At 34.7% G+C, this 72,089-nt stretch overlaps 2 protein-coding genes across 7 annotated transcripts in view; both read left to right on the forward strand.

Moving 5' to 3' along the window:
• Positions 1–5,787: 5,787 nt before the first annotated feature.
• Positions 5,788–36,625, forward strand: LOC136805611 (smoothelin-like). Of its 4 annotated transcripts, none has more exons than XM_067062178.1 (12): positions 5,788–5,869; positions 15,286–15,534; positions 21,743–21,821; positions 23,744–24,186; positions 24,695–26,050; positions 26,380–26,690; positions 30,194–30,426; positions 30,848–31,108; positions 31,509–31,641; positions 31,871–31,958; positions 35,341–35,492; positions 36,321–36,625. In XM_067062178.1, the coding sequence occupies exons 1-12, from the start codon at positions 5,831–5,833 to the stop codon at positions 36,442–36,444; spliced, it is 3,468 nt and encodes a 1,155-aa protein (XP_066918279.1). In that variant the 5' UTR covers positions 5,788–5,830; the 3' UTR covers positions 36,445–36,625. The 4 variants fall into 4 exon arrangements, with proteins under 4 accessions (XP_066918279.1, XP_066918276.1, XP_066918277.1 ...); XM_067062175.1 differs by lacking the exon at positions 5,788–5,869 and adding an exon at positions 6,595–6,772; XM_067062176.1 differs by lacking the exon at positions 5,788–5,869 and adding an exon at positions 10,241–10,535.
• Positions 36,626–52,149: 15,524 nt separating this feature from the next.
• Positions 52,150–72,089, forward strand: part of LOC136805624 (BICD family-like cargo adapter 1) — a 22,384-nt gene continuing 2,444 nt past the window's right edge. The window contains exons 1-10 of one of the 3 annotated variants that reach the window (XM_067062198.1): positions 52,150–52,716; positions 58,691–58,851; positions 61,122–61,337; positions 64,292–64,498; positions 64,899–65,045; positions 65,494–65,580; positions 68,159–68,344; positions 69,450–69,662; positions 71,001–71,084; positions 71,830–71,955. In XM_067062198.1, the coding sequence (XP_066918299.1) occupies positions 52,632–52,716; positions 58,691–58,851; positions 61,122–61,337; positions 64,292–64,498; positions 64,899–65,045; positions 65,494–65,580; positions 68,159–68,344; positions 69,450–69,662; positions 71,001–71,084; positions 71,830–71,955 (1,512 nt within the window). In that variant the 5' untranslated portion in view covers positions 52,150–52,631. Of the gene's footprint in view, positions 52,717–57,327; positions 57,791–58,690; positions 58,852–59,614; positions 59,669–61,121; positions 61,338–64,291; positions 64,499–64,898; positions 65,046–65,493; positions 65,581–68,158; positions 68,345–69,449; positions 69,663–71,000; positions 71,085–71,829; positions 71,956–72,089 lie in introns of those variants that run through there. The other 2 variants (XM_067062197.1, XM_067062199.1) reach the window with 2 other exon arrangements.

Here is a 72,089-nt window from a genome sequence, read left to right on the forward strand (position 1 = left end):
TAACTATTTAAAGTATTTTATCAGATTTTTGACCCCCTTAAGCAGTTATGCTAACACTTTGACAATACTAAAGAGTTACATTTGTAAAAACCATGCATTTCCTTGTTTTTTTTAATTTTTTGTGTCCTCTAGAGAGTCGTTCTTCTATTAGAAATATGAGAAAGTTCTAATATCATTGATAAGTCTTCTTTTGTTCTTTTCAAAGAAAAACATGTAATAACTGAAATCAAACCAAACCAAATCTTTTGGTTTTATATTGATTTAGTCTCTATAATATTCCTCAAATTTTGGCAATAGAAAAAGACACTCCAAAATCTTTAATTAATGATGTATAATGTTCTATGGTTCTACCCTAAGAAGAAAAAGTTATGTCCGCAACACAGCATTATTATACATTTAACCCTTTCTATTGAAAAAGTTTAGTGACTCTCAAGGAAAAATCATATTTAATGATTATGAAAATGTACAACAGTTGATGTCAAGCTCAAATCTTAACTTTTAAGATTAGATTTTAACAAAAAATTATATATGATTGGATTCTCTTTTACAAATAAATCTTCAATTTTCAGGAAATCATAGTTACAAAGACCTTTCAAGACAACAAATTTCAATATTAAGTTTTGGTTCAAGTACAGCAAAGTATTAAATCCAAATAATAACTCAATTTAATGTTTATTGCTGATTTTAAATCAAATTTAACAAAAAGTTATGTCCGCAACCAACAAGGTTTCATTTTCTAATTTTTATTGGCTAACTGAAATATAGCAACTTTTGGTTTTTGGAAGCCTTGTGATGAGTCCTTCAAATCTAGAATGAAATTACCTGACCATAGCCAGTTTTCTTTTCATGAAGTCAAACTTTATGGGAATATTATTTAGTATTTTAGATTTTATTTTGAAAAAAGTGTCAGAATTTGAAAAATATGCCATACTGGAGGGTAAAAATTGCTTTTCAATGCAGCTTAATATATTAGCCATGAACTGAAATCTAAGACAAGTATTAGATAATGCATATTTTATCTCAAATAAAGTGTAAACTACAAAGAGTTTTTTGCCAAATTTGTCTGATTATAACTACTCTAGGTTAAATTTATGGACCAAGCCAGTTTGATTAAGCCCTGATACTTATGTTTTCTGAAAATTGAAGTCATTAATAAAAAAATTATCCAGAAATAAAAGTGAAATTCAAAACTTTATTTTTTCCAAATTTTTTCACCTATTTGGGTGACATTACCAGACTCATGCTCTTAATCATTATTTTTCAAAAGAAGGTCCATTATATTTTAACACTTGTCCTTCCGTGACAAACCTCACTAGTTGTGTTTCGATATAATCACCTGATTACAGAGTCTAAAAGTGCGACTCGGTTGATTTAAAAGTTGAAATTAGAAAATTTTTAAGGGTTATTTTAAAAAGAAATCACAGTTACTTATTTGATTTGTAAGATTTTTGATTTTGTGTTTTGGTTGACCACTTTTCAAAACAGACATAAATGCAAAAAACAAAGGTAATGAAAATACCTAAAAAAGTTGGGTATTCCTGGTAAAATCCACCCATAGATACATATCAGGGCTGCAAATAAGCGTCAGTCATCGGTCAATGTCCGACTGGAAAAGCCATTTGACCGACTGAAAATCTTTTGTGTCGGTCACGATGTCCGAATGAAAAAAAAACAAATTATCAAACCTTATAAAGGAGCAAAAGAAATAAAAGGATCACATTACCTTTTGATTCTAAAATAGTTGTTCCAATATAAGAATTGAATAATAGAATAAATTCAATAACCCATTGAAAACATTTCTCCGATTAAACCAACCCAATGCATTGGATTGAGACAGGGTTATAAACAAAAATTTACAATGTTGTGGTAAAGTAGGGAAGATGTTTTTTAATGGAGAGTGCGTGTATAAACTCACCTTTTTTGAGAAAGATCAAATGAATTGACTTGATCATCAAACAAAGAAAAAGATCAAATAAATAAAAGCACCAGTTGCAATTCAGTTTGAAGATAGCGAGACTCCTAAACGGTGTATTCCGATACTTTCTTTTTAAACTTTGTCTGGAATTCCGTGCCAAAATTTATTTCAAAAATTGATGTCATCCATTAGGGGGTAATGTTTTTTTCTGGAATGGCCAAATGGTACCCCAGACGTATGTCCGGGGATAAAAATATTTGTTTTGTTCCCCGGACATTTTCCCCGTATTGTTCGGGGAATCGGCAGGGTCGTGGCCCCAACAACATGTTTGGGAATTCCTTGTACTCATTGTTGTGGACAAGTATTCTGATGAATGGCAGTTGAATGGTTTTTTCGAGTCCTTTCCGTGCAAACAAACTTGGATCTTTCGTGCGTCGTATCATCTTCTATCTAGTCTATTCGTTACTGTATTCTAGAATTTTTTTCACACAAATACAGTATGGCAAAAAGATCATGGAGGAAGATAACTACTGAAAGAAATTCTCCAGAGGTTCGTTTTTGTATTTTTCAAAAACATTTGATCACTTGTAAACTACTAGACTGGTCGTAGCCGGGAATTATACAAGATGCAAGAATTAATCGCAGAATTTGATTGGCTAATATCTTATTGTTATGATTTGATAAACAAAAGTATGACGTCAAACAGCTCTATTGTTTCAAGAAGTGGCGCGAGCTTTTGAATTGTTTTGAAAAAATAACGGTTTTTTCTTTTGTGATTTGAAGTGATTTGAATCGAGTCAATAATTCCATACTCTGTATTTCAGTGAAGTTGTTGAGATTTTAACAGGATAGAAATATTTTTGTAACAGAGTATGGTCTCCAGACTAGACTGGTCGCCAACTGGGACAGGGGACTGGAACAAAAATAGATAAGATATTTTATTCAATCCAAGCAGCTGCTATTATCGTCCATGCTGTGATGTGCAAAACTGACATGTTTTAAAGTCAAATATAAACTTTTAGAGGGAAACAAGTACAATCCTGAAAATCAAAATGTTCTCACGTTGGCAACCATCTATATATAGTTTCTTTCAAACATCAAACACCAGAAATAAAACAATTTTTTTTACCTTTCTTCCTCACCTGCTTGTCGCTAGTCAGAAATTTTTTTTATTGCCGTGGACATCTATCCATTACTCTTGGAATTGAAATTTATTAATCGAAATGTCTAGTAAGTTTGACCATGCAGAGTAATAAAATCAAGTAAAATCTAGAACCAAAATCCTGACCAAAAAAGATTTCTGATTAAACTGAGATTTTTCAATATGATCTATAACTTGAAAGTATTGGTAAACATTTATAATGAAATATTGTATAATAAATTTGTTGGCCATGATTTCTATTAATTTTCTAAAATAAGGCAAAAGAACAGAAAGAAAGTAATAAATATGTACATAAAATAATGTCAATAAGTATCATAGATTGCAGACCAGATTTTGAATCATAACCTTCAAGCCATGCAGGCGAGACATCGCGGTTCAATCTGGTCTTCGTTATTTACACCAACATTCCACCCAACATGGCAGCTTTGTAATGTACATACATTTTTATTTATAAAAATCGCTGCGTGCGGTGTGAAATTAATGCCGAGTTTATGTATTTGCACTTTTGAGGACGGTAAAGTGACTGAAATGCAGTGTTTCTGATGATAACTACTGATGATATTATGATCATGATCATGGCATTTATATATTGTAAGCTTTTGTACAAGTGAGAACTGTAAGGGTTGTTTCATCGATTCGTATGCCTCTTTAATCTTTTGAAATTAGCAATCAAGTTAATTTTAAGGGTGAAAAATCTACAGACAGTGTCAATCAATCGAACAAGTTCGAAAGGAAAATCGAGTAGTTAGTGAAGTACCTCGAGATTAAGCCAGTTCAAAGTTCGCAATAAAGACTTTCTTTTTATTACGGAAACCAAACGTAATAAAATCGTAGGAGTGTGTCTTTCTACAAGGAATTTTATAACACTTCATCATGGCAGATCAAAAAGACGACCAGAAAACAAAAGCTTCTTCACTTCGTTTTTCATTTTCCAGCCAGAGACGGTGTCAATCAAACATACAAATTGAGCGTTGAATCAATTGAATGCAATTGAACACAATCCACAGCTGTCAACTTCGCCTCACAAAAATGCAGGAGAGCTCCAAGTTGGAAAAATTTTCCCAAACCGAAAAATCCTGCGAGATCCGAATTTAATGGAAATTTTTTTCGGGAAATCAGGGCAGGGAATTTTCATCCCAATTTTCCAAAATCAAGAGAAATTTTGCCATTCCCTTATTTCAAAATCTGAATTTTTTTTTCAGGAAATAACAAGATTTTTAGAAATGCGGGAGATCCAGGAAAAAATCCTGAAAATATGGGAGATTTGGCTGATTTTTTTTCCTGCGGGGGGGGAAACGTTGGCATGCGGGAGGAAACGTTGGCATGCGGGAGGAAACGTTGGCATGCAGGAGGAAACGTTGGCATGCGGGAGTCACCCGCCCCAATGTGGGAGAGTTAACAGCTATGTAAATCGAATAATTGCAATTCAATTGTCGAACGCAATCGAATCGCAATCAAATATTACCCAGGATTTGGCGTTTGATTGCTTCGATTACGTTTGATTGTATTCGATTATGTTCAATTACGTTAGATTTTATTCGCTTTCGTATAGTACTTAAGCGCTCGGCCGTCCAAGCTCTATCAATCAATCGAACCAATCAAACCTTACTAGAACCCAATCAAACACAATCAAATATTACCAGGAGTCGGCCATGTGATTGAGATTCGATTAGGGTACGTTCGGCAATCCAATTGCAATTATTCCATTGCGTTCGATTGGTTTAATTGCAATTTTTGTTTGAAGTTGTTCAATTGACACCATCTGGGTATTTTATGAGAAGAATGAAATTTTCAGAAAATGTGTTATGTGATATGAGGATTCCCATTTCCATAAAATTACGATTCCCCAGGGTTATGAAATGGTGGCTATGGGGAATTCCTTTGTTCTTTTGCTATTTTCTTTTGTTTTAATGTGACGTAAAGATGCTTCACAAATCAAAGTACTTCCTATAAACTGTCAAGTCCGTACTAATCGAATGAAATCGAACGAGATCGAATTATAGTGATTTGATTGTGGAACGCAATTGAATCTCAAGCAAACTGCCAATTCTTGGGTAATATTCAATTGTGTTTGATTTTATTTGAATAACGTTTGTTTGATTTGCTCGATTGACTGTTCCATTATTGATCTACTAAGAATATAATAAGTTTGTGATTGCAATTAAATTGGCCCACTCCTATAGAGCTATTGGGATCAAAAATTTTCATGAAGAAGGGAGAGATAGCAAGGAAAGGGGGATAGTTTAAGAAGGGGGGGCTTTCCAATTATTCACCATTTCTCTCACATTGTTTGAATCCGCTCTCCTGTAGGGATAATAATTTGTGAGCAGTGGTTTGTCCGGCAGTGTGGAAAGTCAGGAAAAATAGGAAAGTTGTATTTTTCCTGCTCTTTTCGCATAATAAATTTGACAGTAAATTCATATACTGGATTTTCAATGTGGCGTTTTTTAAAAACTTCAAAAAACTGAAAAATTTTGTCCCGCTTTAGCTGAACTTTAGCCCGCCTTAGCTTATATGGGCTGGCACGCAGCATTGGGTATAAAGTCCAAATATGTGTTTCCTGTAGATTTTGAATGAAGAGACATGGCTAAACTGGTATTTTGGCCTAAACTTGACCTGAAAATGTTAAGGGTATGTTCTAATCAAAAACTAGTTCATTGAAATGAACACAATCTATTAGAGGATATGGATATAGCAGGTTTGTTTAAATCTGCAATTTTAGGAAACATTTGAAAAAATAAAAAAAATAAAAAATGGGAAGTTTGGATGAAGAAGCTGCACTCAAGAAAAAGGTATATCTCTCTCTTTTTTTTCATTAAAATGTACGATAAAAGTTAACCCTTCTCATCCTTCACACAAATTTACATATAAGAAGGATCATTACCTTTATATTCTATTCTCAATAATTAATCTTGGCAGTGAGAACCAAAAAGTATTATACTATACACCATTGCCCTTTGCCTACAATAAAAATAACAAAGAAACAATTTATAAAATCAAAGCTAAGAAATGTTCATACCATAACCCTATCTGAAATGTTTCCTCTGTCTTCTTTTTTTCTATGTTTGTACTTATATTGAATTTAAAAGTTATTATTTATGATTGAAAAGTATTTATATGGAAACTATCTTGTATTCTAACATTGTTTGATGGAATTTGGATTGTTTTTCTCTTATTACTTTGTTGGAATTTTATAGAAAGCAAAAAAGTTTAGTAATATCATCATGGCTGTATAGCTCTAAAGGAGAGGGAAAAGAATCAAATTTACTGTCACCTTTATCCTAAAGTAAATATAAACATTTAGAATAAATCAAACTGACTCCTTTTAAAACAATGTCAAAACTTTATGTTTCTCCTTTGTCATATCAAATTTGGAGTTGTGTACACTTTGTTCCAGCTTGCTTTTCTTTAATCAAACTCAAATATTGACTTTAAGGGTACTGTCACTATTATTCTTTACAAATTTAAACGGTTCATAAAGTTCTGGTCTAAACAAAGTCTTTGCAAAAAAAACTTTACTTTTCTTGATTTTGTCTTGTCTGCAAAAAGTGTCGTGTGTTAGGCTCATAAAATATCACAACATTTCACAAGAAAGCCCAAAAAGGCTACAATTTTTTTAGTTTTCTTTGATACATTTTAAAATGGCAGATTCAGATGAGCAGAGGAGAACTTTATTATACCAGAAAATGGGAGAGGTGAGGTTTTTTTCATTTGATTGAAGTTCGATTTCCAGATTTTTCTAATCATAAAATTATTGCAATATACACAGGATGTTTAGATGATGAATGAAATGAATTTCTAAAGGCCTCATTTAATGACTTTTTATCTCTATTTTGTTGAAAGTACCTCTATTTTGTTGAAAGTACCATCATCAAATTTTTTTATTGTATGGTATAATAGGTATATTATAAATGATTAAGAAAATTATGTGTTTTTTCAATACATGATTGTTTGTTTCCTGTCTGTAATTAGCATACTGAAATATAGTTCTTTTACTGCATTGCTTAGTATGCTTTCAAATGATACTTAATTTAAGTCATTTTTTAATTTTTATAAAAAAATCAGTTTTAAAAAACTTGTTGTAAACCCAAATAAAGAATAGTAGCCTTTTATTTTAACTTAAGAATTTGCTTTTTGCTTTTGCATTTGGCATTACAGTACTCTGCAGGGGGGGGGGTGAAGCAGTTAGTACAAGACATCATGCCTACTAACTGCTTTCTCGGAAGAAGTTAGTAACACCACCACCTTGGTACACTTAGTACAGTTAGTACTAACTGAATTTAGCCTTGAAAAAGGCTTTTGACCTTCATAAATTCAATAAAATCTAATAAAATAAAATTTAATATCTTAAAAATGATTCAATTTTCCATAGCTTTCAATAGGAAAAAACAACATTTTAGAAAATCAAATTTCTATTGAAACCAGCAAATTGTTTTTAAGATTTTAAAAAAATATTTCGAAAATTTGAAAAAAAAATCTACTTCCCAAAATTTTTTTTTGGTAAAATATGGTCTTTTTTTTAAATTTTCTCACAAAATCCTATTTTTTACACAGTTAGTAGCAAAATTTGGCAAATTTTTAGCAGGGGACCACCCTTTTTTGCAGTTAGTACATCTGAGTACTAAGTGATTTTATCCAATTCATATGGCACACCACCACGGTACTAATTGGCATGATGTCTTGTACTAACTGCTTCACCCCCCCCCCAGTACTCTGACAAAAGTGATTGTGCTTTCGAAAACATAAAAATAAATCTACCAATAAGCAAAAAAGGGAGTTTGAAACTTCACTTTGTTAAAACTGAAGATATAGTAACTAGATAAAGACACAGTTCTTCGATTGGAGGATATGATTTAGAAAATACTTGTTATTAAAAAGATAACAACGTACGTGAAGAGGGCAAATCTAACATGCATGATGATTAATTAGGCTTATCACTATGAGAAGATAGCAGTTTATTAATGAATGACAGGACTCCAATTTGTGACAATATTTGTTAATATCTTTCTCTCTTTGAAGACCTCAGATAGAGATTATTAACGATATTTGTCACAGCATGGAGATTATGTGAAAATGCCCAGTCTTTGAAATGACATAATCCCATAATTTTTAACAGATTTGCGTACATTTTAATGACAAATTGTGATCTATATTAAAGAAATTTTTCAAACTGACTCTTGTTTTTTACTTTTTAAAAAGTAATCTGAGCTTTCACTCTGGAAAAACGTTTATATAAACACTAAAACTTTCATCACCCTTAAAAGGCCATCACTGAAGTTTGTCTACATGTCATAACTGCACTCCTTCATTGCTTTATAATCCTTGTCCATTGGCAATTTGATCTTTGTTGTGAAAGACAGCAATCAATTTGGAATGTCATTCAATCTAATAATGATTTTTATTAAGATATTCGAATGTAATTTGAAGAATGCATTACATAGACGTATTAGCATCACAGACTTGGGAATGTAAATTCGTCTAGATTTTACAACATGCAAAATATTGTGACGAGTGCCTACCTCGATGTCAAGGGATATGTTTTTAGCCCACTTTTTGAAGTTAGATGCCTCCAACAATTTAGGTTCCCTTGAGAAATTGCTTGAGTGAGGGAGCCCCATTCAGGCGATACATCTTTTGAATTGACGCTTTTTGTTCTTTTGTCATCCTAAAATCCTTGACGATTTTGGGGTATTTTGTGAAATACAGTTATAAACAGTTTCTTAGCCCCCAGAGCCTCCACCAAAACAGCTAGGTGCCCCAAATAAACGAGAAAACCTCATAAAATTTTTAGCCCCTTAACTCCTTACCTGGTCTAGGTGTCCCTCAGATTTATGGGTCAGTTTATCAGGGTTTCAATGATTCCAAACGTTCCTTTTCTTTATTTTGTGAACACCTCAAAACCTCAAAGGACTTTTGGCGTTTATTGTTGACCCTTGCAATCCTACCAAGTTTAATTTGGAAAAGGCTCAAGTCGACAAAAAAAAAAAACAAAGAGGATATCATATTAACGGAGGTTTGTTTTTTTGTATAACTAAGAGAAGTACATTTGAGTCCAATCCATTTCGTCTCAAACCACATTATTAAAATATTAGTCTGGTTCAATGTTTTTCTTCATAATTCCTTTAGATATCAACTTGTTGACCTTACACTTACACATCACACAGACAGGCTCTCAACTCCTCTAAAAACTGGGTTAAAACAACAATACTTTGATATTGGGACAAATTTTCGAATTCAAAAGGAGAGGTCGACATTGTTCAATACCATGTTATTTCGAAAATCCAGAAAGCAAAAACGAATGTAAAATTTGCATTGAACAGTCAAGAATACCATCAAATTAGCCTATATCATAGGCTGTTTAGCCTATCATAGGGTAATTAGACTATAATTAGCCAAAAATCGACAAAAATGTCGATTGCTTACGGAATATCAATAGTGTAGCTATAGTTTTTTATGACAGTGGCTCGCCCCTTTTCTCTAAATTTATTTCGCAAATATTGTTATCAATAAGGTACAGTTATGGAAACTCTCGACCAAGTGACGTAAAAAAAAATGATACGAGTCATAATTGGGACTATTTCAAGAAATCAATTGCTTTTATTGTATCAATTAGCCATATTTTTTATCTTAGGTAACAAATTGTGCTTTTGCTGAATTTTGTTCTTATAAAAGTGTTTTTTATGAATTTCATCATGGCTTGTTTATGTTTTGAGACTTATTGAAAATCCTAACTGGTACAACAAAATCCTTTCGAAACTAAAAGTTATCTTATAGTGGATATGTGGATATGTTTTCTTAAGGATTGAGACGAAATAATCTGATGTAAAATTTTGCTATGCTGAAAAAGATGAGCAAATTCTTATAAATGATATAAAATTGACAAAAAAGGGACAAACCACAATGATTTAGCATTCCAATTTTTTTTCCTTGATTGCAACTATATAAACTATCAGAGAAAAACGTCAATTTGATTATTTCCTTATGAAATTATATTTTGATTACCCTTATTTGGCTTGAAAGTTTTGAATGATGACGTTTTCTCTAAAAGACCTTCCATTCCGACAATTTTTTTTCATTGTCTCTCATTTCAGATAATAATAGTATACCATTGTCAGCATTGCATCAATGTTTGTATGTAGTGTTTCACAAAGTTCTTTTTTTTTAAAGAAAGTCTGAGTTTGTTTACATTTTTAAATGATTGAGGAGCGTGGGGTTTTTGGTATGTTATAACAAGGCTTAACATTTTTTTGTTATTTAAAATTTGGGATAGTCGCCTTTTATAATACATCAATTTTTGTAAAAACTCGATGTCATTGTGAAATTTGGTTTGTTGAGAACAGACGAAGTCAGAAGTGGATTTTATGTTTTGAATATTGAATTTTGTGTTTTTTTATTTGGATTTTGTTGGAGAAAATGGGAACCGATAATATGAGCCTATTGGAGCAGAAAATGACACAGGTGATTTAAGAGCATTGCATTTCTTAATTTGTTTTTTAGGGTCCAAAATGTAGAAACAAGGGACTGACCTATAAGTATCACTTCAGAAAAAGTTGTCCTGGTGCTGTAGTATTAACAAGCAATAAGTTTGCGACCGCAGTCGAGGGCGACCGGAAGGCTCCCTTTTCGTATAGCTGTCTACCCGCAGGTAGGGGAGGGCGCCACTCCTTTCCCTGGATTTCTCCACTTACCCTTGATCTGTCTCTTTAGTTGCTGAGCATCAAGCAGAGAGGCATCAAGTACCATTTTGGGAATCTTTGGTATGACCCGGATGGGGTTCGAACCCACAACCTTGCGCACCGTAGCTGGATGCTCTACCTTTATGCTACGGGCAATAACTAAATAACTTGATCCCTCGGCTCTTTCTACCGTTAATATAGATTAAACATTTCTGCAATATTTTTACTTTTTTGTGTTTCTTTTATTTTAAACAGGGTTCCCACTGACGGTCAGGAAAAACCTGGAAAACCTGGAAATTGTACTATTTTTTGGAAAAGTCAGGGAAAACCTGGAAAAGTCAAGGAATATTTCATTATGTCTTACCAAGTTAGGGAAAAGTCAGGGAATACTGTTTTATGAATGCTTAAAATCAGAAGGCTTCTATCTAATCTAATAGCTCAGGGAAAAACATGTCATTTTCCATTCAAAGTCAGGGAAAAATCACTCTTTTTAGCGTTTTTGTAAGGGAGAAATACCACTTTTTTAGGAAAAAGTCAGGGAAAATAATTGGTAATGACTAGTGGGATCAGTGTTTTTCAAAGGAGGAGTTCCGACAGAGGAATATCCAACCATGAATATCTCGAAAAGATCATTAGCTTATACACCGTCTCACAGTTGAGATGGATAAATAATCAAACGTTATACGAGCTTTAGTGAGACGTGTCCAGAAGGAATTCAAAATCGGATTTAAAAGCTATTTCTCCTTGCTTTGCTTTTTTATAATTCTGGATAAACGCTATAAGAACCTAGTTAACAATGGGTAATAAGATTCATGTCTATTAATTGCATTGCAGCAATAAATTAAAAAGGGGAGGATACCCGTGCTGAAAACCTCGAGATAAGGACATTTCTTATTGAAGATATACAAAATTCTGAATCAACCGGCGGAAACGGGGAGGCTAGGGAGACTTAAGCTTTTGAGCAAATGAGATTTTTTTTCTCAAATTCCTACCAATTTTCATCTCATTTTGAGCTTTCATCTCATTTTGAGCTTTTAGCCCCCCCCCCATTTAACGGTTGTTCCACCCGGCATGAAACAGAGCTTATAATCCACGAACCAATCTCTACAATGTGTCCACCTTCTTTAAAAAATCCTTAGTAATCCGTAATTTTCATAGTAATCTCAAATCGTACAAAAAGTTATTCTTTATCTAATCATTATGCCGAGCATCAGTTAGCAAAATCGTTTACGACTATACTTTATGTTTATTTTATAAAATCATCCAATCAAGTTAATCAGAGCCACAAAATTTTAATCTTCAAAAAAAGTTTGGGCCTAATTACCTAAATACAATTTAAAGCTCTAAAATTAGTTATAGCTATTTTTCCGTATGCAAAGTTTTGAAAAATAACGAGAAGAAAATTTCTGAAAATTAGAAGTGGGAGAAGGGAATACATCGGAATCTCCATAACTCGAGCACAAAGGGGGGGACTGGGGGGATTCAAATTTTGTTCGAATTATGGAAATTTCTAGTTATGGTGACAGATTTATATCTAAGGCATTGTTAATTGAAAGAACAAGAAAACTTGTTCGAATTTTAAAGGAGACATCGAGTAATGGGGGCTCGAGTTCTAGAGATTATGCTGTGATAGGTGTTCGATTACTCTGTATAATCGGTCGTAAACACTGACCTTTATATATCCCTAGACCAAGCTATATCCACCATCTTTGATCGAAAGTTTTTGAAAGTTGGTACCCGCAAAGAAGCCATTGTAGTGTTTGATATTTTGCCTAACGACAAACGGCGCTACTGTACATCATGATGCACAAGCGAAACTAGATCTAGCGCTCTCTCCGCGGCTACCAATTTCAAAAAAACTCCGATCATAATATTTTGCTTGGCCGGCATTGAGTAACTTGGTCCATGGATATATAAGGTTGGTCGTAAACTACTATAAAAAAAACATTTTCCTTCTTTCCAACCAACTGAATCATCTTCTGCCAAACTTCTCAATATCATGTTCAGGAAAAAGGAAATAAAAAAAACTAACACCGAAATACTCAAATCTGTTTCTGATCAAAATAATGGAATGACCTTCATAAATTGGCAATCTAAAACCCATTCAATTTCTAGTTTTAACAACTGTAGAATAATCAAGGTCAAAGCCAGGAAAATGGAAGAAACTGTATAAAATACCAAAAATTTGATTTAGTTATTGCAAAAGTTTATGGAATAGTCAATCTTGAAACTGAATTTTCAATGTTCTTACAACAGAATGATGAAGAAGAAAAAAGACAGTGTAGTCAGTTTGTAGTTATTTTAATGGAGATGTTGATGAAAATAATTTCACGACCTATAAAGAAGGATGTTGTAGTTCCTTGATTAGATACTCTTTTTTATAAGAACCAGTAAAATTTTTATGCTAAACTCGCCTGTTCTTGTTTTTTCAGTACTTTAAAGCCTCAAATTGTTCTTATTCTGTTCTTAATTTCAGGGTAAATTTCAAAACTTTTATTCCTATTTTGAGAGATAAGCTCTTAGTTTGCTTAAAAATTAAGCTATTCGGCTGAAGATTGTTCTTACATTGATCTTATTTTTTGGCATTTCTGAGCCCATTGTTCCCATAAAATTGTTCTTATAAACGAAAAAGAGATTGTAGTCAGTTTGTAGTTTTTTGAATAGAAATGTTTATGAAAATAATTTCACGATCTATAAAGAAGGATGTTGAAAGTTCCTTGATTAGATATGCTTGGTATCATTATACTTTATTTCCCGTTTAAGGAAACTCGTTGAAATGGGTGTATCTATTCATTCTCATTGTTTCTCTTGTTCATAATAAAGACGTCAATGTGTTTCGTCTGTGTTTTTGTATTCATTCTGTTTGCTATATTGTATTGGTAAGACTGCCGGTCGCTACTGGAGTCTGTATTCACTTGAAAGTTTTGTGTTTTTATATTGGTGTAGACTTATTGGCATGTCTTTATAAAACTGTCACAAAGGAATTTCTTGTATTTCTGCTTAATACGATAATTGCAAAGCGTTTCGAAATATTTTGGTATATTTTATTGGGCTCGTAATTGGCGTTTTGTTTAAATAAATTGTTAAGCAATTTTGTGTTTATTTTTATGGTTGATTGTGTGTTTTGATTGATAATTGAGTTGAAAGAATAGAATGGTTCTGCGTCAGGTATGTCACAAATAGATATTAATTTAACATAATTGGAACATAAGTAACCTTATCGGCCATTTAAACACAGGTCCTCATTTCGCGCTGACTACTGACCTTTATATATCCCTGGACCAAGCTATATCCGTGCGTCATCTTTGATCGAAGTTTATTTTGAATTGGTACCCGTAAAGAAGCCATTGCAGTGTTAAGAATTAACGTCTAACGGCGCTACATCATCAAAAGTATTCGAAGGAAAGTAAATCTAGCGCTCTCGATGCATTTACACCGCTATTGAGTAGTGCCGCCATCATTAGGGTACCACTTTTCAAAAAAATCCGATCAAAGATTTTGCTTGGCCGGGATTGAGAAACTTGGTCCAGGGTATATAAAGGTCAGTGATGGCGCTGACCCTTATTACGCCAAAGCTCAATTTCTTCTTTTTTTGCTCGGTTTAAATTTAATTCCTATCCCCTTACGCAGGTCTTAATAATTACGCAGACAATGAAAAGTTAACGCCAATAAGTAAGGGTCAGCGTAAAAATGGATGATAAGGTATTCTAGATACTTTAAATATACAAAGAGATCATGAACTGAGTTTTTGAGGAAGGAATGACGCCAATATTTTGTTTCTATGAAAAGTCAATGCAATGACCTCAGACGTTTTGACGTCAATCCTTCCTGGTAAAGTGTAACCCAGTCTCCTCAAGCTTTAAGGCTTTAAGGCTTGAACCAAATCGAACCGTTAAAAAGCTCTAACTCTAACCGAGTTCCGAATATGTACGAACCTCACTTAATAATTATTTTTAGCCATGAGTTTAATGTGACAAAGCTTAGTTTTGATATGAAATAATGATAGATTAGGCTATTAGATGAAGGCGTTATCGAAGTTTAACCACAGTGTTTTTATAAAGAAACTTTACCGTAACATAGCTTCAATAAAAAGTTTATTTGAGACTTTGAGGTTCTCGCCTATTTGATTGCATAAAATAATCCCAATGCAAACATTCAAATACCGCAAGCTTATAACTAGTTTTTATCTGACTTGTATAATCATTTCTATAAGCCTCATCTCACCTATATCTATATATATATCAGAAGTCGCCTTTTCGCCAGCAAGAACTAAAAGATATGCATCAAATTTTGAAATTTTCATTTTCTCTACAGATGTTAACTTTTAATTTTACAGCAAGTACATTCCCAAAAGATTCTAGTTCAAAGTTATTCCGGTTTAAGCGAAGATCGGGGAAATCTGGACTAAATTTTGTTGTAGGTATATAATCCATTTTTGACCTGAAGCAAAAACTTTTGCTTTGACCTATGTGCTGTATATTTTTCACTTCATCCTTTAACTTATACGTTTCTCTTTTTCTTACGTTATATAGCTCGAAAGCACAGATGACATCGATGAACGGCGTGAATTGCGCCGTCAAATCCGTGAATTACGGAACAAGAAATTCGATGAAGAAATGAAAAAAATCTCGTCCGGTGAAATCAGTGCTTCTTCAGTATCCAACGGACTTTCTACCGGACGAGCGAAATCTACTCGGACAACGACGGCCAATACAGAGGAAGAAGGAGCTGACCCTTATGGTCTGTTAGCTTATAATGATGAAGACACTCTTCAAGAACTGGTAAGTGTTTTTTAGGTCTACATGAACGTCCGAGGTTCCAATTCACCTAGACTCAAATTTTAAGCTTAATTTCTACAAAAGATGTACAAAACTCTATTAACTTTCTGCTAAAATTTCACGACTTTGATTCTGTTAAAATTTCGGTCTTAGCAAAATACACTGAAATTCGATGTGTTGATATCTTTTGCCGTTCCTCTATAGTGAATAATGAAAATGCAGAAAATAATGCAGAAAAGTTAGCCACCTCTTAAGAGGTTATGAAAATGTTAGACTAAGATATCGATTAGCCCCTGACGCAGTTTACTTTTCTTTCTGTCTGTCTATTGGGGAAACATGAAAACCAGACCTCGTTTACACAGCAGGTGTTAATAAGACCAGACGGACCAATATGGTTTTGTTTATTTCGATAGAAATTACACTCATCTTATGATAATCCTCGATATTCTGCTTTTGCTTCAATTTTTTCTTAACCGCCTGAGGCGCGTAAACCTTTTCCGACCTTGGTTGTTGTAAAACTAAACAAAAACTTATTAAACTCCCTAAATGGAACATAATTTTTACGTTGAAATAAGAGTATTATAGGCCTAAAGGTTTCTTTCTTCAATTAATTCAACTTTTTCAAAATCCTTCAATACTTTCATGTTAATCATCGTCTACTCGTTAATCAAAGGAGCTAATTCCTTTTCTACTGTTCGCGTTTCGATATGAGATTAGTTTCTATGTTTTAACGCATTGTGTAGCGTTATTAACAGTATGTTGTAAATTCCAATCGTCTACGGCTATCCGTTTGCAAGCATGTCACATACAGTTAACGCTCGCTAATTCGAACTCGAACGAGAGAATCATCTAATTTCTTCGAATTAGAGAAAGATTTGATTAATAGAAATCTAATTTACGAAGTTTTCCTCTTGGCAGGAACTGAGAATGAGTTCGAATTATTGAAAGATTCTAGAAGAATTCGAATTAACGAGAGTCTACTAAATTTACAAATTTGTAAGATACTCTAAAATTACTGTTTTGAGTTGTCTAAAATGATTTTTTGAATGTTGCATCTATAATAATCACTATTCGTTCTTGGAAAAAGCGCAGACTGCATCCATTACTCATTACTCACGAAAAACTATAATGGAAGAAAACACTCCTTCACTTAGAAACCTACACATTACTATCTTTCTTTTCGAAATCATTATGTCATTCTTCTCTATAATGAACTGCTATCTAAATGTCAACAACCTGTTTTTGAACATCCTTTCAAATACTCATTACCAATCTCCTTATACGGTATTATTGGCACGCACGCGCATGAAACGTCTGTTAAAATACTCATCTTCCAATTTGTAGCTTCCGTCATTTTCTTACATCCTTTAGCTTCCCATTTTTGTGTTTTTGTATACTCATTTTATTGGCTATCTACAATCGTTTGCTACAAAGAATTATTGCCGACCTGACTTACACTGGAAGGTGACAAAATGTTCGAATTATCATTAACCTTTTTTAAAAGAGAATGTAAAATCCTTTTAAAAGAGCAAAATCGAGAACACGGCACGTGACGGCTTTTACGTGGAATCTCTTTAACTCGAACCTACTTAAACTTGAATGTCTTATATCTCGAACAAGTTTCATGGCCCCTTAAGCTAACAATGCCTTATAAACCTTACTTCATAACTCAAATTTTCCTTAATTCGAACAAATTTGTGTTCCCCGTGCATGTTTGAGTTATGGAGACTCCACAAAAGTTCATATGGAGAATATCAAAGGATGCCGCGTCATTAATTTCGAGTACCTTCCGTAACCGCTGCTGGTTGCACAGCACAGTTTTGCACATAATATTGCAGATATACTAATCCGTTTAAAACACTCAGTTTTGAGATATTACACGTCCATCTTTATCCTCACAAGCCCTAGATTTCCTTTTTGCATTCATAGAATTACCGGGAGACTGCATTTTCCGTTTGTTTCCACCCTGTCGTGGAAATCCGACGATTTATGCTGCAGACAGCGTGATATTACAGCACACCGGTTGTGTTACTCAGTTATGCTAAAATGTTATATTGGCTTTTGCTTTTACACCGGCCAAAAACTGATAACTTCGATTTGCAAGAAAATTGTGCACTGAAACTAGACGACCACACGATAAAAAATTTATACAGTGAACTCTCTCTAATTCAAACCTCTATAATTCGAATCTTTCTGTAATTCGAACTGAAGTATTGTACCGGCTATGAGTTGAAAAGAGTATGGAATACTCGCTTTAATTCAATCCTTCGCATAGTCGAAAAAAATTCCTTGTCCCTTGAAGATCGGATTAGAGAGAGTAAATTGTATTTTAAATAGAATGGATACTCAAACGTTTCAAAATTTAGATTAGAATTACAAGTTTAAGGATTGTCTTCCTTACAGATTCATTCTGCTAAACTTTTATCAATAAACCAAACCATACTTTTTACGAACCATACTTTCAAAAGAACTGTTTCATTCCGCTCACGTACTATACTTCGGCGCTATTAAATGTACACCGGTAAATTCCCATTATTTCCAGGCAAGTTGACTCATAGCAGTAAATGATCCGCTTAGCCCGCTGTTACCTGTTTTCTATGTAATACAACTTATACACCCCTTTTTTATAAGAATAATTTTATAAAAGAAGGTTCAAAATCAACAAAATACAAGAACAATTTAAGAACAATGCTGAGCCTGGAATTACTCAGCGGTTATTTCAAGCAATTTAAGGGTTAAAGTACTAGAAATTGGGTATAAAACCTGATATACCTCAATTTCACCAAACAAATAATAATAGGATAAGAAAGATTTGAGGCTCAAAGTGCCAAAAAAATTAAGAACAGTTGAGCCTCGTCAAAAATCTACTGGTTCTTATCAAAAAGAGTGTAGTATTAATCCAAAAAATTCAAACTACTTGAAACATTTAATTAGGAAACCATATGATGTCCAAGAAAAAGTCTACCCTCATTCGCTCAGCGAACCCATTCCAAATAAAAAATGGTTATTCTTCAATCGAGAAGAAGAGTGGGTAGAAATTACTAAAGAGATGTCGGAAGAAAAATTATGAAATGTTTTGTGAGCTGTTTCAATACCATCATCACTGGATTTTCAAGAGTAAAAAAAAAAACACAGCTTTTCTTTATAAGAAAATATTAGGGTTTCATTCCTATTGCTTGAGAAATGTTGAAGATTCTTCTCTAGCCCCTTCAAGGCTTTAAACTCAATCGTTAACCTGTTGGACGCAGTGGTACCACAGATCTGTAAAGCCCGAAGGGCTAGAGAGGCAAATCTAAGCTTTCTACAGCAAAAAAAAAGTGAAGCAAAAATTTGACTCTTTATTTCGTGCAGATGGATAGGATCTAGCATTTTAATTGTTTTCGGAGCGTGAGATAAAAAAAAGTAGGCAGCAAACGCTATTTCGCATCTCTCAAACCAGTGAAATTCACTTTTCGATAAAGGCCGCGGATCTAGCCCTTCGGGCTTTACAGATCTGTGAGTGGTACATCGCAATTTGTGTCAATTTGCGTCTTTCACGGCATAGTTTATCTTGAGAGAAAATAAACACGGTACTTGACATGATTGACTTTTTTTAATGGGATGACCCTCTTTAGTAGCCTAGCAACCAAGCATCAGTTAACTTTGTTTGAATTGGAGAACAAATAAAGCCTAACTTTCCGGTTATCAACCAGAGGATTTCGTCATTCATAGTGTGCAGAGGGGTCTGACCCCCCCCCCCCCATTAATATTTCATCCCCCCACCCCCCCTATTTTTAAATTTTTTTGATCCCGCACCATTTACAGGGGTCCGAGCCCCCAGCATATAATTTGTACTCCCAGTATTGGGGAAGAATTTTGATGAATGAAATATATTATTCAGTGTGAATTCGTACCAATAGTCAATGAACTTGAAAACACTAGCAAATAAACAGTAAACTAATAATTTTTTAACCAAAAAGTTACTATCCCCCCATTTTTTATTTGATCCCCCCCCCCCCTATAAGCTCAAACCCCCCATTTTAACTGGAAAATTGCCCATCCCCCCCTATAAAGCCTTCCTTGAAAACTCGGATCCCCCCCCCCTTAAAAAAAGGGGGGTTCATACTATGTCATTGTGTCAACAGAGAACGGACACATTACCTTATTTGGCATGTCTGTTTGTGTTTGTTTTATCACCTCAAACATGGAAACAGTAAAACGAAATCACTTTGATAAACATAAGTGTTGAAGACTATTCTCATCCGTTTGTTTACGTGACATGGTTTAAATGAAATACACCGATTTAAAATTTCTACAGACGGATTATAAAAACTGTTTTTGCAAAAATAAACATGTTACCAGAAAACCAAAGAACTAACTTCTAAAATACTAATTACCCTTAAAATATTGAATGTGTCAAGTAGAAATTAATCTTGTATCAGCAAAACTCAGGCTACAGGAACTTCAGAAAGTCAAATTTTCAATGAAAACACCGAGTCAATATTTCTGAATCTAAAAGAAAATAGTGAAACTTACCCACATGGAACCATATTGTTACCAGATTTCTAGCATAAAAAATATCATGCTAAATATGCATTGGATTCCACTCTCCACCGAAATGCGTAACTGGGCTAGCCAAACTCATAAACAACTATATTGTTAATAACTATATTATTAGCACTGTTAGTTAAACTTACATAGGCCTTACATTCTTTAACCATAGTATATCTTTAACCCCTAATGACTACTAGAAACGTTACAATCAATCATCACATACACGTTTTTTTATAAGAACAAACTATATAAGAACACAAGGCTTCGATGACCAAAATGCTAAGAACAAGTTAAGAACATTTTAAGGCTTTGCAAACTCTAAAACACACGATTCTTTAGGAAAATCGGTCAAAGGTCACAAAATAGAGAAAATAAGAACATTTTTAGGCTAGAAACCCAAAAAGTTCAGAACATCCGAAGGCTTAAAAACTTTTGGATGTTATTATAAAAAAACGTGTACACTTTTAAATACAGAGGAAGTGTCAACATTTCCCAATTTAAAGCTCTTTCCGAGCGCGATGTGAAAATTACTTTTTGAAGGTTTTTCTAAAAAACTTGTTCATCCAGATGGCTCTTGTTTCAATTCCTCTTTTAGTGTCCCTGATGGGTTTAAAAAAATAGGATACCCTGACAAAAGACGAAAAGCCATGTCATTCTTTACTTCCATTTAGTTCCCCTTTTAAATAAAGATATCGAAAAAATGGAAGGAAAACAAGGTTGAAAAATATATCGGAAAATTGAACACAAATTCTTATCATCTTTTCTTTTTCTTTCTAAACAAAATCTTCTAGTTGGATCTTATAAATATATTTTGTTCGTTTTCTTTTTTGCTCAAAAACTTTTTATAAGCATATCGCTCGTGGACAATGAATAGAAGTTTTGAGCCCTCGTTCGTTGTCACCTAAAAAATTCACGTTCAAAGTACGGACAGACTCTTCAAAAATGATTGATGAACAGAGTTGGGATATTTCTTTTTCCTAAGTTTTTACCCTTCTTCATCAATGGCTTTACTTCAACAAAAATATTCTTATAGTTTTATGTCTCGTTGGCCTTCCCATCTTTTTAATTTTTCTCTCTCATCTTTCTTCACAAAATTTTTATCACCCCTAATTTTTCATCCCATCCTTTCTATTTTCATAACCAATTCTTTGAGTTTTTTTTAACAAGCCACTGTTAATAACAATCTATTCAAGGGAAAAACTTTTGACGACAAAATTAATTATTTTCTTTGCTTCATAGAAAATATGCCCCAGAACCGACAAACCATAGCCTTCCCAATTTATTTGCGCAATATATTCATGTGTTTTCCTATGACGTCACAAAACCATATTAATTATGCGTAGGCAGTTACTTTTTTTAAATGAGTCGGAGGAAGAGCAAAACTCTGTCCCTCACACGTTGATGTTTTTTAAACCAGTTTTCCTCGAGAAATAGTTATTCTGTAAAAAGTACAGAAATTTTTGCCCATGCCTTTCTTTGACAACTAAAGAAAGTGCTGCAAAAGCCATCGGTTTATTCAACTATTCAAAACATCTTCTTGATATAGTAGCCATTGTCTTGAACTTAATACGGGCTCTGATGGCTTATTTTCGGAAGACTTTCTCTTTGTATCAACGCCCCACCCTTAGCCAATGATAACGTGATCTAAGCAGCTTTTTTTCATCTTTTTATATTTCAGTTAAACGACACACCCTTCACAGAGACGGACAAACGACGAAAAATCCGTGCCCGTATGAGAGATATCCGGAATGGCGTCAGTAAGTCCCTTTTGAATTTCTATTCAAACGCCGGTCTACCGGGAGCTTGAATCGAATCGATAAATTTTAAAACCGAAAAGTTGAATGTATTGGAATTGCAGCTCTCTTCTTTAAACACTTTCGCTTTGAACAGAATATGATATAAGCTGCCTATGAATCCCTTTTTTAGTCTACTAGGTACTAAGCGGAAACAAAACTTGTTTAAAATTATTTTAATTTATTTTAATTCCCATGCCTTTTTGGACCTACCTAAGGTAGTCCTTTAAATTAACCCTTGTCCGTTCGTTCGTTCGTTCGTTCGTTCGTTCGTCCGTTCGTTCGTTCGTCTGTTGCCAGCTTTTCTCGGGATCGGCTCATTAGTTTTTTCTAATTTTTTGCATAATGATGCAAAATGGCAATGCCCAAAATGTGACGGAGCCCGATTTTCAAAAAAAAAAATTTTCCGGCCGAAAATGGCGGAAATGTGCCGGAAAAACTGGTTTTTCGGCATTTTCTCGAGATTTCATCATTAGTTTTTTCTGATTTTTTGCTCAAAGATGCGTCTTAACAATGCCCAAAACATGGTCTAGTCCAATTTTTGAGAAAAAATTTTTTCCGGCCGAAAATGCCGGAAATATGCCGGAAATCGCCGTTTTTCTGGATTTTCATTGGACTTTTCCATATAATTGGTTGTTTTTTCATTCAAAAAGATTATCAATAGCAATGCCCACCATCAAGCATGTTTCAATTTTCAATAAAATTGATTTTTGAAGCCGGAACTTTGTAAAAATCGCCGGAACAGCCGATTTTCGCCGGGAAAACGGTATTTCTTGAATTTCTTGAGCTGTACTTTATATTTTTCATGAAATTTTGCACACTGATGCAAAATGTCAATACCTAAATTGTGACGGAGCCCGATTTTCGAAAAAATTCATTTCCGGCCGAAAATGCCCGAAATATGCCGGAAAAACTGGTTTTTTGGCATTTTCTCGAGATTTCATCATTAGTTTTTTCTGATTTTTTGCTCAAAGATGCGTATTAACAATGCCCAAAACATGGCCGGGTCCGATTTTTAAGAAAAAAATTTTTCCGGCGGAAAATGCCTGAAATATGCCGGAAATCGCCGCTTTTCTAGATTTTCATTAGACTTTTCCATATAATTGGTTTTTTTTTCATTCAAAAACATTATCAATAGCAATGCCCACCATCAAGCATGTTTCAATTTTCAATAAAATTGATTTTTGAAGCCGGAACTATTTTAAAAGTCGCCGGAACAACCTTTTTTCGCCGGAAAGACAGTATTTCTTGAATTTCTCGAGCTGTACTTTATATATTTTTATGAAATTTTCACACTGATGCAATATGACAATACCTAAAATGTGACGGAGCCCGATTTTCGAAAAACATTTTTTTCCGGCCGAAAATGCCGGAAATATGCCGGAAAACCGGTTTTTTGACTTTTTCTCGAATTTTCATTTTTAGTTTTTTCTGATTTTTTGCAGAAAGATGCGTATTAGCAATGCTCAAAAAATGGCCGAATTCGATTTTTGAGAAAAATGTTTTTCCGGTTGCTGGAAATCGCCGTTTTCATTGGATTTTTTCCTTGTATTTCTATGTTTTTCACACAAAAACATTATTGATAACAATGCTCACCATCCAGCATGATTCAATTGTCAATAAAACTGATTTTTGCGACCAGAACTTCCTATTTATTTTTTCCCTACAACCCTTCTTTCTCCCCCATCAACAATCAATGATGAATTTATTGTGTTGTGTATTTTCGCTAAATGCTATATTTTCTGACTGATTTTTTTCAATTTTCTTTTCGCATTACTAACTAACTTTCATCATCAGGTAGGTCCATTCAGCATGTTGCTTGTTATATATACTTTCGTTGCACTTCTCTTTTAAAAAATTAAATTGCAATTCTTTTTTTCTTCTAGATGTTAACGTAAGCGCACCAAAACCTAAACCAGAACCCGTTCGTCAACCGTCACCCGAACCCGCCAGAGAACCAAGCCCTGAACCGGTACGTGAACCCAGCCCAGAGCCCGTACGGGAGCCGTCTCCAGAGCCCGTACGGGAGCCGTCTCCTGAGCCAGTACGCGAGCCTTCACCAGAGCCAGTACGAGAGCCGAGCCCAGAACCCGTTCGCGAGCCGACTCCAGAGCCCGTCCGGGAACCATCCCCGGAACCTGAACCAGTACGGGAGCCCTCGCCAGAACCCGTTCGGGAACCAACTCCTGAACCCGAATCGGAAGAAGAAGAGGAAGAAGAAGAGAGACCGGCTTCGCCCGTTCGGGATAGTCCTGAAGTTTCGGATCATGAAGATGAACCAGAAGAAGATGAACCAGAAGAAGAAGAAGAAGAGGAAGAAATTATCGAGGTTTGTTAGCATGTTAGATTTTCAAATTTTTGGCACTGATCTGAATTAATTTAACTATTGATAAGTCATCATCATCTGTGAACAGAGTTTGTAGCTTTTAGAAAAATGGTATCATAATTGTATCACTTCTCGATGTCGGTCAATCTAAAATCAATGAAAAAACATTATATACCACTTTTCAAAAATCTTTCTTCGATGATTTTGGTAGGCCATGGTTAAGACACTGTCTCCAGGGTTTATATAAAGCCCATCAATCCTGGAAATGTTAAAGGTCATTTAAAGGTTTTAATTTTACATAAGTGTTACCGTTTCATATCAGACACATATTTCATATCAGGACAGTGTCTGCCTATTAGTATGTTATGCTGATATAAGTAAAATTGTTTTTCTTTTCCTCTTTCTGACCAATCTTGCTCCACACCCGTGTCAATTCAATGTGAACGATATCATTCTTATTTAAAAACAAAACCTTTGAGTCATTTATCGATGAATAATTTTCTCTCCTAAGGACGAAGAAGAAGATGAGGTCAGCGAACGCGAAGATGACGACGAACAAGAAGAAGAGATTTATTCCGATGAACCTCTCTCTGATGAAGAAGAAGAAGAAAGTCGACACGAAGAAGAAGCAACTTCGTCTAGAGGCCGCCAAACCTTCTCTACCGGTAGCGGAAGCACCGGCCGATCTTCCGGTGTTGGATCTTCTGGTGGATACGTCGACGATATTATGGCTGTCCCGGAGCCAGGAATCGAAGGGGGTAAAGGGTTTAAGGACAAATTGAAAAAGAGTAGTAAGCCGCCCACTAATTTGGAACGCCACGTGAAGGGCGGTGAACAAGTTGATTTTAGAAATTCCTTAAAGAAGAAAGGCGGGGCGCCCGCTGTTAATTTGGAACGTAAATTACAAGGGCCCGGGCAAGTTGATTTCCGTACGAACTTACAACGTAAAGTTGAAACGTCAAAGAAAGACTTTGCAGGCGGTGAACAAGTTGATTTTAGGACTTCCTTGAAAAAGAAAGTCCCAAAACCGATCTTTGATAAAGGGGTAGGCGCACCAGTTCAAGTAGACTTTCGAACAAATCTGCAACGCAAGGTACAAACTAAAGTCGGTACGGACAAAGGCATGACAGCCGAGCAGAAGGACTTCCGAACCCTTTTGGGAAGTAAAGCCACTCCTACTAAGGTTGAACCGAAGAGAGATGAAGAAAAACCCAATTTTAAGAAACATTTAAAGAAAGCTGAAGATTCACCGAGATCTTCTCGTAAGAAGAAAGAGCCTGAACCAGAACCAGAAGCAGAGGAAGTTGTGCCTAGTGAAGAACCAGAAGACGAGCCTGAGGTCGTTGACAACCAACCAGAAGCTGAGCCAGAGGTAGAGGCTAAACAAGAGGAAGTCAAAGAAGAAGCGCCAATTGTTGAAGAAAAACCAAAATCGAGCAGACGTCGTCGTGTAGTCGCCGCCGAAGAAGAAAAAGAAGCACCAAAAGCTGAAGCTAAACCCAAAACTGCCCGCTCAAGCCGTCGCGCGGCCGCCGCGGAAGAAGAATCACCAAAAGGGGAAACCAAGAGCCGGCGCCGTCGCGTTGTGGAGGAAAAGAAAAAGGAGCCTGAGCAAGAAGAAGTCGACGCTAAACCAGAGTCACCAAAACCAGCGGCCAAGAAACAACCACCTGCGCCCGCCCCAAAAAAGAAGGCGGCCGTGCCAGCACCCGCCCCTAAGAAGAAAGAACCGGAACCGGAGCCAGAGGTCGAAGAGGAAGAGGAAGAATTGAAAGTGAAAGTGTCCGTTTCGAATGTTTCCAAAGCTGCCAGTGACGATGATGGAGAAGAAGTTGAAGGAAAAGCAAGAAATAGAAACACACCTAAGGTTAGTATTCAGTGTCCAAAGTTCTTCGAATTTCCGTCTCAGTGAAGTATATAAATTTTAAGTTAAAGTATATAAAGTTTCTCCGTCTCAAAATTTTGCATAATTCATCAAAAATTGTGCTCATTTAGGGTGAAAGATTCATTTTTTCGGTTCAGTCGAAAAACCTTGTTTGACCTCTTTAGTTTCCTTAAAGGTATTGAGCAGTTTTTGACTAAAAAATCGAAATTTCGAAATCATTGTCTCACTTCATGATATTCAACTCAAACCTTTTTAAATCTAAGTGATTATTTTAACTAATCCTTTTTACCCTATTCACGTCTTTCTTGAAGGTTGCACCCAAAGCTGTTGCACCTAAACCAGCATCGAAAACGCGGCGAGTCGTCAAGGATGCTGAGCCCGCTCCCGCTCCCAAAGAAGAAGTCAAGAAGGAGGAAGCACCCAAAGAGGAAGCTAAGACCACACCCAGAAGGAGCCGCCTGGCCGCTAAAAAGGCAGAGGAAGTAGGCTCGACGGAAGAGAAACCATCCTCGGCAACACGTAGAAGCCGTCTACGTAAAGACGACTCACAAGACAGTAAATCTTCGACGACGACCACAACAACGACGACGAGAACGTCAAGATTGGCCAAGAAAGAAGAGACGTAAGTTTGTTTGACTCTTGTTGTACCGTAAGTTAGTCTAATGTCGACACCCTTCATCTATTTACGACACCCTTCTTTGGAGATATGAATAATAAGAAGGTCCGAATCGTTGATTGAAAATAATTTTCTTTCCTTAGCGGTCAGAGAGAAAGGGGTCTTTTTCAATTTGTGATTCCTATCTTTCTATTATTCCTATCTGCAAAGAAAGGTGTCAGAATTAGAAGAGCCATTTTGACATTAGATAAAGTTATGGTACCTTCTTCGTCTACCCAAATCTACCTCAGAAATCTATGCCACATAGCGCAAAGAGGATCCAGGATGAGTTGATCATGACTGCTCGGTATAACTAGCGCTTCAAATTTATCTCTAGGGCTGGACTTTAAAATTTCTTGGTTTGCCGTCACCCGACCCTAGATTTTGGAGGTGGATTGGGAGGTCGGAAAAATTTTATTACGGTGATCATTCATTTTGTCTACATTTTGTAACTTTTGAATAAGAAAAAAATTCTCTTCGTCGAAATAGAAATTTTTAGGTCCACAAGTTAAAAGAAAAGTCGGTCGCCTGACGGCAAACTAACATTTTTTTAAGTCCCTGTATTCATTGAGTATAGTTATATCTCTAATACATTTAGCACGCGCTTTTTTTATAAGAATGGTGTTTTTTTCATTTCATCATGGATATTCTTAACTTTTTGGGAAAATTCATCCTAAAATATTCTCATGATTCTTAGATAAGGATTTTGCAAAATTTTACCTAAGTGTAACTTTGATCCTTGCTTTGATTCATAACAACTGAAGTAAATGTTTTTTTGTGAAAGTATTGAGCCTTAACCCTATTATTATCAGGCTTTTTCTGATTTTGTATTCTCAAGGGGGGGTGTTTTCCACCAGCCTTGCATAACTTTTGATCTATAAAAGATATGGACTTGAAATTTGGCAGAAATGTTCTCTACCATAAAAGGAGTTCATAGAAAAAAATTTGGGTTGATGACGTCATCATAAAGGTGGTGACGTCATCACAAACTTTCACATTTATCGCTGACCAATGAAAAAGTACTATTCAATAAAATAGCAATTAAAGTTGAACGAATGGAGATTTTTCAATTCTGTTTTAAATTTCTAAAAGCCAAAATAAATATCTTTAACATATTTGCCGGTTTTAAACATACTAATAAAATTGACCTTTAAAATCCATGCAGAAAATGAGTAAATTTTTTCAAAAAACAATGACGACATTTTTGATGACGTCAGCAGTTTTTGAAAATTTTTTGAATATTTTTTAGAATTTATTATTGATACCTAAAACCTGTCAAAATTTGAAGTCAGTTGGATGACTAGATCAAAAGTTATGCTAAATTTAAGATTTTTGGATTTTACAGGGTTTTAGCTGGATTTTATGATATGCCTGCACAAAAAAGTCATAAAACCTGATCTGGTCGGTGTATAATTGTAAAATTTGGTATACATGCTGCTAATAGGATTATATTAAAAGTCAAGAACTTTCAGAGTGTTAAAAAAATTTTTCAGTGAGCTATTAGCAAAAGAGTGCCAGCCTGGTGGAAAACACCCCCCCCTGATAAAAATAGGGTTAATCGGGGATGTTTGGCAATTTACAGTTCAAAGTGCTCTAAAATGACATTCTTAGGTTCTGTTACCAAATTCCATGATTGTGATACTCTTAGGATATTCTTAAATTTTTGGAAAATTTCATCAGTATTCTTATAAAGTATTTTCTTATAAAAAAGAAGTGTGTAGTATATGCGTTTAGAAGTTTTGTTTCGTCACTTGATTGACGTGTGTAATCTCGCATGTGATGTCAATCATTTATGATCAAATTTAACATCCCATAAAAAGTTGGTAATCCCTTTTAAGGAGATTTGCGGTCTTTTTATTGAGGGCGGGATTAACTTTTTCAATGAGATTAACTTTTATGAGATATCTACCAAATAGCTGAGGTTGTTTTTTTCGTGTGGAGAAAGTATTTGGAAAAGTTGTTTTTAAGAAAAAAATTGTTCGTACTTTTAAGAAGCACATTACCAACCAAACGTAAAGTTTAAGAGCGGCCTTTCAAACTTTGTTAAAAGTTCTTTCATCTCAGGCAGATTTCTTCCCAGTGAAGCATACAAGGAGGCATTTCCGTCTCATAACTCACCAAAATTTCAAAAAATTGATGCTCATTTGCTTGGTATAATCCTTTTTCCGTCTCAGACGAAAAATCTTGCTTTGACCACTGTTTTAAATGTTGTTAAATTCCACGTATATTTATACATGATAGTACGGTCAAGAGTGTGTTCAAATTAGTCTCCCCGTTATTTTAACCAGGAAAACCAGCTACAGAATCAAATTCATATCAACCAAAAAAACTCCCTCTTTTCGCTTGACAGGATGTAGGATAAGCTTTATTAGTCAACCCTGGTGACCCTTCAAATCCCTTCCGTGAGTTTTTCACCATGGTGGTCGTTAAGACTTTTTGTTTTAAATCCAGTGTTGCAACTTTTCCGTCTGTAGACGGATATCCGTTCAGTTGAGATACAAATATATCATTTCCGTCTTGCCAGTAAGAGGGTTTTTGCTTCAAATGACCATCTAATCCTAATGTTTCCGTCCATATTCACAAAACCTAGTTGCAACACTAGATATATGTTTTCACAAATAAAAAACATTTAAAATTTTAATGCAAAAAGTGAAAAAGTAAATCTGTTTTCAGAAGAATATAAGAACTTCCAGCGCAGCTGTTTTATTCATATAACTAAAATGAGTGAAAGTCGTGTTGAGAAAAGATTGGAATTTTATCAAGTGACCGTGGTTAGATAATAAATTAACTCTCTCTATAAAAGACAGATTTATCGTTCAGGATTAATTGAATCAAAACAACAGACAAACAGTCGAAAACAACTGGACAATCAAAATAGGGAGCTTCGAATCTTTTTAATCTTTTCTTAATCAACTCATTTGCAAAAAAAAACAATTTGCTTTACGCACAAATTGGACAAGAGCTTGGTTTTTGTTAGCTATATCGTTGTTGATGATTTAACTCTGGTTGAGTTTCTTCTTGATTTCGTATTGTTTGTTTTTTGGATTAAATTTTTATATACAACTATTAAAATGCCTGTTTCTAATTGGTAAGGATATTCAAGGATGTTTAAAGTTTGTGATTAGGAGGCCTATGACTTAAACTGTCTAGTTGTTCAACCTTTAAATCCGTGTTTTTGCGCACATGACATACAGTGGATTCTCGCGAATTTGAACTTCTATTGTTCGAATCTATCCATAATTCGAATCTATCCATAATTCGAATCTATCCATAACTCGAAATAATTCTTGAGTTCCAGTCAAAGGGGAAACCCTCACTAAATACTCTGTATTATTCGAGTCTCACTGTTATTCGAACATATTTGACTTTCCACTCAAATTCGAATTAGTTAGATCTAACTGTATGGTGATATTCTCCTGTAAAAGGCCTTCGTATCTAACTTTAAAATCTTCTTCTCTCTCTCTCTTTAGGCAAACCACTAGCCGTGTTTCTAAAACTGCTCCCGCCCCAGCTAAGAAGGTCGTACAATCGAAAATGATGGGGCGTATCAAGTTTGGTAGTGATGATGAGGCAGATGCTGCTCCCGCCCCCGCCAAAGAAGAGACCACTGTAACAGTCGAAGAGACAGTCGAAACCGTCAAGTTCGAACAAAAAGACGATGATGGTAATGATGTCCGAATCGGAAAACGAACTTCCCGATTATGTAAGTACTTTGGGATTTCTCGGATTTAGTTGTTGTGTTGACTTGTTAACTAAACAATTACCGGTGTTTTCGGATTTATGAACTTGCTTCGTTTAAAGCTTAATTCCTCAAAATTCGTTTTAATTTAGATTGGACAAACTTAGGGACCTCTGAAGCTTGGTCACCTGTTAAAAAGTCTGTGTTGAAAAGGTCTGCAGTGTTTTAAATTTTTACCACGTTTGGTATCGTTGGAAAGATATTTTGAAGTACTAATGAGCAGAAAATAAAATTGTGTCTAAATATCTTTCCAACGATACCAAACTTTTATTACACGACAACTGGTTGGAAAGTCATGGTCAAAAATAAAAACACTGCACAGCTTTTTGACAAACACTTTGATAGGGGTTAATTAATTAATTTCTTGGTATTTCCTTTATTATAGCCAAGAAAACGAAGGATGAAGGACCCATCGAAGTGTCGGCCGACCTTCTCGCCGAAATCAACAAACCTAAGGAAGAGCCTGTCCGAAAACCGATCGTCATTCGTAAACCCGCTGATAACAAACCTAAACGTGAGCTGACTGGCAAAGCAGCCGAGCGAGAAGCCCAACGACAAAAAGAACGCGAAGAGCGGGAAAGAGCTCGCGAAGAACGCGCCGCTGCTCGTGCCAAGGAAAGAGAAGCAGCACAAAAGAAACGCGCCGGTTAGTGGCATACTTGAATAGGTTTTTACATTTCGTTATTAAGCAGAAGGTCCTCATTATAAAATATTCGTTAAGTTAAATTATTTGTTAAATGTATATGCTGCAAGCATCCCCTCTGATATTTTTGATAAAGAGGATGCTAATCGTGTTTAAAATTCACAGTCATATCCTACTATTTAAGTCAATTAAGTTCTAAAGAACCTTGAAAAAACAGTAAAATTTGACCAAAAAAAAATTGAAAACCTTGAAAATGGTGACAAAACTTCCGTCGACACCCAGTAAGAAAGGCGAAAACAAAAATCATAAAAAAAGAAATAAGTTTATACTTAAACTAGAAAGGCAGGTTAATTACGAATAGAACTTATAGAATTATAATGATTTTTCCATTTCAATTCTACAGAAGAGAGGAAAGCGTTTGAGAAGAAACAACAAGAACGCAAAATGCAACTAGCAATGAAAGAACGATCAAAGCTGAAAGGGACACGTGACGCAAGACATGCTTTCAAAGATCAGCTCGAAGAAAATACTAAAGAGTATGTGCGAATATTTTCATCCTTTTTGAGTATCATAGGTTTTTAATGAAACGTCTCTATTTTGCATCCATATGTTGCTCTGAAGAACTCTTTTTTTTATTTGATGATTTTTTTAAAAATGGCTCGGTAGAAATAAAAATGGGGTGGAGACATGAGATAACCTTTCAGGTTGGTGGGATGGTGCTACATGTGTTTTGAAAACTGACTCTATTTTTCTTCATGTTTTCAGCGATCCAAAGGGCGAAAGCAATGTGAAGATTAACAGTAACGTTACCAAATTGTTAGCATGGACACAACATCAATTGATGGGATACAAGGTTCGTGCTACTGATTGTTGTTGTTTTTTTACAGTCGTGCGGTGCACGTGATTTCACACGGTTTTTTAGACTGAAGATCTAGGCGTAGTATCAGGGGCGGTGCGACACCCCTGCAAAACATGCACTCGCAGGGTATGCTCCGGAGTCTTTTTTGTCGCAGCTTGTTTTTAGCCTACCCGGAGTTGTTTTTCCGGATCATTCGTTAGTGTCATTAGATTTATTTTACTGACTTAAAGTCCGCGGTAAATATAAGAAAACTGTTTATCAAGTCGCGTTACCAGAAGCGTGAATTCGAGTCTGTATTTTAGATTTTGTGTACAAAAGAGTTTTGCAGGCCTGCACCCTGCAAAGTTTTGCAGAAAGACCTGGATGAGGTCAAAATGCAGGGTTTGCCCGGGATTTGATGGCTGTTAGTGTCAAAACGTTAAAAGTCAAGACTCGTCAAATGGCTTTAGATGCTTGGAGAAGAAAAAACAGATTAGACAGTCCTGATTTTATCTATTTTGTCGCAAATTCTGTAGAATTTGAAGCCTGCACATTTTCGATCTTCTCCAAATTCGTCATCTAAGGGCTGCCATCAAGGTCATCTCAATGTTTGTTTTCTTCTTATGGTTATCTTCTCAAATCCATTGCAACAAGGAAAGTCAAATCTGCAAGGTATGTGGTATTTTTTTCTATTATTTTTCATGCCTGCATGTTATCAATTATAATCTGATATAGGTAAGTCAGTAAGTCCAGTAAGTGCAGGAAAAACTGCTTCCCTTCCCCCTCTTTCTCTACTTATCTGCCTTATGGCCTACTATGACCTGTCATAATTTTTGGTAATCAACAAAACAACTTGTTGTGTGTGGTGAGTGAGTGGCCAATCATGAAATATTTATAAGATATTTGATCAATCGGGGTACGTAGAGCTACTGTTTGTTTGGCCAATCACTCTGGCTATAAGAAAAGGTTGATGACAGGAGATGAATTTGTGGCAATTTAAGAGGCAAAGGGACAACCAACCTATTGTGGTTTTATTTTGAAATAAGAGAAAAAAATAACATTGAAAATTTTGTGATTCTGAGGACCTTGACACCCTAATGTTTTTAATATGTTTTAGCCGGTTAAAAAATTTTTCTGGGGAGAGAAAGAGCTGGGTGGGTTTTTCGCACACTATTTTGAGGTACACAAACAGATTGTATTTGACTATGTTTAGTTTGCGGGCCAGCACCTGCCAGTCAAGTACAGTACTACTGGTCATAAAAACTGCACGACAATCTTAAAAATGGTTTCTCTATTTTGTTTTAGTTCTCTTCCAAATGGAAATTGCCTGTACAGTTCCATTTCTCTCCATCTTGTGGGCAAAAATTCTTTGATGGATACACTTTGATGTCTTGCACGTGTGCAGAACTTTTCCTGAATTGTAAGTATTATTCTCAGAACCAAAAAAACCCATCCAAGAAGTTTAGTAGATAGACTCATGAAGCATTGCAGTTGGCGGTTACCCACAGTCAGCCGGTTATTATATAAGATTAATTTCATTGGTTGTACAGTTGTCGTTTGACTTAAATTTTTTTGTTTTGTGTTTGTTAATGTAGGTGTAGCTTGCAAAGATCCTAATTCTCTATTCATTATATACTTTCAGGTTAGTTGCCATCATACTGTCCAGTATCCCCTAGATGAATGGATTATTATTGCACCTTCACGTGGTTGGTACGAAATCTTTGTAAACACTGACAAAGTCTGCTAATAAGATGAGTGGAACCATATTTAACTTTCCGGAAACAACAGAATAGACCTTTTTTCAAAGAGGACGTCCTGTTGAATAATTATGTAGTCCAGCCATAAAAACAATGATAGAGCCATGCATAATTACTGTATCATGCATATTGTAATAATTATGCGTGGTTTTATCATTGTTTTTCTGCTGGACTACATAATTATTCAACAGGGTGGCCTCTTTGAAAAAAGGTCTATCGAATAATTCAATCAAATGATGATGTGTATCCAACATTTAGTTTCTTGGAAGTTTTCGGATTAAAAATTTTTCCTGTAAACTGGATATCAATATTTGTCATGTAAATCATCCCTGGAAAGTACATCTTGATTTGATTTTGACATGTTATTGCCAATGCAAATGAATTTGGATGCATAATGTATATATAAAGTATAAAATTTATAACACAACAACTGAATTTTGATACCAAACATAACCATGCTGCATTATGTACATAATGAATACATTATATACATAATGAATAGATGAGTTTCTGATGACATATGGTTTGTTTTCAATTCGGATTGGGGGCTTTTTACCCCTGGTACAGGATTCCCTGCTTGATTTGGCAAACAGTTCCAAACGAGACACCAGAATGGGGCTAGACTACAATTTCAAGATGAACCAACTATAGAGATTTCAGCTTCAGTATAAATTCTACTTTTGGATACTTTAATGCATCACATTAATCAATTTTCTAATGAAATACTCTTTTCTTGGGCAGTTTGAATAAAATAGTTTTGCTCTTTTTCTCTAAATTTTCATTTGAAATGGCAAAAGGCTATTATTATTAATCTGCTTGAAATTATTAAGTCAGCAATAAGATAAATAAATTTGACATAATAAGAATCAAAAATTATATATTAAAAAATTTTAGACAGTTTGGTAAATATTATTATTATTGTTAATGCTATTATCACGATCAGATAAAGATTTTTGTATAATTTATAATATTTTGTGTGCTATTGTATTATTTTGCTATCATTTTTCACTTTTTTGTGAAAAGTTCAAAAAGTTCTTAAAAAAATTCATTATAGTTATGATTTTTGCCATTGATATAATGAATTGCCAATGTTTTACACCTCCTTTCTCTTTCCTTCATTTTTTCCATATTTTAGAGGCCACTCTTTTTTGGTTTTTAAAACTCTTTAACCCAAAAAACTATCTTAGGCTTACCAGCTTCATTTTGTGTTTAATAGAAATGAATTTTAATTCTTTATCTCTGGTTCATGGTACATTGGGCATAAAAAGGTGGCTGTTTTAGCCAATCTAGAGGGTCGAAATTCAAAAATTTTCTGGCCCGTCGGGCCCAACCATGGTGGGCCCTCCTTAGACACTATATATAACTGAATCACTGTATATAGCTGTATCTTTTTTGCAGGGTATCCTAAAAATCCTAGATACGCCCCTGTAGTATTGTAGGTTATCAATATTGATTCCCGTCTGGGAGGTCAGGGTTCGATTCTCACTCGGTGCTAGGATTCCCTTGGCAAGTGAATGTTCTCTCTTCTCTCTCTTCTCAGATAGTGGGGATCAAATAAAAATAGGGTGTAGATAACTTTTTCTGGTCCACGCATGTCTATTTCGCTAGTGACTAAAGTCTTTATGCTTTGCTAATTTCAGGGTGTGGACATCGAGAATTTCAGTGAAAGTTGGGCTGATGGATTGGCCTTTGCAGCTCTCATGCACAGCTTTTTCCCTGAAGATGTCCCAATCGAAGAATTAAGTAAAGACACTCAACGAAGAAATTTCGAAATCGCGTTCCAAATCGCTACGTACGTATTCGATTTTTTTAGATCAACCTCTTCCTTCTGTGAGATTGCCAGTTAGAGAATGACTTTTTTGTGGAAAAAAGTTACAATTCATGATATTCAGGACATAATGTGTTATACGGAAGCACCCAGAAAAGTCCGGGGGTTTGGCACTAACTAACGTACTTACCCATAATAAGTTCCCTTAGCAATCAAAAGTGTCAAAATCGCAAATATACGGACAGTATTGCCACTATAAGAAGCCACTTTTTGTGATTTTTTGCGCTTTATATTGTTAAGGGCCTTAAGGGGGCTTTTGGATTGTTATAGGTAAGTACGCCCGGGTTATTTTTGGTGCTTCTGTATGAAACATTACGTCATGGAATATCATGAATATTGTGTGTGTTTTTTTTCACTTTGAACTTCATTATAGCTGGTTTTTGACATAAACTTGATTTACTAGCTGGTAAAATAGTGGGTTATAGCAGAGGTTCTGAAAGAATCAACCAAATAATTATTATCGGCAAAATCTTTCTGGGTTGGGTTTTTATAAACACCTTTTTTAATAAGTTTATAAGAACATTTAGGCTGAAACTTTTGGAAGAAAAAAATAACATCGTAAGAACAAAGCCAGCCCGATATTAGAAGAGATTTCCCGTATTTGATTGAAATTATCTGACTTCATAAGCTCAGCCCAAGTTAAGATGTTCTTGTTAAAAGAAAGTCAGTAATATGAATAAAATTGGGTCTTTAATGATTTAAACTAGGTAATTCTGAAATAATGATACATTTCAGTAATAAATTGACATACTGGAACTAATGTCTTTTTTCTTTACATTTTTCTAATTTCAGCGAAGAAGGGGTTATGGACCTTCTCGACATCGAAGACATGGTCCGAATGAAATCGCCAGACCCCAAATCAATTATCACTTACTTGAACGATGTATATAGAGTCTTTGTGATTGAGTGCGAATAAGTCACTCCACCGCATTGCTGAAATTATGTAGCGGAAATGAACGCTCCTGCGTTGCTGTTATTTTCTTGTAAATTTTATCGAGACGAGAGAAAGTAAAAGTCGGAGAACAGAGTAATGCTTCGAATGCGTAAAAGAGAGGGAGGTTATTCGATCGAAGTATTGGTAAATGAAAAAAAAACAAGCCACGTTATAAATTCGAGGAGTTACAAGGAACTGAACTTGCGGTTGGTTGGAAAGTTTTCAACAAGTGGAAGAAAAGAAAAACCTAAATATGTTTTTCTTCTGTTGCTTTGTTTTTGTTGTGGGGGAGAAAAAATGAACCTAATTTATTTTACAATGCAGACGTTATGTGATAAAAATGAAATTTTAGCAAGACAAAAAATGTTTGCCATATTCATACATACTTATATTATTATTCATTAAAAGACATTATTGTTTAAAAACATTTTAAAATTCTTGGGAAATATTTGGGGCATTTTTTGTATCTAGGGAAAAGGGGTCTCTAGAATACAAAAAGTATTAATTTGGGAATTTCTTTTTCGTTACAGTTTGATTACTAGTTGAAAGCGGTGTTATTAAACTAGTTTATAAATCTTTTGCGAATTAAAAAAATATTTTTTAGAAGATTATTTTTGATTTCATTTTTCTTTATTACTTTATGTTTATTGTAAATTTATTCTGTGATACTAATTTTAATTTTTCTTTATTTCTTTTAACTTTTTCAACTTTTTTTTTTTGAACAAAAAATATTTATTTCAAAACTTTTAAAATGATCCATCGCATGAAAGATTTTTTTATCATTTTTTATAGCATGATTTTTTACATTCACTTTTCTTTTGTTTGCACTTCTTGGGAATTAGGCATGTTTTTGAATACTATACCCGTTTACACCCTTTTTTATATAAGAATACACTTTATAAGAATGTCCATGATGAAAATGGCCAAAAAAATAAGAGAATATGGTAAGAATATCACCATCATGGAATTTAGCAACTGAACCTAAGAATGCATTTTAACCTGTAGATTGCCAATTTCGATCTTAACCTAAGAATACCGTAAGAATATTTTTGGATGGTTTTCGCCAAAAAGTTAAGAATATCCATGATGAAATGAAAAAAGCGTGTATTACATCCCAGATATCTCCAGTGAGCATTGAGTCTTTTGTCTTTACTATCAGTTTCTATCATACCATAGTTTTTGTTTAGTTTTTTTTGTACAATTTATTAGTTAATTTAGCCGAAAATATTTTTTTATCAATAATTGTATTTTGTAAAGAATTTCCACTTTTATCGTTCGCACTTTCTTCTTTATTTTCTTTTTTTTTCAAGATTCGATTGACCAAAGTATCCTTCGATGGCAATCGAAATAGTCCTGTGTTGTGATAAAACTAATCTAAATTTTCTAAATAAGATGATCTGAATAATTATAAATTCAGGCTTATTTTGATACCGTTAAATTTATATTTTTACATTTTTTTGTTATTCTATATTTTTTTTTGAATATTGTTATCATATTCGCAATATGTTTTACTTTTTGTCTTTTCTTCTGAAAATCTTACGAAAGTCTACGCTCTTTTCTTGTATTATATTATCACTAAGTTTACTTTTTGTCAAAAGATTTTCCATAAATTTTTTTTCTCGATATTTTGTGTACACGTAAAAGATTTTTGTATACTATCGAATAGTTATTTTGTCTTTATTCATGCTTCTCCATTCCCAAGGGATATTGGCCTGAATTCAAGTACTGTACACCCCTGTGTCACAGAACCAGTGGGACCCCATACACGCTTTTTTTATACCTATAAGAATGATGTAAATCCATTTCATCATGGATATTCTTAACTTTTTGGTCGAAATCATCCTAAAATATTTTTACAGCATTCTTAAGGTTAATTTTTAGATTTTACCAGTCAAAGTCTCAAAATCATCGAAATAGTACTGTAAAAACAGAAGACTTTCTTATGTGTACAGTATGTGGCCCCCAAAACGGCGATCAAATTTGAAATTTCTCTCAAATCTAGAGGAAAAGAGATTTTACAAAGATTTTTGCTGCATGAAAACCTTTAACATCTCTACTTTATTTCCTGGAAGTTCTTTTTCAAAATTTTCAATTTCAACAATATTTTTCAATCGCTTAAAGATAGGTAGCTTTTGTCTATTGGCCCCCAAAACGGAGGTTTGAAATTTTAGCGATTTCTCGAGATATCTTTAAGATATGAATACAAAATTTTGACCATAGTTTTGAAATATGATTTAGAGGGTTTTGGGCATAAATTTATTTGATAAAATTTTTACAGTATACCCCTGGTTGTCAAAATGCATGTTTGGGGCCCCCAAAACGGAGGTGTAGCTGAAATCAAATTATTAAGCCCAGTGGTAATAGGGGGGAAAACTATGAACATATTTGTTTTTTCCCTTAAATTTACGACCCGATGGATGTAAAATTTATGTTTTTAATGAAATATTTCAGGATTTTCGATATTGCAAAGTCCAAACTGAAAATTTAGAAATTTTCAAAATGACAATTTTGATTTAACAACATCTTAATCAAGTTTTTGAAAACAAATCTCTTTTGAAAATAGTTCCATTCATGTATGGAATAAGCTGTGAAAATTTTAGAAAAAAAGCTTAACTGAAACTGAAAGTATTAAGCTTTAAAGATATTTTTCTCCTATATTTTGGAAAAAAATGACAGAATTTGCCGTTTTTGCTGATTCAGCGAAAAATTTTATATATAATGTTAATTTTTTGTTATAAACTATAAGCTCAAGGTGATAGGAATAGAATTCCAAGATTTTTTGCTTTTTCTCATATTTAAAATTTTCGGTTTTGTCAATGCTGATTCTAGGGCTCCAAAATACTGGTTGACCTTCAAGATGCTATATCTTTTACCCAGCCTCTAAAGTCACAGATGTATTTACATTTTCTGAACGGCATTAGGTGTAGAAAGTTTCCTATACCCTGTTTTCATAACTTATTTTCAATATCCAAGGAGCTAGAGTGAGTTATATGCAATTTTTATCTAATTTTGGTGTTAAAATATTTCCTTTAGACGCAAATATGTTATTTTGAATCCGTCTCAAACCAGCAAAAACATGCTCATTTTTTAGTATAACCATCATTCTTTCAAAATAAACAAAAATCGTTTAATTTTGATAAATCTACAAGTCAGAATCTTTATTTTAATGAAAACCTCCGTTTTGGGGGCCGTCTCCGTTTTGGGGGCCATATACTGTATGCATAAAAAACAAACGAATAAATTCAATGTATTACAAGCTTATCAAGTAAAAGGTGTGGAAAGGAACAGCTATAAGGAAGATAAGATAAAATAGGTCAGCTAAATCAGCTCGAGAAGGTTTTAGATGCATTTGAAAATATTCTAAAAAAAAATTAAAATTTTCATGATGGCAATATTCTTACGATATTCTTAGTTTTTTGGCCATTTTCATCATGGACATTCTTATAAAGTGCATTCTTATGAAGAAAAAAATCGTGTACCCACTGAAAACATTGGAAAAAATTTCGTCCACGGCGCAAAAATTACCCTACGTTTTCAGCTCAACTAGAAAATTGACAATGGAAAAAAATACACTCCAAAACCATCACCAACGGATTTTTTGACCTGGGAGCAATAGATTTTCTGTGCTCGAGTGAGCCCCCTCCCTGCAGTGGGCTTTTACCTGTTCAAGTGGCCCGCAAATTTTGTCTATGTAAGAAAATAATTTTTTGACCAGGTCATAAATTACGGCTCATTACCCACCGGGGCTTAAAATTAGGACATTATTGACCTTTTTTCACCATCCACCATACAGACCCCCGCGGGTCACTGATACAGTGGTTGTATCATTGTATTTTGGACATAATGCCTAAAGCAATTTTCAAAGAGTATTAAAGCTTACTCGACGGTAAAAACGTGTTTTATTCACGTTTAGGATAAGATGTGTTTTGATACATTTGTTTTGGATCAAGTCATCTTGTTTATTTATTTTATGTGAGATTCAAAATAATTTGAGTGAGTGAATACGTTTGTAATTACACACGTGTTGATTGTAGATCAGTTTTAACCAAAGATCAAGAAGTATTTTGTATATGCAGAACCTTACTGTTTCAGTATTTGAGTCAATACTTAATCATGAAATTGACAAAAGAAATGAACATCTCTGTCATACAACACTTTTTTCAATGAGAACAAAGTTTATTAAAAACATAACGCTTCGAGGTCAAAATTTTAATAATATTCTAACACATGATTAAGTGTTCCCGTTTCATATCAGACACATATTTCATGTCAGGACAGTTTGCCTATTGTTATATTATGCTGATATAAGCAAAAAATGTATAATTTTCGCCCTCTTTCTGACCAAACTTGTTCCACATACGTGTCAATCTAATGTGAAAAAGCCTGTGAATTAAAATTTATGGGTAACCAAACCATATCACTCCTATTTAAAAATAAAACCTTTAAATTATTTTGTTGTGCGGCCAAAAATAATTGGCTTTTAGAATCGCACCCTTACAGCAAATAATCGAATAATCGGTGAAAAGACCCTTAGTCAAATTTTTCTCAAATTTTCTACTCTTTTAGAGCAAAAAAATCACAATTTTCAAGCCAAAATTTGTAATTTTTTCTGGATTCCCTGAAATTTCTACCCTTACAGTGCATTTATGAAATGCCTACCCTTACAGTGCATTACTGCTATCTTGGAAAACATAACCTTAACCGCTGCACAAACCCGGGATTGCCCCCCCCCCTTCCGGTCTACAAAGATTGTACGATTGTATTGAATAACGTGCCAAAGATCGTCTGAAATCTGAGTCATTTTGTGATTCAAAAGTACAAAGTCTTCTATTCCGTTATCCAAAAGTTTACTTTTAAGATTTCATATCTTTTGATTTGGATTAAAAGCTTCTCGATACAAATAAATAAGTTTCAACTGAAGGCTCATTCCAAAGTTCATTTGTTTTATTGGCAAAATTAATCGCTATCAGTTAATAGTGTAGACATGACTTGACAAATTACAGTTTAAAACCACGACTACACGTTTTTTTTTATTAGAACACCTAAAATTTGGCTGAGCCTGGATGTGCTCCACGTGTAGGTGGAGATAACTTATATCCCTTACTCAGTTAATTTAGCCTTTAGTTTTTGATAACTGTCTATTTACAAAAACTGTTTATTCCTATAGCCTCTCTTGCATTTGGGCCTTGACCCAGGGGGGGGGGGGGCAATCGATTCAAAAACGACCTTACATGCGACCAAAATTCTTCCTTTGAAATCGGACCCTTACAGTACAGAAATTTTTTTGCAAAATTTTTGCAAGTTTGAAAACATTTTCAGGAAAAATATGGTAAGATTTTCGAAATTTTACACCCTTAGAGTGCAATTTTTTCTCATCTTTGCTGATTTCGACCCTTACAATGCACTTTGGGAAGCTTGGAAAATATACCCTTAAGGGGCACACCTTGAGTGCCCCCCCCCGGGTCTTGATTACAAGACGTATGGTTTATCTTGATAGAATGATAAGAAGACCAAATTCTGATTCTTAGTGGCGGATGAAGTTGAAAATTTCTGGGAAATTGTTCATGTACATCTCGTTTCGTTCTACTTCTTCAGGTCAGGCGACATTTTTTTTAAATTCCAAAAATACACTTTCGCAAAAATAATACACCAAAGCTGTCACTTTTTTTTTATTTTGACGTTGTAATAAACAATCGTTTCAGATTCCCTACACATGCTTCCAGGAGGAAAGAATACTAAATTCTACTTACGATGGCTAAATTTTGCATGCTTTGATAATGTTAATTGATAATTTTTTAGTGGCTGCAGTGCAGTGGTAGGGCATCCGGATACAGTGCGCAAGGTTGTGAGTTCAATCCCTGGCCGGGTCATACCAAAAGGAGAATGAGTGGCGCCCTCTCCTATCGTCGGGTAGATAGCTATATCGAAAGAGGAGCCTTCGGTTCGCCTCCACCGACTGCGGTCACAGATTAATGACGTCGAGTCCAGTGAAGAAGACTAGATGCATTTGACGAGGTCGACATTTTGAGATTAAAAAAGCTACTAAAGAGTTGAATATGAATGGAAACAAACATGAGTATCATTTTCAATATCCCAACTTTAAAGTAAAAACATTACCCTACCCATTTTTTACTTTCCCAAAACAACTAGAAGGCCCTCCTAGCGGTTTTCGTGATGGCGTAATAGGGATTTTTTAGCGTAATTACGTGATTTGGAATTTTTTCTTCGAGATTGCGTGATCAGTGGTCAAAACGTGATCGTGATTTGAAAGATTTTTTGAGCCGCGATGCGTGATTTGGACTTTTTCAAGGGATGCGTGACTATCCAATTTTTTTAAGATTTTCGTGATCGTGATTGAAGATGAAAATTGAGTGATATCGGAATCAGACTTACCGCTGGGAGGCCTCAACTAGAACCACGAATTTCTTTTGTTAATTCTGCTTTGTCAGCATAACAGGCGCGCCTCTTTTATAGATAAAGATTAATTTTAGTGTCGTCAGTCAGATTTTCTACTAAATATCGCTAATGTGGTATAATCGCCGTAGCAAAAAAAATTATAGAATATCATATTCGTCTTTTCAATGCATAAAGTGATATTTTCCGCCCTGGTTGTCAAGTTAATCAATCTGGATTTATGATTTTGCGTTTTCACATATTAAAATAATTGAAATTTAACACTTTTGGGGTTTACTCTCGTGCTTCATACTCGAATTTCAATGCTCTGGTATAAAGTAAAGAGAGTGATGTCATATTATATGTGTAAAAGGTTAAAATGTAGTCAAATTCAGTGTCGGGACAATTCTAATTGGAGATACCTTGGAGTTTTTACAAGATGCTTAACTGATTGGTTATTTTTAAACAATAGGGATGACGCGTTCTTTAGAATAAGTAATATAATCGTTTGTCTCAACATTTAACGACCAACAGAGTCATCAAAGAACTTGTAAAAACTCCAGCTTGACCCTCTAATTGGCATACCTAAAAGTCAAATTAATTTCCTCACCTAATTGAGTCATCCGTCAATGTCAAAGTCATGACGATAATTTCTGGACCAAGAAGTTCAAAATACTGACGCAATAAGCAATATACAAACTGGTTAACTCGAACCACCTCATGCCACCCCTGTGTCACAGACCCACTGGGACCCAAGGCCCAGTAGAAAATTTGACAAAAAATTGCTCCCTGGTGGGAAATACTCTGGAATTTCAGCCCCACTAGGAAATTGACTTTGATTTCATCTCCACTCGAAAATCAATGTCTAAAAATTGCACTCTAAAACCATCCCAACTGGAACTTTTAACCTTGGAATAAAAAAATTTCTATCACCATTGGGATTTCAATAGGGGTTTATATCCGCACTTATCCACACAAGAAAGTTCCAACGGGGCTGTAAGACAGGGGTGTCTCATGTCATAGACCCGGAGAAACCCTTTCCCACAGGAGACATCAGTTCACTAAAATCCACTGAAAATTCACCCCAATTAGTAAACAGCACTAATAAGCTTTCATACATATACGTTTTTTTATAAGAACAAACTATATAAGAACACGATGCTTCAATGGCCGAAATGTACCCTGAGTATCAGAGGTTGAAAAGGTTTCAACCTCTGAAGACCAATAATAGAAATGTTATCGCGCATGTGTCAATCTAATCACTGTAGGAAAAATCAAAGATGAAGAGCAAATATTAACATATTAATGTCTAGCAGACTGTATCAGTATTCAGTTTACTAATTACGAATTCCCCAGAAACCTCCAAGTGTAATTAAAATGAGTTTCTTTCAAAAGAAATCTTTCACATGATCCCCAAATGTATAACAGTAACAAGAATCGCAAAATTGCGACTAAATATTTCCTTAAAAATGAAGGTCATTATTGACATATATAAAAAAGCACACATAATAAAGTATACATATATATATTTGTCCAGAAAGAACTGGCATGTTGTTTGCTTTGTTTTGGTGTTTAAAAATATGTACTTATCAGTCCTAAAAAAAAATACAAATTTGAATATAATGAGGGCAATAAGTCTGGTTAAATGTTACTTATTCACAAGATTTAAGGATTACTGAAAAAATACTACTGCAGATGAACTAAACTCAAAAACTAAAACTTTACAATAAATTTACATTACGACAAAGTAAAAATCTATCTTTAATAGCAACAAAGAAAAAAATGTGGCTCAAAGTTTTAAAGCATTTAAATAGCTTGTAAACAGTAGACCTTTTTTTAAAGAGGCAGCCATATTGAATAATTATGTACTCAAGCATAAAAACAATGATACAGCCATGCATCATTACTGTATCGTGCATATTTTAAAAATTATGCATGGCTGTATCATTGTTTTTATGCTGGAGTACATAATTATTCAACATGGCTGCCTCTTTAAAAAAAAGTCTATTTAGTTCAGTAGGTATAGAGAATTCAAGATTTGAAAACAGACACTGCATTGGTTTACAAGACTAGACTAGAGAAAGATGTCAACCATCCACACGGTTCATGAAAAAAATAAAGTATTTATCAAAAAAAGGTTCTCTTTTTTTTGGTAATCAATACACCGTTTAACAGGTGTCGGTTGCGCACGCGTATGAGCAATTTTCTATTGTTTTGATTTTGGCAACCACAAGAAACTTCACTCTCCCCCGTAAAAAATGGTAGGTAAACATCCAGTTCTCATAAGAAAACCCAGCAGAGAAATGGCAGGTATATAAAGAACTCCTTTTAATCATAACTTCTTTTCCTCTTGATGAATTTTTGTGAAATTTTCAGGAGAGATACATAAAATTGTCATTAATATCATGTTCAAACATCCAAAACATTCTCTTTAAAGGAAGGAAAAAAAATGGCAATGTTTACATTTCTCTAACCTTCCAGCCAGAGTACTAAAGTGAGCATTTTTACCTACCGCCTCTACGGTGGAGATGGCGTGACTCTGTTAAACGGTGTATTCCAACAAACAACAATCAATATACCGTAACAGGATCCCACGGTGTAAACATTATCAACCAACAAAACCCACACCACCAAAATTGTAAAAATAAGTCAATATAATTTCTATCAACAATTTCTCGTAAAATGTTTTTTTTCCAACATTATTCTGACTGTCTGATACCAATCATGGCTGGAGTCATCATGTGTAAGAGTGACTGTGTATAACAACAAAAGTTTATTGAAAATCATCCCACGGTCATGGTGAAGCTAAAGATTTATCAACCAAACAAAACTGACGCCAAGTCAAATCTGTCGCTTAAAAATTTCCATGAAAATTACAATCGAAACTTATCTCATAAAATGCTTTTTTCAACATTCTGGAGGTGTTCAAAGTTAGAGGTATCATATATAGAGCCAAGCAATACATGAAAAGTCATTTGCTATCCCATTTGCCATGAGATATACAAGTCAAGAAATCTAACAATAACCAACAAATCATGTCTCTTCACTTTCATGTCACATCGTGTTTATTACGCACGAGCGAGCGCAGCGAGCGAGTGCGATTCTTTTGGCAAAAGCGCGGGAAAAAAAGCTGATATGCGGAGTGATAAAATCGATTTTTACCCTTTTTCAGCCTCGTTTCCATTCAGACTTTCGTCGTCGTGTGCAACTGTCTTAAGTCCCAATATCGAGAATTATCGCCTGTACCCGACTGTCTGTTGGAAGCATTACGTAATGGATTTTTTCCAAATCGAGCTCCGGCGTGAAAAACAGTAGGATGTTTTTCATACGACGATGAATACGTCATTTCTTCGAGAAACGTCGCTGGAAAATATAACTATCCTTCTCGATCGGGAAACGTCGCTCGGTTCGGAAGCGTATTGTTGATCGGACCATACTGCCTTTAACAGTCAAACAAAGATGGCGGCAAAAATAAACAATTGGTTGCTACCGCTCTTTCGCTCTTTTTCTTTGGTTTTTATGCTTTAATGAGTTGAATTGGATCATGACTTTTGTGTGATTGTTACAAGAAATGGTTGATGATGAAGTTTTCTTATTATTCCATCCTGAATTTAATGTTTCGTTTGGTTTGGCATGAGAGATTGATACAATCTCTTCTTGAAAAACAGGATATTTTATCCGGTCGATATTTTATCAACTTTCACAACAAACTAACTTCAATTTTGCCCGTATATTTACACAAATTCTAACAAGGCAATTGAATGAATATTTGTGGATAAATCTGACCATGCTATATTTGAAAAATTAAATACTTGCGACATCAAAAAAGTTTTAACTCACTTTTTTATGATGGTCAGCTGGTGTAGATTGGGTATACCCAAGGAAATGGTTGTGGTTGGATATGAACTGGTTAGCTTTAATGTAAAAATTTAAACCCAGACACAAGAGCAAAATTTACTGATTGATGATTGATGTTTTTAAAAATGCAACCCCAACGTGGAAAACTTTTGGTTGTGAATTTGGACATTTTCTTGCGTCACGTGCGTTTAAAACGTGGAAATTTTTGGTTGTGAGTTTGGACATTTTCTTGCACCTGTGTTTTTTAAAACGTGGAAACTTTTGCTGTGAATTTGGACATTTTCTTCCACGTGCATTTTAAACGTGGAAAACCTTTGGTTGTGAATTTGGACATTTTCCTTCAAGTGCGCTTAAAACGTGGAAAACTTTTGGTTGGGAATTTGGATATTTTTTTCCACGTGCGTTTAAAATTAAAACGTGGAAATTTTTGCTGTGAATTTGGACATTATTTTCTTTCACGTGCTTTTAAAATGTGGAAGTTTTTGCTGTGAACTTGGACATTTTTTCCTCGTGCGTTTAAATGTGGAAAATGTTTGTCTTTAACTTGACATTTTCTTCCACATGCATTTAAAAAATGTAGAAAAATTTTGCTGTCAGGCAAAAATAAAAAAAAATGTAGTGTTTTCGGAATGCGGGTGAAGGAAAAAAGCTTTGATGCGACTGGCCAGAAAAATTTTTTTATTTGATTTTTTTGATGACTTCAGTAATATATAAGATCATTGAAATAGAACTTTAACAATAACTTTTATGTACAAACAGTATGAAGTAAGCCCTGAATATACTTATGTATCAACTACTAACTAACAAACAATTCTTGATCTACAAGTGGGAATATCTAACCAAACTACTTTAGCTTAAATGCTCCAACTTGATTTTTTTTATAATGAACTATACTGTATAGATGAACCCATAGTCTGTGGCCAGATCAGAAAATTATTATTTTTCACCCGGTTGGTTTCCAGAAACGCTACAATTCTTTATTTTTGCCTCAATTGAAAAGTTTTTCAAGCAATATCCTGGCATGAAGACTTTTTTTCTTTTTGGAAATTTTGGAAATTATGATTGCAAACTATGTGACATTTTTTGCATTTGCAGCATGCTTTTGAAAATTACACAATGCCTTCTGCTAGGGGAATTTTGTCCTTTCGGCGTTCTTTCAGATTATGAAAATGTTTCCCAGTACTGTATATATGAGATTTTTTTTTCTTCTTTTGCATTACACTTTTTTTATATCAGAACCAGTAAAATTTTTCTGAGCCTTGACTGTTCTTTTTTTTTTTTGCACTTTGAGCTTCTATCATGTTCTTATTAATAGGATGTAAGTCAGGTACTTTAGGAATCATACCCAATTTTTATTACTTTGACCACTCAATTGATTGAAATTGAGTAGTTTCAGGCTCAGCATTTTTCTTAAATTGTTCTTATTTTTGGCGATTTTGAGCCTCGTTGTTCTTATAAAATTGTTCTTATATATTAAAAAAGTGTATGTTTGAAATTATGAAATTGTTTCCCTGTTTTGAAAGTTTTTTTACTTTTTGACATGCATTTCAAAAAATATAACTTTTGGATGCTATAATTTTTTACTTTTTTTTCAATATTTTTATATTTTACCTTTTCTCCAATATTTTATATATTAAACCTTTTTTCCAATATTTTATATATGAAAGTATATGCAAAATATTTCATCTATTTTGAAAAGATAAATTTTCCTTTGGTTTTCTTATTGTAAAAGATTCACAATTTTTGATGAACAAGATCAATTTTTGTAGACATACATTACCCCCTGATTTAAGAAAACGAGAAAAGAGAAAAAGTATTTTAGGTTGAAATTTTAAGATATTTGAGTTAAAAAAAACTTCAAAAAAGCAGTTTGTTTTGAAAATAGAATATCAACTTTCTTTTGGTTCACCAGAGTTTGTACATGTTTAAAATGCATTAATAGAAATTTTCCTTGCTCTCGTGACGATCATGAAAATTACCAAAAAAGGTTTGTTCACCATGCAAATATCGCGAAAATAGCCCAAATGCCTCGAATTATTTCCCGATCACGCATCACGCAATCCGCTGGGTACAGCTTTTTAAAATACACCTATTTCCTATTAGCAGATTCATGCAAAAGTCACGAAAAAACGTCGAGCAAACAAACTTTTGATTGGCGGAGACATGCAAAGATTACCTCATACTCTGGAAAAATATGCTTGTATATGCAATATTTCAGCCAATTAGAGACTTTCTCGACGTTTTTCGTGACTTTTTTACATGAACCCGCTAATAGGAAATACGTGTATTGTACCATAAAATGGCTAACTTTTTCATTCCCGGGAAAACATACCTGCCCCGTCTCCGGGATCTTTTTGCTTCTAGGCGTCTCCGGCTAAAATCGGTGTTAAATCTACTTTTGTGGCGATTTGGTCCTTTTCTTTTACACTAGCAATCGGAAAGTTTCGCTGAGAATAAGGAAGTTTAGCAATCCTACGGTATGTAGTGTAAAAACACCAATCGTCTTCGCGGCTAACGGTGCAATGGGCGTGGAATGCATTCGTTTCTATCAACGACTATCCGAGTTGTTGGCCGACAAGCGAAAGGTTCCCCAGTCAATCGTGACGAATAAATTGAGAACATTGATTTGCTTTTCACTTTTACGTTCAACCGTAAGGTGTTTACGTGGATCACGGGGAAAAATATTCACCCCAGAAAACATTTTATAGATTATTATTTTTATCTTTCGAGTCTATTCAGTTTCTTGTCGTTCTGGTCTTTTCAGGTTGTGTTTTGTGTGTGTGGCCCACTTTTTGGTTTTTTTTTTATAAATAGAAAAAACAGTACGGGTAACCACCCAGGAAAATTTAATTGTATATATCTTCTTTTGTGTTTAGTTAAAATAATTATTATTATAGTTGTTGTTCTTAAAAAATCTAGTGTAAAAAACCTTTCGCTTGCGAACACGAGATTTTCGTATCGTGCGTAACCCCTTTTACAATTGATATGGGGTAACCAGAAAGTTAATCCACAAGAACAGCCATCTTCCTTTATTGTGGAGTGTTCCAAAACTATTGGTAGGTTGTTTGGAAGTAAAGAAACCCACACAGTTTGATTTATTTTAAAGATTTAACTTGGTGAAAACAAACTGCATCTTTCTAGCAAAAACTCATGTTTCAACCTGCTACATAACAATTGCCAGTCGGGTCTGCCACTAACATGTAATAGTTTTATTATAACCGGGCTTGAGAATCCGTAAGGAACTTGTAACATATATTATATATATAGTTTATCAGTCGACTCGAATCATGATACATTACTTATACTTCACTGGGTGCATTTTTCGCTGTGAAATTAAAAACGGGCGTCAGTCAGGGCGTACGGAAGGCGTTTTGACACGGGAAATTATGGAGAAAGCCCGTTTTAACAAATATTTCCCTTTTGGAAAACGGGAAATATTTAATTACTAAACTTTTAATTATGGAAATGTCACTTTAATTTAATTGAAATAATAGACAGACTTTATGTTATGATTCTCTATCACTGACTCTTTTTAAAAAGCATTGATGACATTTTTGACTTGCGTTTTCAACGACGGGAATAAAAATATCAACTTTGAACTTCATCCAAGATCTTGGATGGTCGTCATGGTTACTTTTCTCTGCGTTGATTGCGCGCTGAATAGAATCTGGATTGGTCGGCACAGCGTCGATATATGATTTCGACCTGTGCTTCTCACTGCAAAATATTTACTATTTTTCCCATCCCCACGAATTTTCTGACTTGAAAACGAAAGAATTGAAATCCCCATTCATAAAAAATATGCAAATATCAATCCCCATCGAGTTTCGGTCCGTTATCTTTATCCCCACTGGTTGAAAAAATCTTAACGGGTCTGTGAGAAGGGCGTGTACGAAAATAAAAAAGATAATTTCTCCGTGGATTCTTATTTGGCCACAATCAAAACAAAAATCATTAGAAACTTATAATCTGTCAAACTTTTGAAAAGCTTATAGACTATAGCTTTGGACTTGATGAAGTATCAGTCCGTACTTTTGATGTTTTCCTTGTAGTTGTAGCATGTTAAATTCTAAGAATTGGCGACTTAAAAATTCCCCTAAATACTGTCAGCAGATCAGGGCCCACTCCATGAAATTGAAAGTGGGGGGCAATGAATATAGAGTCTAAGAAAGCGCAACCAAAAATTTTTACTTTGCAAAAAAGTGGGAAGCATGACTACCTGCCCCCCGGTGGCGTGGGCTCTGCAGATGAAACCCCTTAAATACTATCATATCAACTACATATTCCGTTAAAGGTTTTTTTTTGTTCGTGGAAATGTTAAATTTGAGGTGCTAGATTAATCATAAAAATCTTTTCTAACGATACCCATTTATCCATTTATCAAGTCTTGTTTGTAGAAACTAAAGTTTGTAGATTGAAGGCGTTTGAAGTTAGGATCTAGTCCATCGAGCTTCAGGAGATGTAAATATAACAAACGTCAAAAACTTCTTATCTTCAAAACTACTTGGTGAACTTATTATGCAGAGGCCTTTATTAATCATGCTGAAGAAAGAATATCCTTTGAAACAAAATTCAACCCAGACGACAAAGTTATGAAATTATTTTTGTCTAATCAGTCTCATTTAACGTGAATTCATTGAGCTTTGAAATTTGTAGATTTAAGATTCCCCATATAGTTTTTTTATGGGGAATGCCTTTTTTAAGCTATTTGAGATTGCTCAGAGCAAAACTTTTCCCTAAAAAAAGTCAATAGTGTTTTATCTGTCCCTCCGAACCTAAACTCGAGGGATATCACTAAAAAAATCTCGAACACCTTAAAAATAAATCAAAAATGAATCAAAAATAAATCATAAATTAAAAATAAATCAAAAGCTCGAACAGAATTTTTCGAGTGATTTACCCCTCGCCTAAACTCGTGGCTTATGCCTCTGTTAGCTTCTATTATTGTAACTTCAAATCGTCCGTTTTGAGAGGTCAAAGAACATTTTAAGTGGTCTTTATTAGGAGGGGGAGTACCAAAAATATATTGACTGGTTAAGGGGGGAGCTTCAAATTTTCTTGAGGATAACAAGGAGGGGTGTGAATTTCTTTGGGAATTTTTGAAAATATCCTCCACCCCACCCTAGTAGATACTTTCTGACCACTCCCTTAAGCTTATAAAAAAGTTATATGTCAAATGATGAATAATTATAATGACAAAGAAATAGGCCTTTACGAGGAAGTTTGAAAGTTTTTTACCTCCGTTAAGTATACTACAGAAAGGCGGAAAACACATTTTTTTGGGTGTTATTGACATAATTTTGTTTTAGACAATATCAAAACAGAAATAACTGGAGTAGGATAATAGAGTAAAGTTTCTATTTATTTGTTTACATCATCAAATTACATCTCTGATAGTATGAGAGAGATGAGGGATGCAAGAATTTTTGAGTTGAAACTGTCAGTAATTTTAATGTTGTGACAAGCTGCTTCAAGATTTTGTTTCCCTTGAGAAGAAAGTATAGTATAAATATGGCAATGTATGATCGACTTAAAATCAGTTCGATACTGCTGGTTGATCATAAGGTCTTCACTTTTCAAAATTATTTTGAAATATTTTTTATTCGATAAACATTGGTATATATTGAGCTGTGTCATTGTAAAGTGTGACTGATTTGGATTGTATACTTCATGACTCCATCATTGTCTTTCATATTGTGAATATTGAGTTTAATAGACTTTGCGGATTTTGGATTATATTTGGATTTATTTTCTTGGATAGTTGTTTTTTTATGGTTGGTGATAGTATTGTTTGTACCTTCTTCACATCAACAGAAAGTGTATTACGAACAAGATCTTGATTTATCAGACATACCAAACCGGTTTGAATTACATGCGATAATTCATAAGACCATTTATACAATCTACGTTTGGTGAGAATGGTTCGAGTGAGCAGCTATAGAAAAGATTTAATGATTGCTTTGAAAGTTGCTGATGAAAAGATCACAACAAAAACAAACCAATGTAAGTGCCTGCTACCCCAGAGTCTCTAAAAATTACTCGCTGAAAAAAATCTTGGCTGCTGACATCCACTAATTCGTGCTCCTATACTAACTGGGGTTTTGTCAGTAGCGGCCTGGCTTAAATTTCTTGGTGGTGCAAACTATGAAATTGGCGCCCCTGGTATGTTTGTCCTTATTTGCGCCCTCCATCATTAAGTGAAAATATTAAACTATCTTAACTTTTTCTCCTTATCAGTACACAAAATTCCAAACATTAAACATGACTACTCTCTCTTGGAGACAATTGGATTATCTTTGTAACGCGAGATGTTCTAACTTTACTCTCCATTAAAGATCAATAACTGAAAGAGGCCCCAAAAAATTCAGAAGTTGGGAGGAAGGTTTCTTTACATTTTTGGCGCCGCAGGCAAAAAATTTTGATGAAAGAAAGGTCAAACAGCCTAAAAGATCTTCTAAAACGGAGAAAGTTAGTCAGTATAAGACCACAAAAACCACAGCGAAAATTAACAATTTTTGATTATTTTGGCAATCTCTCATTTTGGGGGTAAGCATTCTCTTTAACCCTTGGTGGATACACAACACTTCTCTTACTTCTGATTCAATATTGATAGAAGTTTTGAAAAAATTCAAGAGAAAGGATGTAAAAGGGTAAAATAGAGCGCCGCAGGCGAAAAAAATTAACATTGTACTCATAAAAGGCGCTATAAGCGTGCCGAAGGGCGCCAAATTGCCCAATTAAACATGAACAAAATTTTGGCGCCCCCTTGAAAAGCTCTTTTGGCGCCCCTCTCAGATCTTTCTGGGTGGTGCACTGCCTCGTGCACTGCACACCCTGCACCCCCTACTGCCAGGCCGCCACTGGGTTTTGTAGAGGTCTGCGATTCAGAATAAGTTAGAGCGCTTGTGGCTATAAGATTTCGTGAGAATTTCCCTAATTTCTCAAATATTACGGACATGATTGTAGTAAAAAACCAAAACTTGAGTCGAAGATGATCACGTCAGTGATGTTTCACACCCTATGCAAGTTTTTTTATAAAGTCAGATCGGTGTCAAAATCAAAACGTCGGGCCGTAATGTCAAACTGTCAGATCGTCGGGTCGAACCGTCGGGTCGTAATGTCAAAAGGTCAGGTCGTCGGGTCGAACCGTCGGGTCGTAATATCAAAGGGTCGGGTCGTAATGTCAAAAGGTCAGGTCGTAATATCAAAGGGTCGGGTCGTAATATCAAAGGGTCAGGTCGTGATGTCAAAAGGTCGGGTCGTAATATCGAACGGTCGGATCGAAGCGTCGAGCCAGACCGCCGGGATCCAATGCCGGTTTATCGGGATATTTAACATCGTTCTGTAAAATATTTTTTAAAGGGATAATCCAATACTACGCAAATCAAAATATTATGGTCACGTGTCTGGAATTTGATTGGTCGAGCGCGATAAAAGGTTACAATTTGATTGGTCGAACGGGATTTTCACTTTCGTTTTCGTAATCTAAACAAACCGAAATATACTTTGCGACATAAAAAAGTTCGAAGTTGGGAGGGGAATGAAAAATCTTTCGTGTAATTTCTTCTGTCTTGTATCATACTTATATGAAGGAAATTTTCTGTTTTGCTATGCCAAAATTGATTCACAAATGTAAATACTACACAAGAGTTTTTCTATACACAAAGAGATTGTGAGATGAGAAGATATAAACAGTTCTTTTTTGTTTTCCTGTGTTCTTTGTGTTTCATCAAGAGCAGATGAACAAAATAACAAATAGTAAATAAAGGATAAAACATTTTTTGAAAAAAATAACATCACATTTCAAAATTCCTGTATATACATTTGGATTTTGAAAACTATATAAAGTATTTACAAATACTTTATGGCTTCACTTTTAACAAGAGTGATGCAAAAGTATTAGAATAATAATATGACCTCCTTTTTGAAGTTGCCTTCCAAAATATTTCTTTCCATTCAAAAAAAAATTCTCAATTAAAGCACCCTTAGAATTTTTCACACAGTAGCACTTCATAGGGAAAGAAGTTGCCTAGTAAATAAAATTTTATCAAAACTGTTGGTGAAAAAATACTTCCTTTTTTTAGTAGAAAATGTTTTTAATATCTTAAAATGTTATCATTGAGTATATGTATTTATCTTCACTTCATACAACATCAGTCACAATATTCCACATTCACTCAAGTTAACAACGTAAATAAAATGTAAACAGTTCTTCTTACAGCAGCATATCCATACCACTGTAAAAAATGCAGCTATGTCCATCCATCACGAAACAAACCGGTACATGAAAAATATGTTCAACTGTTCCCAAATCATAACATGTACGAGGACTTTCAAAAAGGGTGCAGAGATATGTAGCTTCAGAGTCAAACCATGCCAGAAGCACAAGAAGACAAAGTCCCTTAATCGATGATTTGATCTTAATTTTCAATGATAGTCACAGGATTTTAAATTTAATCAAATCAATGTGTCCTACTGCTACTTCCTCAACATTATTATTTCATAAAATTCCAAATCAGTACAATATGATGCTCAGAACCAGAGTTTTTCGTTCATCGTAGAGTTACTTTTCACTTCATTTTATTTGGTTCGTGCAAAATCTCACGATACACTGCTTTTATCGAGAAAATAATATCCGTGTTCCATGATTCTATCGAAGTAATCTGAAGTTATGTAGACTACAGTCTCCAGAGTTGATTTTTCAAGTCTTTGGATGAACAAAAATGTCCCATATTTTGAAGTACGAACCACGAAAATCTTCTTTGAAAAAGGCTTTCATGTCTTGATGAGTTTCATTCACTTCTCAGATCCATATATGCACACTTTCGAGAGATGAACAAGTCTTTCTTGTCTCTTGTTGATGAGTTTCATTTCACTTCTCAGATCCATAAGCACACTTTCGAGAGAAAATAGAAGTCTCTTTCTCCTCTTGAGTGTTCAAAATTGACTACATTGTTATTTAACTGAAAGAAGCAAGAGAAGAGATAGTTCTGTATAAATTGGTTAGAAAAAGAATTCAGCCTTGTTGGAAATATCTTCTTGTATCTTATTCAGCATCATAGAAAAATAAACATTGAAACTTTGCGCAAAGATAGTTGAATAAGAACACTTCATGATTTTGATAATATAAACATGTTATAGACACCTGAAAGTATATTTAATCAGTGGTAAAAATATAAACATTTCACTGATCAAATTATTTCGCTTCCATTTTGCTTCCACTTTTGGGAAGATGATAAAAATTGACCGTCAGTCGAACATGGTTTTTTTTCCTAGCTACGATTTTGTGTTTCCGGGGGTTTTGTTGTTTCGAATTGATTAACTAACAGTTAGGTAGGGTCAGGGTTGCTAGTAACGGCTTGTCACTGTGCCGGGTGCATACTCGGCGCCTTGGGCCCCGCAGGGTTGCTAGTAACGGCTCGAATTTCAGTCAGGTTAAAAAAGGGGCAATTTTACCCATATTATAATAACATTACCCCCGTCTTTTTAGTCATTCTATAAGTATTTACAAATTGTGTGTTTTGCTGTGCGAGTGTGGCTCAACGGATAGCGCGCTGGGTTTCTGATCAGAGACTCTTTCATTTGGTGGGTTCGAATCCCGGTCGGGTCGATATTTGGAGAAAGTTTGATATATCAAATTCATAGAAAAGTTAGTAGAAATCAGAAAACAAGTCTCAGAAAGTCAGAAAATAGAAAAGGAGATAGAGAGATAGGAAGTAGAAAAACAGAAGAGTGATGTTCGATTGACGGTCAATTTCTATCACCTTCCCCACTTTTGTTCTTAGTATTATAGTATTTAGTTTATAGTATTCTGCGGAACGAGATTTTAACTAATCTGATAAGCCCGATAAACCCGATAATCCGGCATTGTATCCCGGCAGTTTAACCCGGCAGTCTGGCTCGAGGCTACGACCCGACCTTTTGATATTACGACCTGACCCTTTGATATTACGACCTGACCTTTTGACATTACGACCCGACGGTTCGACCCGACGATCTGACAGTTTGACATTACGGCCTGATGGTTCGGCCCGACGATCTGACGGTTTGATATTACGGCCTGACGGTTCGGCCCGACGATCTGACGGTTTGATATTACGACCCGACGGTTCGACCCGACGATCTGACAGTTTGACATTACGGCCTGATGGTTCGGCCCGACGATCTGACGGTTTGATATTACGACCCGACGTTTTGATTTTGACACCGATCTGACTTTATATTTTTTCCTGCGAAGGGAGACGCGTGTGAAATTCCACAGAGAGCAGAAAACGAAATCGAAACCACACTCGGTAAAAAGCACATGTCTTTGTTTTGATTTTTTATGATATCGTCAGCAATTATATAGCGATTCCATTGGTTAAATCTAGAAACCGCTTGAAACCGTGGTTACATTACTTATAAGTTTTCTTTCAATATATTACGGTGAGTAAATGTGACCACGACAAAAATAGAACAAGGTCGTGTAGCAACTTCGAGGAGATAAACAAAATTTTGTAGTGAATGGCTGCTGTTTCTTATGATATGAATAGCTGAATACTTTGAAAGAGAATAGCTAAATTAATAATGTGTCATTTAGCATTGCATAAAACATTTATAATTGCCTTGCTCTCTGTCTTTTCTTGTAATGGCGGAAGGCAGTAATGAGTTTACAAAGCTAGTCAAGAATTTCCTTTTCTTGATGATAGAAACATTAGAAAAAATTAATTTGTGATACTTTTTCTCAACTTTGTTGAACGAAACGAGAGAAGAATTTTGATTGAACAGTTGTTTCAAAGTGAGAGATTTATATTTGTAAATGGAATTTGGAATAAATGAAAAGCTGTTAAAGTATTATAAAATAATTTGATCACTGTGCGAAATAACAAGATAGATCAGACTTGTAGGAGAAACAGAGTTTTCTTGTTGTAAAAAATAACAATGATTACAGATGAAGCTGAGCATGAAACAGTACTTGGGTTTAACATTGATTTGAACTCTGATCTGGGTTTTCAAGAAGACGATGAAGAAAATTTTATATCCCAAGACGAACAAATGCCCTACCAAGACAATGATGGGAATCTGGTGGCATCAGGAGGTTGAAACACTTTCATCTTGATCAACATTAAATCTTGATTTGTTTTTTTGAGAAATGCATTGAATTCATATTGCGCAGTGATTTATAATTGTTGATTTCAATGCAGCTAGATCAGATTTTTGATTTTGATGTTTTTTATTTGATAATAGTCAAACTTGCCAATTTGGAGAAAGAGGGGCAAGGAACGAAAGCAATTTCCCTGTCCTGTTTGTACTTCACAATTTGTTTTTCACAATGCAAGGCTAAGTGCTTTAAATTGATTGGTGAACAAAAATCACGAGGACTTAATCTAGTGTTTTCAAATAAAACTAAGAACTTTAACTGTTTAAGCAAATTGGTTTTTAAAGAGAGGATTTTATAAGCCTAACCACAACCCACAGTATGGCCAAAACTTTTTCGGACCACTTGACAAATTTGAATTCAAAAACATGACATGACCAGAACTGGCCCACACATATTTGGGTTTGTTTTGACCAGGATTTTTTAGGTGAAAATCCAAAATTTTGTGACCTGAATTACTGTTTCAAAACATCAGATGTTCGCCTATTTGGGCCTGAACATGACCAGAAAATGTCTGGGTATATTTAGGCCATACTGGGTTTTTATGTACCCTTCTAAGTTTTGTTTCAGTGCCCCCCTCCCAGCGGCGGATTTTTTTTGGGCTCACCAAAAAGGAATCATAAATGGCAAATAGAGAAATGGCGAAAGGTTTTTGTGCTCCCTTTTTTCACATCATTTTTGCACAATTTACCTAGTAAAGGGGCGCGAAATTGTCAATTTTCCTATTTTGCCTCCCCAGTGTTTGCCAAGCCACCATGCTACTGATTGAAAGGGCTTTTTTAGTATAAGTATAGTTTTAACAACTGATACTCAACCTTGAATCTTTTCCAACTTTTATAGATTATTGTGGAGAAACTGATAGTAGTGTCTACCAAGAATTGGCTGAGAAGGATCATTATTTAATGCTTGCTGCAGAAGCTGGAAAGGTGCTCCTGGAAAAAAATCAAGAGCTCTCAGATCAATATTCAAGATTACAAGAAGAATATCTTCATAAAATTGAAGTAAGTAAAACAATAATATTTGATGGGTCAGCAGTGTTTATACAAAACACTAGAAAGTAAAATTTTTTTTGCAATGGGATTGAGTTTATTTTGATATTTAATTTTATACATATCTGATGGTTTTTACTCAAGAAATAAGGAAGGAAGCTATTTTACTAAAAGTTAAGATTAGCTGGCAGTAGAGACTAATTTATTTATTCAGAAAAATTATTGTTTAGAAACATCACAGTTTGATTACTATACTGCTATCATTTAAACATTATTGACTATTGCTCCAACTTTTGCATACCTGTCATAAATTTTTACTAGATTTCAAAATTTTGCTGGCAGATGTTTTGATTTGTTTACATTTTAAGTGCTTCCACTCTTGCTAGGTGTTCTGAATAGACTCTGCTCTTAGAGTTCTCGTTTAAACAATGTATTGGAAACCTTCCATACGTTAAAATGACAACATCTCATATTAGAGCCTTTTAAAAACAGTTTAAACCACCTGTTTAAAACCTATGAATATTTTATTTTACGGCATTATAATGACATCATTTTAACAGTGTAATTAGCATTGTCGTAAAATCCTCTTCAATTTCCTTGTTTTGATCCAATTTTTATAACATGAATAACAGTAAAGACAAACGAATTAAAAAGAATATACATTTTTACAATAATGATACAATGCCAAATCAGATTTGAAAAAATAAATTAGTAGTTTCGTTTGTTGAGTAGTCTCTTTTGTTACATTCTGAAAGATTCAAAGAGAAAAAGTGATGAAGAATCAAATTTATTCATAACTTGACTAATGGGTGTCAACTCATACATATTGGTAAGTAATTCTTGTGAAAATCTTATTATAGCTGTCTTTTTTAGATTATGTTTATAAGCTTTTGGTTTTATGTCATAATGATTTTTCAATGTTACTATATATAACAGTAATTCTTGAGTAAGTGATGATGTCAAGACTTAAATTTGAGATTTAGAATTAAGATTTTTCACCTTGTAACAATGAAAATTTTGCAGAATTTCTTTGAGGTAACGACTTGTGTTACGTTATGAGGGTAGGGTTTGATTTGTATTACAAATTAGCGAACTATAATTTTGTTTACAAATTCTCGTGTAGGGTTTCATATCCCACACTGTTGTGTTAATTAATGAATTATGTAATCAGGTCATTTGATCGGCCCATTAGTGTTATTAACATGATAATTACAAGTTTTCCTAAGACAATCATGTTTTCAACAAGTATATTATGTTAAGGTATTTTATACAGCCCCTTGAATTAACAGGGTTGTCTTAATTGCCTTTTCCAAAAAAAGTTATCAGATTGAGATATTACAGATTCTAAAGTCCTTAAAATGTGAAACAATAAATTAAATAAATTCTACTATTTCAATAATTGTACTGTAATGATATTTGGCTTACAATTATTAAGTTTAAAGTTAGTTCAGTGCCAAAACAAAGATAAAAACATTTTTGTCATTATTGATCTGACCTTACCATTTTTAATTTGTATTACTATAAAAAGACAATTACCGTGTGCGTGAAAACTTCGAACACTATACAAACAGGCTTTGTAGTCATATTTTTATATATTCTAATTTCCATGACAATTAATTCACTGTGTAAGAGACGAGTATGGAAAGATAATAATTATTGAGTCTTTTTGATATATTTTATTTATTATCCAGTTGTTACACATTTTGACTCATTATTAGTAATATTGAAGATTTGCATACTTTGTGATTTCTTTAAGGAAGTCATTTATAGTTATGATAGTTCTATATTATTTCTTGTTAGTATGATCATTGAAAATTCATTTTTGGATTTCATTTTCATTTTCAAAAGGTAATGCGTAATAGCGTAAGTAAGGAGGATTTGCTGGAAAATAAATTTAATTTTAAGGAACTGAGGGAGTTAATTTCGAGTTATGGAAACAGGTTCATAAAGAACTTTTAAAGGTTTTGTTTTTAAATAAGAGTGATATCGTTTGTTTACTTATCAATTTTAATTCACAGGCTTTTTAACATTGGATTGACACAGATGTGGAGCAAGATTGGTCAGAAAGAGGAGAGAAAAACATTTTTTTTGCTTATATCAGCATAATAGCAATAGCAAGACGCTGTCCTGATATGAAATATGTGTCTGTTATGAAACGGAAACACTTTTATGTAAACATAAAACCTTTAACTACAGAGATCATCAAGCTTGTTCGAATTAAGGAGACATTTAAGTTGCAGAGGTTCGAGAATTCACTGTATCACGTTTTATTTATTTGACAGGCCTTAGAACAAGAACGTCACCATCTCAAACGTGAGCTACACGAGCGTGACTATAATTACGAATCACGAATGCAAGACTTACACCACGAATTGGGTCATCTCCGAGGTCAATTATCAAACGTTCAAAAAGCCTCTAAAACACACGAACAGTCAAGCAAGTCTCATTTGCAAGATTTGAATTATCAAAACAATTCTTTGGTACAAGAATTAGACGAGGTAAAAGTTATTTTTTATCGGGATTCCTTATTTTTTGGTTTCGCCAAGAGATTTTTTTCCAGCTATTCTCAACAATTTTAAAAGTGTCTGCATTTTATATTTGTCAACTTTAATTGGAAATGGCTAATCAATGGACGATTGGACTTTGCACATCTTTGTGATCATGCATACGGTATCTCTACTCTGTTTATCCAGTCCAATACTAACGTGACGTGAGGTAATATAAGTGTAATAAAGGCCTTAGAATGTTTTCAAGGTGACTGCCGTTTGAAACTACTCTCATGTGTAAACGTCAACCATAGATAGGTCATTTCACAGTCGCAAAGTGGTATAATCAAGACCACTGCGATTTTTGCGTCTAGCCAACGGGAAGCCGTTCTCCAGGCGCAAGCATTCCTGATTACCCATGATTCATTTCGACTGTGAAATGGCCTATGATTTCTACTTTGTATATCCAGTCCAATACTACCGTTGACTGACGTAATATAAGTGATGTAAAGATTTTCAATTCCCTGACCAAGATTGTAAAGAAAATACGACTAGTTTCCGTTTGTCACGTTCAACACATGTGGTCCAATCAAATTTTGTGGTTAGTCTACATCCGACGATTTGCGTAGACTAGTTTTCTTGGACTGTCCTTTTTATTGATCCTACGTAATGAGTTTAATTATCCTTAATTATCTACATTTGATCTTGTACACCTTCCTCCTATATTGTACCAATACAATATACCACATTATCTTTTGTGCTGCCAAGGTTTGCCAGAGGTTAAAACCTTTACAGCTTTGCCAGGCTGCATATCTGCGCTCAACTCCCATTAACTTTTTAACCCTGATCTTTAACTCGAGTCTTTCACTTAAACCTGCTGAAACCAAACTCATATTATATTTGTAGTTTCAAAAATGCTTGAGTGACCCTGTGGGAGATGTTCTGTTCTCAATGAGAACGAAAGATTTTGGCCTTTTTGTAATGTATGCAATTTAGAATTTTGCATTCTTTTTAATACTTGCTGACCTTGGTACTGGACTTCCAAATTTTGTGATCTGAGATCTTTATTGCACCCCTGTGTCACAGACCCGCTGGGATCCCAGCCCCACTGGAAGATGAGAGATGCCTTGGAGTTTTTAACTGATTGGTTATTTTTAAACAATAGGGATGACGTGTTCTTTAGAAAAAGTAATAAAATCGTTTGTATCAACATTTAACGACCAACAGAGTCATCAAAGAACTTGTAAAAACTCCAGCTTGACCCGAAGATAAAGCAAAAATTTCGTCCCCGGTGGGAAAATACCCTTGAATTTCAGCCCCACTGGGAAATTGACTTTGATTTCATCCCACTCGAAATTCCATGTTTCAAAATTGTACTCCAAAATCATTCCCACTGCGTTTTTTAACCTTGGAACAATAGAATTTCTATCCCCATTAGGATTTCAATAGGAATCTTTATCCCCACTGAGAAAAAAAGTTCCACTGGGGCTGTGAGACAGGGGTGTTTTATTGTGGCTTGCGTTTTCTGGGTAAGAAGTCCATTGCATTCAAATATAAATCTAATATAACATTTTCGTGAATGGAGTTTTTTTTGTTCTCTTATCTTCACTTTTCAATGCCTTTCTGAATAATTCATATTACCTCACTATTCATTTGAAATGCAAAGTTTATCCTTTTTCATAATATCAATTCTGTGGAAATACTATAATGAGGGAAAGGGGAAAGTTTTCTAGCTTGCAGGTGTATTGAAATTGGAGCAAGAAAAAAGAAGGAGAACAGAATTTCGAAAATGTAATGTGAGGAATATTTTCATTTTTTCATATCTTTGGGTCCCTTTTTTCTTTTTCCATCTTAATATTATTCTGTTGTACTGTCTTTTGTTTCGACTTTCTTTATCTACTACCTTTACTATAAGCATAAAAACCACTGTTATGATTCTTTCAGCTCGTTTAAACAATGTCTCGGATTTGGCCCCAAAGCCGTCTGGCCAGAACTAGCTAACACTTTTGAGCCTCTAAAAGCCAATAAGGTGTTTTCTTTATTTAGTGGTGGAAAAGGGATAGTTCGATTTTACTACTGTAGTTATGTTTTTTCATTTTATCTTTTCTTTTCTTCTCTTTCTCTCTAATTTCTTGTCTTATTTACTGCTTTTGGTCGAGGTTTTGTGTTTTACATCTAGTTTTCCCTTGATTTCATGTTTTAGCTTCAAAAAAAGGGAAAGGGAAAGGGGAGTGTTGGTTCCAACCAATGATAATGATAAGAGATGAGAAGCTTTACTTTTATGAATTTGGGAATTGGTTCTAACTTTAGGAAAAAAGTCTTTTTCACCTCATGTTAAAATTATTCGTCAATGACAAAATCGCATCGAAGAATATCTAACTTTAACGTCTTCAAAATCGAAGAGTTTCATGCTATAGACAGTGGATTCCTACATAATTTTGACTTTGACTCTGTCCATCGACAGAGAAAGGAGGTAAATTATGGATCGAATGGAGTTCACTAGGAGTCGTATACCAGGTGATGACCTTTTTTACGTGACCGAAAGAGAAACGAATTGATATAGTTTGGTTTTGGGAGAGAATGGCTGCACTGACATCATTATATTCTGTTTTTGTATCTTTATTTGCTTTTCCTTCTTTTTTTGTGTGTATACCTTTACTGCCCATCTGTATGTATGTCTGTCTGTCTGTCTTTCTTTTTTTTTAGATATCTAACTTATCGATTACAATTGATTGCACCAGCAGTTTTCTAGTTTTCCTTCTGGCGTTTTTTCAATGTCCGTCTAACATTCACGACGTTCAAAACGTGTGTTGGTCGTGAGAGTAATATAGTATGCCAGTTGGGCAACCATTGTTGTTAGTTTACTTTGATTAAAATCTCTGGGGCTGCCATCTCCGGTCATCTCTCCCAAAGCCACCCTTTTGTTTCTCACGCCCTTATGCCTCGATTATTATTCATCATTTCAGGTTAAAGCCTATAACGCGGAACTGGCTAATCAAGTCCAAACGCTAAGCAAACGAATCGACGGTAGACTCTCCAATGGTGCGTCCGCATCGAATACTAAACGGAATTCCGGTATCTTTCCGGACTACGACATGCAAGATGGTAGACTAAGCCACGAAACTGAAGAGGATAGAATGGATTATGAAGAAATGAAACGTCTACGAGAGAAGGTATCTAAATATTGATATACAACAATAGTTGAATTATATTAAGAATTTTGTGTATTTTAAACGTTTTTCAAAATTTTGAGTTCAGGGTGAGAATCGCCATTTTAGTATACTTCAAATTTATAGTACTGGTATTTGAACCTTAAGAATGCATCTTTTCGACCGTAGTCTCGCGGTCAGTCGCGTGCCACTTTATTATTCAATTATCCCTCTAAACTTGATTCAAATTTTTTATACCTTTTTCTATTGTCTATAGGTGCTATGGTTGGGATATAGGTGGAATGGTTTTAAGGTGGTAAAACGGACAAAAAATGCCCGCGTGGCAATTGGCGGCTACGGTCGAAAAGTTGTATAGACTTTGCTAAAGATCAACCTAATTATCATCATTTTATTTATTTCATAGGTTCAAAGGCTAGCGGAAGAGAAACGTTTATTAGAAAGCTCTCTAACAGAAGTTGTCCAAGAGAAAACGGTGGTCCATGCTGAACATCAAAGTACTGTCAATAAAATGTCTGTTCTCGAAAATGAAGTTCTGACGCTGAAACAACAGGCTAGTACAGCTATCTTCTTTTTAATAATTTGAGAGCTGGGGAGAAGTGTCGCTGTCTTAATGGTGTAACGTGATTGCCTCCATGGTGTAGCGTAATTGAAACAAGGTGTTAGACTCCTTAAACCCCAGACGGCTCCACCGACAGCAACCAATTGAACAAATGCCTTTACGCTTTAGAATGGTTTTCGTACAGCGTGCAAAATATTTTCGCAAAACTCAGTTCTCCTTTTAACTTTCGAGTAAAACATACAGTTGACGCCCTCTAATTCGACGTTCTACTATTCGATAGGCTTCCTTATTCAATGAAATTTAAAGTTCCCGTCAACAAGAAACAAGAAAAAACGACGCTCCCTTATTCGATAAACTCTCTTATTCGATGAATATCCAATTTCCCTTGAAGATCGAATTATAGAGCGTCAACTGTATTTACTTCATTATCCATGTTCAGGTTGGAATTTATCAAGAAGATTTAACAAAAACGAAAAAGAAGAACAATAAACTGAAAGACAAACTTGAAGAAGTCTCTGTATTACAGGTAAGCCTATCCTTTGGATTGAGGTCTGGAAAACTCGAGTTAAAAAACCGAGTTATGAGGTCATAACTCGGGTTTTCATAACTCGGGTTTTTATAACTCGGGTTTTCATAACTCGGGTTTTCATAACTCGGGTTTTCATAACTCGGGTTTTCATAACTCAGGTTTTAATAACTCAGGTCTTTCAGGCCTCCTTTGTACTTTTCCTTAAAAACTCGAAAAGCTAAAAACATCCGCGAAGGTGGAATGTTCTTATAAGAAAAAATGTGTATCTTCCAATATCTGTTAAACCTTTCGTGGGACGCAACCCGCACGTGGATGATCAAAAATTGAAAGGGGCCTTGTTACTAATTGTATCACCATGGTAATTTGGCAGCCATTTGTATTAAAGATTTGACACGGAGGAAATTTTGTAATAACTTCCTTAGAGATACTGTGTGGTGATTAATCTTCAGAAACTCGTAAACAATGAAGAAATTCGTCAATCTATCCTAATTTGAAAGAAGTTATGATAAAAAGTAGTCATATGCTCCTTTAGCTGACGTACTCGTTTTTTTATAAGAACAAACTATCTAAGAACATAAGGCTTCGATGGTCAAAAGGTTAAGAACAAGTTAAGAACATTTTAAGGCTCTGTGGATTTAAAAACATCCGTTTTCTTAGGAAAATGGTGAAAATAAGAATATTCTAAGAACATTTTTAGGCTTGAAACCCAAAAAGTTAAGAACATCCCAAATTTTTGATGTTATTATAAAAAGGCGTATACTTGATAAAAATTTGAAACCGATAAAGTTGTTATCGGGTTCAGAACTCAACAAGTTTTCTTTGCAAATCGAAGTCCTAAAAAACCTTGGAAAAGTTATATTTTCTGACCAGCAGCCTGGTGAATCGACCCGAACCAGGGACGCAGCTGAGATTCTCAAAATGTTGGCCCAAGACTGCGGTTGCCCATAAGAAATTTAGTATGTGTGGCTTTGTAAAACGAAAGCCATATCACTTTTTAATAATTCTTTGATTTTGTCACCTGATAAAACTCATTTTCTCACGTTATTCTATGACAACATTTTCCATTTATAGAGATTAAGTCATAAATCATTTCAGCGCATCTCTATACTTTATGTAGTTCATAAAACTTTCAAATTATCATTTAAGGCTCTGAAAACTTTGACCATGGCGATTTTAAGTGATGTAATCTACATAATTTAACGAGAATCTTTAGGCACTTTGATGGGACCCCTCCTCTAGATTAAAATTGAGCTTTTAGAGGGGATTAAACATGAAGGAATTTACATGACATTAATCAACTGCGTGTTAAATATTAAGCTACCATGTTTGTATTGTTTAATAAACAAAAGGATTTAATTAGCCTGCAATTTTGTTTTGACAAAATCACTGTTGTTAAGCACTAAATGAAATGTTATTAATTTTTTGATGGCATTTTAATTCTCTTTTTTTTCCTCTCTGATGTGTCTGATGTGATGTTATATTATGCTGAGACGGAGAAATGTTTTGAGAAATGTCGACTTTGCTTTTGACTTATGCGTTTTAGATGATATTGCTTCAACCTTTACAAAATTATGTATTTTTAGTTTTTTATGTTAAAGGTTTTGTTTAAAAAAAAGAGTGATATCGTTTGCTTACTCGTCAATTTTAATTCACAAGCTTAAATTTCACAATTGGATTGACACAGATGTGGGGCAAGAAAGAAAGAGGAAAGAGGAAAAAACAACACTTTTTGCTTATATCAGCATAATGTTGTACTGTTTATCATTTCTTAATCATGTCGCTTGTATTTTTTCTCATTCTTTTCTTTGTTGTTTATTTATCGTCAAAGTTGCAAATAATCGAATATCATAATAAATAATAAAGAAAACAAAAACACAAAGCCAAAATGCGAATGCCAACAGATGAGGTATTGTTTGTGATATGTATCTTGTGGAGGTGTGAATACCAGGGTGGTCTGGAAAATGAAAATTCAAGGGGGTTCGGTTTCTCGAGTGTGAAAATGGTCAGTAAAATAAGGTTGAAAATCCAGGGTGTTCAGTAAAACGAGATTGAAAGTCCAGGGTGGCCAGTTAAACTGGGTCAAAAATCCAGAATTCCAAAAAATGAGAAGAAAATTCCAGGGGGTGGCTCACCTTTCCGAAAAAAAACCTCCTCAACAACAAAAAATAATTTTGAAATAGTCTTTTAAAGGTTTTGTCTAGGAATCTACACATTCTTTAAGAACATTCAAAAAAAACTTTAAAGCCTCCAGGTGTTCTTAACTTTTCAAGTTTTAAACCTTAAAATGTTCTGAAATTTTAATATCATCATTTTCTTAGTACACGTTTTCTTATGAGAACACAGCCCAATTTCCTAAGAAATATGGTGTTTTAGAATCAGCCAAGCCTTAAAATGTTCTTAACTTGTTCTTAATATTTTAGCCATCGAAGCCTTATGTTTCTAGATAGCTTGTTCTCATAAAAAATAACTTTTACCTTGCACTGACTCCCTCCTTCTATAATTCCCCAAGAAGTGAGATAAATTATCATTTAAAAGTGAATCCAAAAGTAATACTTAACTTTTCTTTCATCTGCAGGCACACAACCAAACGCCTCCAACCAACACCTCCTTATTCAGTGAGCTAGAGATGTCAATGTCAGAAGCAGATATGAACTTTCATCACCAGAACAACGTTAGCACACCTTTAAAACACCAAATGTCAGATGATGAAGATGTTCCAGATATTTTTGTTACCACGCCTAACAATCGTGATTTAAATAGGGTAAGTTGTGCTTTTCACCCGGGGGGGGGAGGCTACTCGATTTCGAAACGACGATATGTGCCGCGCATAATTTGCTTTTCAAAATCGTACCCTTACAATGCGGTTCAATATGGCTGAAAAGGTACCCTTTCAGTGTATTTTCTCATGATTTACCCAACCCTTATAGTGCACTATATTTCTCAGCTGTAAATCTGCATGAAAAAAGAAGCTTGGGAAATTTTTTGTTTCAAAGAAAAACTGAGAAAATTATTCTTGTCAGCTGTAATTATCAGACAATAGAAACTTTTTCAAACAAACGAGAAGTAAAAACCTTTCTTTTTAACAATTATTTTGAATTCGTTTTCAAATTCGACCCTTGCAGTGCAATCTTACAGAAACACACCCTTACAGTGCATTTTGGGATGCTGAAAAACCCCACCCTTAAGCGCGGCACATGACGTACCGGCCAGATCATACGAGTGCCCCCCTGCTCGGGGCTTTTCAACGGTGTGCAACATGGGCAGATTCTCTTACCGAGCCATGACCGGAGTACGTGCCATGCGCGGTATATTATAATCTTCTACGTTGCTTTAACGTTCATCAAATATTATATGGACATTATGAACATTAGATGGACGTTGTATTGTTGTTTAGTGTGTAAGCTGGGATTTGGAACTAGTGTATAGCATAGCCCTTTAACTTTTAACTACATGTAAAGGAGACTCAGGTCAACCTCTTTGACCTCTTCAGCTTGGCCTTTTTTCTTTGATACTGTGATAGTCTGAATCACAGACCTTTACAAAAACCACAGGTAATCTATAAGGAGGACGAATCCGTTAGTGAATGCTAGCAGCCTTAAACGTTGACGAATTTTATAATACGAATAAGAGTATCAGATCTTAGCAAACAAACTTTTAGCCTAAAAACCTAGTCCAGGTCTAGAGTCGATGACTGTTATTCCTGTTTCCCTGATTTCGCTGGTTAAGAATCCTGTCAGTTTCAAATAAAACAGATTTTTAATTAACCATGATCAACCCAAGTTGAAATTAGTTAACTTTTGGTGTCTCCTAAATACGTCTTAGTTTTTTTAGTTTTCTCACTCATTTTTACTTCTATTACTCAACAGATCTCATCAGAGCTACGTGAAGTTTACCTAAAGCTGATCTCATTGAAGCATAAACTAAAAGATGAGGATGATTCCGCGCGGACGGATAGTGGCGATGATTATGACGTCATCACTGCTGACATGGTATCGAGGCTGGTAGATCAAATCATTCATTTGATTCAAGAACGAATTTTGTCACTTGGTATAATTGACCCTCGAACTGAAAGTCCAAGGGTAAGTTCATTGATGTAAAATTCTATTCCTTAGAGTTCAGACTTAAGCAATAAACTACAATTATGGTATTCCAAGACTTATATGAGCAAATTTGAGCTTTTAAATCCTGAGATCCTAAGGTCCTCCTAAGTCTCAAGTCTCATGTTCAAACTCTATTTCCCAACTGCATAGTTTAACGCGCTTAAAAATCATTTGTGATGTTTAATTTTCATAGGGAAATCCTCTTTGTCTCAAATATTTTCAATTTGTCCATGATTGTGGCTCGCCTACTACACTTGAGTCGTTCATAATCCACGTAATACAGTAATATCGGTGTTATATAGTAATACAATAACCGTAATGGGATAATATCAGTTTTTATACTATAATTTGTCCTTTACATAGTTTGTGCTTATTTCCTACTATGACTGAATTAATTGTCTAGCATGTGAGGACTACTCGACTACCAAAAAATCAATATAATTGCGAGAATAGTAAAAAGAAAATGTTTGAAATTTTCTGGAATTCATTTTTTATCTATGAGTCATAGTCCATGTATGAGCTATTAAATAAATTGACTGAATATGCTTTTTCCGACGGATTTCAAAGAAATTACATATTAATCCTCAGCCTTCCGATTGACACAAATTATCTTCGCTTGAGATAAAAATTTCCTAAATTCTCCACATACTTTGTCAGAGTGTGATCTTTTTCTTCCCATTTGATGACTTTATAATACAAATTTTATTTAAAGCAATTGACACATATATCAGCTCATAGTATTCTAGGAAATCTAAACCGGCCTTAGTATGTTCCTTATAAGTTAATATCTTTCTTTTCCCTTTGAAAACATGATTTACAGCCTCTTAAATTCCAATTTAATATTGTAAAAGTGTTCTAAACTGTCATAAAAAATTGGTTTCGCGAATGTAGCTATTGTTGGGCTATTCCAGAAAAAAAAATGTACTCCTTATGTTGAAGAGGTCTTTAGTGGGAAAGGTGGAATTTTTATCTCAATTTTTTAGGACCCCCTTTTGGACCACACTGGATTTTCGACCTCGTTTTGTTCACGAACACGATTCATGATTTTCAACCTCATTTTACTTACCACCCTGGATTTTCTACCTAATTTTCATTGACCACCCTGGATTTTTACACTCGAAAAACCAGACCCCTTGGATTTTTAATTTTTCAGACCACCCTGGACGACACACCTCCTCAACATAAGGGTACAAACTAACTATTTCTGGAATAGCTGAAATAGCCTACCATAACTTAGGTACTATTTATGACATAGCCCATCAAAAAACTTTCTCACGCCCATAGTTATAATAATTGAAATGTTTTGTTCTTTTCCAGCTTGGTTCGGAGAATGGGGACGAGACATGTTCGTTACCAGACTCCAGACATTCTGATACTGAAGTTGAACTCTTAGAACAACAAGTAAGATAACTTATATCTACCATAGCCCGCCCAGTTTAATCTGGATAATGTTTTTTCACAAGAATCAATTCCAAGATCCTTGTCAAAACTTCGTTTCCTTGTACCAGATAGTCGTAGACTAGTTCCTGATCGCTAGACTAGATCCGGATTTCTCTTTTTATTATTTGTGGGGATTTGAAACTGCTTTTCATAGTATTCATTCAGATTTTAATATTCATATTTACCATCACACAAACGCCAAACTTCGAAAATTATGGCGCGTGAAAAAAAACATTCAATCGTCATTCCAAAAACAGAATAAATCTTAAGGTTTCACTTTTTTTTGCTTGTGAATAAGGTTAAAGATTTATTTCTAGATTCCGGATCCCTAGGCTAGGTCTAGATCTCTTTGTTAAAGCTATTCCTGGTGGGAATATTGAAAATATAACTCATAAGTAAGTAAGTCTGCGACCGCAGTCGGAGGCGACCCGAAGGCTCCTCTTTCGATAGCTATCTACCCGAAGGTAGGGGAGGGCGCCACTCTTTCTCACTGGATTGTTCCACTTACCCTTGACCTTTCTCTTAATTGCTGAGCATCAAGCAGAGAGGCATCAAGTACCATTTTGGGAATCTTTGGTATGACCCGGCTGGGGTTGAACCCAAACCTTGCGCACCGTAGCCGGATGCTCTACCACTGCATTACGGTTGCTCATACATCATAACTCATACATTCATTCAAATTTTCTTTCTTTTTTCTTTCTTTTAGTTAGTGGAGTTGAACCAACTTTTGAATGAGAAGAATACGGAATGTGAAGACAAGAAAAAAGAATTACATTCTCTTCAAGCCACTGTAGTTGTCCAAGAAGAAAAAGCTGACATCTTGGAAGTTAAGGTACAACCTCGGTATTGAGAATTTTGGTTATTTTGTCGTTTTTAGCAAGTTTAATTTCGGGAGAGAAAGTCATTTCCAACCTAATTTAGAGCGCTTCTAAATCGTTTGTGGTTGTAAGATTTCGTGGGAATTTC

The sequence above is a fragment of the Clytia hemisphaerica genome, unplaced genomic scaffold (genome assembly GCF_902728285.1).
Source record: "Clytia hemisphaerica strain Z4C2 unplaced genomic scaffold, Clytia hemisphaerica genome assembly, whole genome shotgun sequence".
NCBI lineage: Eukaryota > Metazoa > Cnidaria > Hydrozoa > Leptothecata > Clytiidae > Clytia > Clytia hemisphaerica.

What these genes read in the sequence shown, in the direction of transcription:
- LOC136805611 (XM_067062175.1), top strand. Translation starts at nt 6,719, where the DNA reads ATGGCAGATTCAGATGAGCAGAGGAGAACTTTATTATACCAGAAAATG. An exon ending in AGATATCCGGAATGGCGTCA is followed by an intron (nt 21,822 to 23,743) that starts GTAAGTCCCTTT and finishes TTTTTCTTCTAG; the next exon opens with ATGTTAACGTAAGCGCACCA. An exon ending in AGCACAAAAGAAACGCGCCG is followed by an intron (nt 31,109 to 31,508) that starts GTTAGTGGCATA and finishes TCAATTCTACAG; the next exon opens with AAGAGAGGAAAGCGTTTGAG.